The sequence below is a fragment of the Juglans regia genome, chromosome 3 (assembly GCF_001411555.2).
Source record: "Juglans regia cultivar Chandler chromosome 3, Walnut 2.0, whole genome shotgun sequence".
Taxonomy (NCBI): Eukaryota; Viridiplantae; Streptophyta; class Magnoliopsida; order Fagales; family Juglandaceae; genus Juglans; species Juglans regia.
Genome location: NC_049903.1, coordinates 25,779,045 through 25,851,133, shown reverse-complemented (window position 1 = coordinate 25,851,133; position 72,089 = coordinate 25,779,045). Strand labels below are relative to the sequence as shown.

At 37.3% G+C, this 72,089-nt stretch overlaps 3 protein-coding genes, 2 long non-coding RNA genes and 1 other non-coding gene across 6 annotated transcripts in view; 4 read left to right on the top strand and 2 right to left on the bottom strand.

The window, feature by feature from the left end:
• Positions 1-1,175, bottom strand: part of LOC108995875 (heavy metal-associated isoprenylated plant protein 3-like) — a 1,500-nt gene extending 325 nt beyond the window's left edge. The window contains exons 1-6 of the mRNA XM_035688030.1: positions 1,119-1,175; positions 861-987; positions 501-706; positions 411-413; positions 201-279; positions 1-79 (exon numbers count right to left, since the gene is read on the bottom strand). The exon at positions 1-79 is cut by the window's left edge and continues 325 nt beyond it. Of these exons, the coding sequence (XP_035543923.1) occupies positions 1-79; positions 201-279; positions 411-413; positions 501-706; positions 861-987; positions 1,119-1,127 (503 nt within the window). The 5' untranslated portion in view covers positions 1,128-1,175. The remainder of the gene's footprint in view (positions 80-200; positions 280-410; positions 414-500; positions 707-860; positions 988-1,118) is intronic.
• A 9,769-nt stretch (positions 1,176-10,944) lies between these two features.
• On the bottom strand, positions 10,945-12,726 carry LOC118347894. Its single transcript, XR_004801042.1, has 2 exons — positions 12,456-12,726; positions 10,945-11,766 (listed from the first exon to the last, which is right to left on the bottom strand). It is a non-coding gene; the product is annotated as an uncharacterized LOC118347894 (long non-coding RNA).
• Positions 12,727-22,149: 9,423 nt separating this feature from the next.
• Positions 22,150-23,585, top strand: LOC109020774. The gene is made up of 4 exons (XM_035688745.1): positions 22,150-22,617; positions 22,684-22,995; positions 23,044-23,235; positions 23,397-23,585. The coding sequence occupies exons 1-4, from the start codon at positions 22,150-22,152 to the stop codon at positions 23,583-23,585; spliced, it is 1,161 nt and encodes a 386-aa protein (XP_035544638.1).
• A 9,834-nt stretch (positions 23,586-33,419) lies between these two features.
• LOC108990916 (histidine--tRNA ligase, chloroplastic/mitochondrial) lies at positions 33,420-51,438 on the top strand. Its single transcript, XM_018965039.2, has 11 exons — positions 33,420-33,848; positions 33,971-34,066; positions 42,250-42,338; positions 42,502-42,631; positions 43,448-43,540; positions 44,348-44,422; positions 48,267-48,384; positions 48,606-48,748; positions 50,014-50,142; positions 50,906-51,069; positions 51,150-51,438. The coding sequence occupies exons 1-11, from the start codon at positions 33,489-33,491 to the stop codon at positions 51,286-51,288; spliced, it is 1,536 nt and encodes a 511-aa protein (XP_018820584.2). The 5' UTR covers positions 33,420-33,488; the 3' UTR covers positions 51,289-51,438.
• On the top strand, positions 46,552-47,868 carry LOC118347961. The gene is made up of 3 exons (XR_004801177.1): positions 46,552-47,602; positions 47,693-47,750; positions 47,848-47,868. It is a non-coding gene; the product is annotated as an uncharacterized LOC118347961 (long non-coding RNA).
• Positions 51,439-66,206: 14,768 nt separating the features above from the next.
• LOC118348108 lies at positions 66,207-66,313 on the top strand. Its single transcript, XR_004801253.1, has one exon. It is a non-coding gene; the product is annotated as a small nucleolar RNA R71 (small nucleolar RNA).
• The last annotated feature ends 5,776 nt before the right edge of the window (positions 66,314-72,089 follow it).

Below are 72,089 nucleotides of genomic sequence, written 5' to 3'. Positions count from 1 at the left end.
GCAGCCAGCTCCTTCACGTCCATGGTGCCCTTCACCGTCACCAGATCCTTGCCGGCAGCTACATCCACCTTCTCAACTCCTGCACCCGCACCCATCCAAATTGGTTCATTCTAACCAAACAAAACAATTTGATCACAAATATTGGATAATTTAGGAGGACTAAAATGAAAAATGAGGGGGGTAATAAGGTGATGTCTTGCCGTTGAACTTCCCCACGATCTTCATTAGTTCATTGACGCAACCGTCACAGTGCAGTCTGATCTTCAGAACTACCGTACTCTGGATTCATAAAAAATCACTCATAAATTAGTTTGCAATACAGATTGAATAATAAATTTAAACTCAAAACTCCCCTTGCTGGTATCGAATTAATCCATCGACCACGAGGGCTAAAAGTGCGCGTTGTTTGCGATCTGCGAAGTCATAGATCGCAACGCCACATCGTGCATATATGTTTACGATCGAGAGGACGGTTGTAAAGAGAAGGTTAGAGTGTGTACCTCTTTGGGCTTCTCATATTCTTCTTCCGTCTCCGACTTCTCCTCCGGCTTCTCATCCCCACGGTCGTCTTCCCTCGGCTGCTGAGAGACGAGCTCCACTATCTTCTTCGTCTTCTTCTCCAGCATCTCCTTCATCACCGTTGGGTTCTCTTTCCCCGTTACCGTCAATTTGTTTGCCGCACAATCTACCTTCACTTCTTCAAAACCTATATTCATGGATCATCAACAACAAAGCTCTCAGCAACAAGCTTATGACAAGAATTGGAAAAGAAAAAAATGATGCCGAATTAATGGGAATCGATTCATTGTTTGAAATCAGCATTAAAATTTGTTGCTTAAAGAAGTGATTTCCATGAACACCCTCGAGACTGCGAGCAGCTTTCTCGACTTTCTTGGCGCAGCCCTCGCAGTGGAAGTCCATCTTGAAAACGGCGGTGACTTTGCCATTGGCCTTCTTCTCCCACTCATTCTTCCCGCCCTGATATTTCTGCTTCCAACAGAAACAAAAAGAGAACAAACGAAGAAAAACAAAAACAAGAACAACGCAAATTAATCATATGGAACGTATGTTAGACGGGGATAATCAAAGAGCTGAAGCTAAAGAGAATTGAGACTGACCACATCCATCGAGTATGTTAGACTGAAGCTAGAGATTTGCTGGAAGGATTGTTTGGAACTTTGAAGATTAGAAGGAAAAGTTTTGAATCGTGTATATTTATTAGGTCAATTAATGGGAATTGGATAGTGACCCGTGGTCGACCGAGTCAGAAGCTTGGGCGTGAAGCTTCGATCGTCTTAATTGGAAGTGGAATACTAATGACATGGTCAACAGGTCATAACAGATTAATAGTAATGGATGAATATAATAAGATGATGCATGAGAAATGGATACAGAAAATGAGAATTCATGTATTGATAGAGATGAAAAAAAGGCCTGCTTCGAGGGAGGTTCCTCCAAATTCTGATTACAGAATATTCTGGATTGTTTTTGTATAACCAACTCTGTCAAAGAGATAAACTTAAATAGTATTGAAAGCAGGAAATGACTAAACTGCCCTTTAACATATCATGGGCTATAGCTAATACATTAGAAAAAACAAAAAGCAAATAACAATGGTCTAACAGGTGAAGCTTCCAGCCCACGTCCGTTGCAGCTGAAGCCCGTGACCCTTCCTTTTGTTTGGCCCATGAAGCCCATAATCACACTTAAGCATTCTAGGGCTTGGTCAATCTGTTCTTCCCCAATTTCTCACATTTCCTCATACACTTAGTATGCCCCTCCTCAGTTGCGCATCTCCTCTTTACTTCCTTGCCCCTAGCCATTGTGTAACAAATCCCCCTCCCTTAGAGAACCTTGCCCACAAGGTGAGGGAAGTCCCCACATAGCTCTCAGTAATGTTCCCAAGAAGCTTCCTCTACGGGCTGCCCTTGCTAGGGATCCAATACTTTGACCAAAGGTAGGTTTTTCACTTTTCTCATCCTCCTTGAAATTATTTCTTCCTGTTCTGGTTTCAAAATACCCTTTGAATTAACTGGTGGTAGGGTAGACGGTGGATTCACATTTTGAGCTAGAGTTTGCTTTAGTTGGGACACATGAAATACACTATGTATCTATGTTGTGCTAGGTAGTTGGAGTTTGTAAGTCATTTCACAAATTTTTTCCTAGATCTGGAAGGGGCCATAGTAACGAGGGGTTAGTTTAAAGCTCTGTCTGTGATTAATTGAAGACTGACGATATGGTTGTAGTTGTAAATAAACCCAGTCCCCTACCTGGTAGTGTTGTTCTTTCCTATTTTTATCTACATACTTCTTCATCCTCTCCTAGGCCCTAACAAGGTTTTGTCTTAATAGGTGCTGAATTTGATCCCTCTACTACAAGTTAATTTCGACCTCTGCTACTCTTGATGTGTTTGGTAGGTAACTAGTCAGTTTAGGTGGTACGTAGCCATAAAGTGCCTCAAAGGAGGTAATTTTGGTTAGGCATGTTGGGTTGAGTTATAACATCATTTAGCCAAGGCAACCCAATTAGACCAATCCTTAGGATTGTCACTGACATAGCTCCTTAGGTAGTTCTCAACCCACTTATTCACTACCTCTGTTTGACCATATGTTTGAGGATGGTAGGCAGTGCTGAAAGCCAGTTGCACACCCTGCAATGAGAACAATTCCTTCCAGATTTTGCTTGTGAATGTAGGGTCTCTATCTAAGACAATGGAATGGGACATTCCATGTAGCTTAAAGATATGCTTAACAAACAGTTGAGCCACCACCCTAGCTGTGTAGGGATCTGAAATGGGTAAGAAGTGGACATACTTTGTAAATCTGTCCACTACTACCCATAAAGCATTAAAACCTTGAGAAGTGGGTAGACCCTCTATAAAATCCATGGAGATGTCTGTCCAAGGGCTAGATGGTATTGGAAAAGGCTGTAGGAGTCCACTAGGTAGTGTGTGTTATCCACCTTCACTGTTTGACACGTGTCGCAGCTCCTTATAAAGAACTTTAGATCTCTTTTTAAACCAGGCCAAAAGAAATCTTTAGTGAGTCTATGTAGGGTCTTATCAAATCCCAAATAGCCTCCTATGAGACTCTATGCATCAAGTGTAGGATTCTGTCAATGAGCTCTGAGTGGGCTAGAATATAGATTCTATTTTTTAGAGACTAAGACCCCATCTTTAACCACATAGTGAGGTGGTAACCTGCCTTCTTGGTATTTTTGAAACAATGATGTTACTTCTGTATTGGAGTCATAAAGGCTTTAATTTCAGTGAGCCAATCCCAGCTAGGAAGTGTAATTAGAGCCACAATCACTTCATTTTCCAGCTCTTGCCTAGATAAGGCATCCGCCACCACATTCTCTTTGCCCTTTTTGTATTCCAACAAAAAATCATACCCCATGAGCTTCAATATCCATTTTTGCTGCATTGAAGTGCCCACTCTCTAATCTAGCAAAAATTTCAAACTTTGGTGGTCTGTTTTTACTACGAAAGAGTGGCCCAACAAGTATGGTCGTCATTTTTGTACAATTGAAACTAGCGCCATTAGTTCATTTTCATAGGTTGGCATAGCTAGTGCTCAACCCTTAAGAGCTTGATTGAAAAAAGCTAGCAGTCTCACCTCTTGCATTAGCACAACTCCAATAGCTTCTCCAGAGGCATCACATTCAAATACAAAGGGTAATTAAAAATTAGGTAAGGCCAAAACTGGTGGCTGACTCATGGCCTGTTTGAGCTGGTCAAAAGCAGCTGGGGCTATCTCACTCTACTTAAAACTGTCTTTCTTCAACAGTTCAATTAGCTTTATTGCCATTGCCCCATATCCCTTCATAAATCTGCGGAAATAACCCGTTAGCCCCAAAAATCCTCTCAAGGCCTTGGTAGACCTTGGAACAGGCCAATTCTTCATGGCTTTCAGTTTATCTAGATCAGCTCTAATGCCTTGGCCCGAAATGAGAGGCCCAAATAGGCAATTTCTTCTTCCCAAAACAACACTTACTTAACTTGGCAAAAAATTGGTTCTGTCTTAGTAATTCAAAAGTGACTTTCAAGTGGGATAAATGCATCTCAACATCACTACTAAAGATTAATATATTATTAAAAAAATACCAAATAAAGCGACAAAGATAGGGATTAAAAACCTGGTTCATTAGGCTTTGAAATGTTGAGGGCACGTTAGTTAAGCCAAAGGGCATAACTTGGAACTTGTAGTGACCTTCATGTGTCCTAAAACTATTTTAGGAACATCCTCTGGATGTACCCTGATTTGATGGTAACCTGACCTCAAATCAAGCTTAGAAAAAATCTTAGCTCCATATAGTTCATCCATCAACTCATCAACCCCTAGAATCAGATATTTATCCTTAATAGTAACACTATCCAACTCTATGTAATCCACACATAATTGCCAAGTCCCATCGGCCTTTATCACCAAAAGGCATATGGGGATGAGTAGGGGCTTTGAGATGGTCTTATAACCCCTGATTCCATGAGTTCCTTCACAATCTTTTCAATTTCTTCTTTCTGAAAATAGGGGTAGCAGTATGGCCTCACAGAGATTGGTTTTGTTCCTAGTTGTAGGGTGATAGAATGGTCATGTGTACGGTTAGGGGGAAGGCCTTTTGGGGTGGAGAAAATGTATTGGTAATTGTTGAGTAGGTGTTGAATTGGTTCAGGGAGAGAATGGGTTGGGTTTGTTGAGGATTCTTCAATCAGCTATAATAACAACCTTTTATCCTCCATATGACTAGTTTGCTGCATTGGCCCCTCCTCTAGCAAGTGATGAGCATTGAGTCCTTTCAGTATTACAGCCTTGCCATTGTGTTGGAATTGCACAGTTAATTCCTTGAAATTTCAAAGGATGGATTTTAATGCTTGCAACCATTGGACCCCTAAAACCATGTCACATCCAGCTAAGTCCAGCAAATACATGTTGACCTGGAACACCTCCCCTTGGATGCTGATATTGACCCCCATCACCTTCCCTTCACTCTCAAGCTGATCTCCATTTGCAACTTTAACCTTAACTTTTTTATCAGATAAAACTGACAATAGAAGACGTGAGATAATGGTAGTATCTAGGAAGTTATGTGTACTTCCTGAATCAATTAGAATAGTGACACCTTGGCTGCCAATTTTCCCTCTAACCTTCATGGTTTTAGGATTAGGAGAGCCAATAATGGCATTGAGTGATATTTCATGCTCACTCTCGAGTCTGGGCAGATCTGAACAAACAGGTTGTGAGGTCAAATTGTTTGGTTGTTCTTCTATTAAGGTGTCATCCTCCAACACCTCGTCAATGAGATAAAGTTTAGGACTTTGGCACCTATGGCATGGGTGCCATTTGGAGTCACAATTATAGCAGAGGCCTTTTTCACGCCTCTCTCTCATTTGGACTGGGCTAATCTTGTGGACAGGTACGATAGCTTTTGGATTGTGTTTCTGGCTGTCAAGTTGGGTGGGTTGGGTGGGATTGACTTTTAAGGTGGCTTGTTCAAAATGGTGGTGCTTATTGGTTTTGGGAATAAATTTCTTGTGTAAGGAAGTCTTTTCTTCTTGAATTTTTGCAAGGCCATATGCTGAGAGGAGGTTGTGTGGATTAAACATGTGAACTGTCAACCTTATATCATCACATAGACCACTCAAAAAATAGCTTAGTTCGTACTGTTCTAAGAGCCCTATTAATCTATTTGATAAAGCTTCAAGCTGAGCTTTATATTCCTCAACAGATTCTACTTGTCGGAGCCTAGTTAATTGCTCTATAGGGTCATCATAGCTACTTGGCCCGAATCTAAGCAATAAAACTTTAACAAATTCATCCCAAGATGTTAACACACCCGACTCATCAAGATCTTGGAACCACACGAGGGCCTTGCCCTCCATATGGAAAGAAGCAAGTCTCAAACAATGTTGAGGTAACGTATTATGAAATGAAAAAAAAACTGGTTCACCTTGTATAGCCATCCATGTGGGTCACCTCCATTAAAGGTTGGGAAATCCAATCTTATAGCTCTCGTGTACACTTCCCCTCTATGCAGCACCATCTGTTCATTCTGATTTGAACCTCTATCCTGAGTTGGGTTTGTTGATTTCTGGTGATTCACGTTTTGCAGGTCAGAAGCCATAGTAGCAAACTAATTCATCATGGCCTTCATTTGCCAATGTATAGCTTGCATTTCTACTCCAATAGTAGTAAATTGAGATTCAGTCTACTTCATACGGGTTTCAGTCGATTTCTTGAAGGGGTTAAATCCTTCCTGGAGTTGTGTGAAACGAGTACATTCAACCATTGTAAGGAGAGGATCAAGAGCTCTGGATACCACTTGTAACAGATTAATAGTAACCATGCAGCGTGGTAATATGGATGGGGGAGGAAGGGACATGGATTAACTGGTGGTGGTCATGTTGGGTTATGGGGTCATGTCCTCCGAGATGTCTGTCTGTGGCCGATTTAGCAATTAACTCTTGATTTTGACTTATTTATTTAGGAACCAATTAAGTTATAATTTATGAAGGAAAGTTGGAAACTCAATGAATGTGAAAGAAAAAGAATGCACTAATTGCCCAAGTTATACTACATCTATCTATTTCTATTATATATATAAACGTGAATGCTGGTTTAACAGTGTTTTCGTCAAAACTTTTTTTTCCATCTTTGTCCCTATTTCCCCGGTTTAATTCTCATGTCTTCTTTCTATAATTGTTTTACCGACTATCTATAATTGTAAATCCATTATTTTCCTAAAAACCCCTTCTTTTTCCAGGAAATTCTCACTTGTTTTCTCTTCTACTTTCATTTGCCGACAATGTTTTCTGTCTTCATGTTTTGTACCGTTATTCCTGCTGCATCTTTATCCTATATATTTTACATGCCGCTTTGCCTTACAACTTTTCATCCACTTCAATTCACAGTTTATCTATTTCCTCAATCTTCAGGGTATCCTCCAATTTCCCCAAATTTTGTTCTCTACTCGTCAATCTCGCCATCACGTGGTATGCTTTCTTCTACTTCTTCTTGTTAGTTAAATATTTTTTTTTTTTGTTTATTAAGTAATTTATTTAGACACAGTACTTAGATGTAAAAAAAAAAACTACATAAACTCGTACAAAATGTTGTTTTGAGACAATTCCAGAAAGAAACCCAAACAAGAACAAAGCTAAAAACAGGAACGCTTGAATTTATACAAAAGTAAAGTCGACCAAAGTTTGTTGGAATTTGTAAAAATTCACAAAAAAAAAAAATTATATACTATCAGTAATTCTTAATACCAGAACAAAAAACCAGTATACATAAAGAACAAAAAATAACAATTTTTTCAGATCTAAAGAATAAACCTTCGAATCTGCAAGGACTCGCAAAAAATGAAAGTTTAACCAAACAAAGAAGAAGTGGAGATTGTTGTTTGTTGGGTGAAGTGATGCGAGATAAGGCTACGCTAGATGGCGTTGCGATGTTGTTGTTGGTGTTGGTGCAACTGAGAGTGGAAGTAGGAGACGAAGAGAAAGAAAGAAGAGAGAGGAGGTGAAGAAGAATCTGGAACGTTTGGGGTTGGGGTTATGAGAGATAACATTTTGTGAGGAAATAAAGAGGCGTCGGCATTGAGAGGAAGAAATCGAAGGGGAAAAAATTTAAGATTTCTACTTTCTACCCGTTTAAAGATGCTGTCACAGTTTAGGGTGGGAAGGGCTGGGCTATGTTGGGCCTTGGGTATGAAATTGGGTAGTGAGGACTTGGACTTCATCGCTACTTTTTGGGCCTAACGTGTGACAAATAGATAGTGTTGTAAATGTTTTTGAATTTTTTTTTTTCTTAAGAAAAGTGTTACTCTATATGCCAATTGCTAAAATAATTGTAATAAAAAAAATTGAAAAAATAAATTCTACATTTTTGTAGCGTTGTTTTCCGTCTATTTTGTACTATAATAACTAATAGCAATGCTACACAATCTCTCATCCTCCACATACCACATTTTTTTAAAATTTTAAAATTTTTTAATATTTTTAAAATTTTTTTTGTACTTTATTCTTTTTAAACTAATTCAATTTTTCTATTCATTATTCATATATTAAATATTTGATATAAAAATAAAAATTAAAAAAATATGTTGTGTGGAGGTTGTGTGAATAGTAAGAGGTTGTGTAGGTTTTTTGTATAACTAATTCAAATGTAGACACAGTATTTGAGGACTTTTAAATTTGTAATGTCCTACGGTTTATTTGCAATCCTTTTTGTAGTTATAAATGATGGAAATTTATATTATAATTATATGGTTAAATTATTTAACACCTACTAATATACATTTTAAATTTAAAATTAACACATTATATATTTAATTTATAAGTGATAAATATATAACATATTCATTCGACTATAATTAACAATAATAGTTCTATTTATTCATATGTCATATTTAAAAAACATATGAACTTGTAATTATTGATTATATTGATTCGATATTTCTTATATGTAAATCATTTTTTCTGTAGTTGTCAATGATGAAATTTTATATCATAATTATATGATTAAATTATTTAATACTTACTAATGTACTTTATAAATTTAAATTTAAAATATTATATATTTAATTCACATAAATCAGTTAATCTGTTAATATAATTTAATTATAAATTTTCATAAGATAAAAAAATATTTTATTGATAATTTAAATAGATTCATATATTGATTAAATCACTTAATGTTTTCATATAGCCTTATTTAATATAATTTATTACTAAATAAGTTCGATATTTTAAAATTTTAATATCAATAACTGAATATTAAATTTTCTTGTATTAAAGAATCTTATATTTATGACATTATTAATGTTGTTTTTAGTAACAATATTAATAGAAAATTCCGTCTCATACAATATAATATTCTGTTTAATTTTTTATTTTATAAATGTCTATCTTATAATTTATTGACTATATTTGTTATTATTCTTAATATTTTATTATATCCTCATTCAATAAATATAATTCTAACTTTATTATTATATTCTATTTTTTTCATACGTTCTTTGTCACAGATTTGCTAATTCTGTTCTTATTTCGCTCGTTGTCATTTTGCTGCCTATTGATTTGCTCCATTTCCATTGCTCTTTTATTTGTCCTATACTTTCTGGTACTTTTTGTCCTTTTGAAATAAAAAATGCTTATTCTATTTATTTTGTAATATTTATTCTATTTATTCATATGTCATATTTAACAAACATATGAACTTGTAATTACTGATTATAATAATTTCATATTTTTTATATGTGAATTTAACCTTTTATCTAAAAATAATTTAATGTTATATTAGTTAATTTAATGTAATGTGTAGGGATTTTTTTGAAATTGAATGTTTCTTTCTTGTGCTTTAAATATAAATAGTTCTTATATTGTTTTGTGTTATATTTTCATACATAGGCATGTAAATCTGCGTGTTTTGTTGTTTATTTTTTATTAGTCTCTCAAATTGGTGCGGAATCCCTAATTTTTCATAAGAAATGCCTACTGGTAAGACGATATTATTAGATAAACAATTACATTTAAATTTTATAAATACCATCTTTATTAACTTTTATATAAATCTTTCTATAAAAAAAAAACGTTTTAAGAATCTGAACAAAAAGCCATAAAAAGAAATTGGTATGCTGCTCAATCGGAGGAGAAGAAATAAGAGATTCGCCAGAAGAAAAGAGAAAAATATACTGAGTTAAAAATATCTCGAGGTCACAAAATTCAAAAAGTAAGACAATATATACTTAAAAAATATTTGTATATAGTTGTAAATAATTGTTTTATAGTTGTAGATATTTTGCATGTAGTGTATATGATATGTGTTGTAAACATAGGGAAAAATTTAAAAATATAGACACGTCTATTTATAGTTTAAAATTTGAGACATTACAAAAATTGTCAACTAGGCACGTTGCCCTTACTAGTATATGTAAAATCTTATTCCATCTTCCAAGATGCACTATGTCATAAAAAGTGAGTCTTGCCCTCGTTGCATACAGCATAACAAAATCTAACAATTTAAGGTTGGCTCTATAGCTACCGCTGAAAACTCCTGTTGGGAACTCTCATTAGTTCATTGTGTGTGCATGTGTTTTTTTTTTTTTTTTTTTTTATTTGTATTTTTTTACATGTATTTTTTTAATACTTTTAAATATTTTTTATAAAAAAAAATTTACATCATTATTAAAAAATACTTACTTAATTATTAAATAAAAGTAAATAGTGAGAGCTACCAGCTGGAAAAGTAGCATTTTCCATTATTCAATTTACACTTTACCATAAAAAGTCAAAGAATTGCAGTCGTTATCGGTTATACAATACCAAAACTTGATTACATTGTCAAAGTTACATAGCTCGAAACAGAAAGTACAAATAGCGAATAATAATTATAGACACACCCCAATGCACAAAGTAGTAGACGAGCAAGCCTAATATTGGCTTTTTTTGCCTTTGAAGTTCTTCAAGATCCGGCCTATTCAATTGGTATTCTTTTTGTACATCTTCCTCTCTCTTCGGAGTTTATTCTCCTTCTTTCGCATCTCATTCTCTCTTTTCAATAGTTCATTCTCCTTCTTATTGTACAATGTAAAATCACATTTATTCAAAAAAGTTCAAGATATATAATAAATTGCAAATCATTTCCTAGGACTTTAAGCACAAAATAGTTATTTTGTAGGCCTCATTTGGTTACACAATAAAATGAGATAAAATAAAAATTTAAAATTAAATTATTTATTATATTTTATTTAAAAATTTAAAAAAATTGTAATGATTAGATGACTCTCTCCATTTTCATTAACTGAAAGATTGGCCGAAAAACTTGAGACTAAAGGATTGAGGGGTATTGTGACTAGATAATAGTATTAATATTTTATGTTGAATATTCTTTTACGACCCAAAAAATTATTATATGTTGAAGATGGAAATGATATTTTTTTTAACAGTAAGAGACAAATAAAATCAATAATAAATAATCAAAATCCATTCGAATTACAAGGCCCAATAGAAAGTGTCAGACTAGAGTGATTGCATATGCCATTTTACAGCAATCATAAAACCCATGGTGGAAATGTTTTTTTTTTTGAAAGTATCCTGTATCCACATCAACTTAAATCAAAGTTTGGATACAAAGAGGAATAGAATCAACATACAAGATACTATTACTGATGCTTAAGAGCATCTTGACACAAGGCATGAGCTATAGAATTACAAGCTCTCACAGTAAGCCTCACAGTCCAAGTTGTAAAAGAGTCTAAAGTAGATTTTGTGTCCCTGATCCGTACGCCAACATATGAGTCTCTATCTGTTGTGGCTTTGAGGCAGTTAACTACTTGCAAAGAATCACCTTCTCCATGATCAAATCCTGCCACCCTAGTGTCTTGCAGAACAAAGAGGCTTGAAAAGCTGCGAAAGCTTCTGCTAGCAAAGGATCAGGGAAGAGGACATGGTTCATTCTCAAAGTAGCTCTCACCTTTCCTTCCCAATCTCGGATAACAGCCCCAACCCCTACCTTGCAATTGGTTTTGTAGAGGGCAGCTTCTCAATTTAGCTTCAGTTTGCCTCGAGGAGGAGCTTCCCATTGAGAGAGGCCACTCATGACAGTAGATGGGGGTGTAACGGGTCCGGTTTGGTCCAGTTTTGGACAAAATCTAGGACCGAACCGGTAACACCAGTTTTACATTTTTTAAAACCGATTACACACCAGTTACCCCCCTAAACCGGTACTTCATGTTTTACCGATTCCGGTCCAGTTCAGTCCGGTTTTCCTATTTTAATAAAATGTAAATTTCTAAAAACTGTGCGTTAAAACAATACAAGCTATAAAGCTGCTTTTATTAAAACTGTGCTGGAAAACAATACAAACTATAAAGCTGCTATAAGCCTATGATACATGTTCATATGATACACAATTGATTATATGGCAGATACATGTTAACTATGGCAGATACATGATAACTATGGCAGATTACAAATATGGCAAATTGATTTAATACACAATTGATTATATGATACATGGCAAATTTTATACACAATTACAAATTACAAAAATAAAATTATAAAACATAATTACAAGTTGCACAATTACAAAAATAAAACACGATTACACAGATTAGTAAATACCATCTACTAGTTTTCGGATTCAAAATCCTAAATTACAATCACAAAATTACACAAACACAATCACAAAAATTCCAATTACAAATTACAAATTACACAGATTACAAATTACAATTACACACAATTACACGAACACAATCACAAAAATCCTAAATTTCGGATTCAACAACCCTAATAACACAAATACCATCTACCAGATTTCAAAGTAATTTCACAAACACAATCACAAACACAATCACAAACACATTCACAAAACCCTAATGATTCGTATCAGGTTTCAAAGTAATTTCAAATAACTTAAACAAGTGAAATGAAAAAAATAATGGAGAAAAATTACCGTGAGGAATCGAAGACAGAAGAGAGATGTGAGAGAGGGGCTGTCGGCTGCGTGAGGAGCTGTGTGAGTCGTGACTCAGTGAGAGATGAGAGGCTCAGAGGGCAGCGCAGCGGGAGGGGAGGTTCGACGGCGAGAGTGAGGTGAGGCCGAGGGTCTGTGCATGGCAGGCTGCAGCCTGCGTGAGAGACGAAGTAGAGAGGGACTATAACTATTGAGGAAGGTTGCGGCAGAACGAATACAGAAGAATCGAGGGAGAGGTAGACAGAGAGACGTGAGGAGGGGCATTTTTAGGGGTTTTGGAGAGGAAACGGCGCCGTTGCTTTGTTTAGGGGCCTTGGGCTGCTGGGCTTTTGTGAGTCCACTGGGCTTTCTGGCCCGCTGGACTTGTTTTTACTTTGTAATATATACATATTAATATATATTAATGTACTAGTGAAAGGTGCATTCCACATGGTACCTGATCTAAAAAGAAAAAAGGTTTTTATAAATTTGTAAATATTAATAAAGAAGAATTAAGTTTTAATATTAGATTATTAGTATAGCTATATTAGTATCAGTTATAGCTATATAAGATATTAGACGATATAATAATATTAATATTAGGCCTTTAATATAGTTTTTTTCTTTTTAATTTTTTTTTTATAACAACGGATCTCATTCCATTCATTCAATGAGGACATACAAAGTTGACTTAAAATAACAAGTCAATTATAAACATTAGTAGTTTTTCAGTACACTTTCGTGACTGACGTAATCTAGTCCAGACAGCTAATCTCTAAAGACCGAAGTCCAAGAAATAGCACAACTCTGTCTACGACAGAGTTTGCAGTAACCAAATAACAAAACTCCATATCCAACTAGACGGAATATGGAGAAACCAACACCAACATCACCGCCTAAGCAGAGGGGGGACAACACCTTTCGAACCTAAGTCCGAAGGGACAACATTTTTAGATTTTTTGTTTTCTTGAAAATAAAGACAGGACATAAATAAGTTACATTAAGAAAACACTGTAAAAATGAAAAAATAATGCACAACAAGGCTACAGAAGAGAAAACCAACGGTTGATCCTGGAAGATCCAGAGTCGCCAGTTCGGGAGCAGCCACGCATTGCAACGGCAAAGAGCTCCTTGGTGGCGCGTGAGGGACACGCGCTGACGAGTTCCAGAGTTTTCGTCCCGCGCGTGGGGGCTACGCTCCACTCCGGTTGGGGCCGCATTTGGTGGACATGTAGATCGGCGGCTGGACAACCTCCTAATGTGGCGCGTGTTGGCTATTGGGTACCGAAAGGTCACGATCGGTGATTCTCCCTTTATTTGGCCTAAAAAAAAAAAAACAAGAGCTAAATACTACACAAGAAGAAAAACAGAGAGCGGGAGGGAAGGAGCCTAAGCTCCCAACCCCTCTAGCCGATCTGAAGTTTGCGGGAGGGTTTAGAGAGAAATGGAAGGGTTTTCTTTTCTTTTTCCCAAGAGTCTGTTGAGAAGTAGCTTGGCTATTAATATAATTATATATTAGTATTAATTATAGTGATTTGATACAAATATAATCTATATTAGACTATTAGTATTAGTATATATGTTAGAATTAGTTATAGCTATATAATATATTACACTATATATGATGGTATTAATATTAGACTATTAGTATATCTATATATCAGTATTAGTTATAGTGATTTAGTATAACTATATTAGTATAACTATAGTCTATATTAGACTATTAGCTATTAGTATAGCTATATATTCGTATTAGTTATAGTGATTTAGTATAACTATATTAGACTATTATTATACGTATAACTATAATCTATATTAAACTATTCGTATTAGTCTATATATTAGTATTAGTTATAGCGAGTTTAATTTATTATAACTATATTATTGATAGACTATAGTGATAGTATATTAATGTTAGTATACTAATACTAAATTACTAATAGTATTAGTATTACTATATTATTATTTCATATGTAATTATTTAGTATAGTGATTTATATACTAATTTATATATAGACTTAAAGTATATTACTAATAGTAATATAGTATTAGACTATTAGTATTAGACCATAAAATGAAAATTATAATTAATATACATTATATACTAATGTATATTAGTATTACTAATTTACTAATGTATTATGTACTTATCAAAAAGAATATATTGAGAATTTATTAAGCCATAAAAATTTGGAAATAATATTTGAGTGATTTTCTTTCTTAAAATATTTCTCTTTTAAGATCCTGGCAGCAAGAGAGTTTGGAGAGGAGATGATTCTCCAACACTGCTTTGCTAGGAGAGCACAATTGAAGTTTTCAAAATCCCTTAGACCCAATCCTCCTGTTTTCTTGGATTTGCTTATCTATTTCCATGCTACCCAGTGTATCTTGTGTTCTTGAGGTTGTTGACCACACCAGAAGGACCTGACTAGCTTGTTAAGATCATGTAGCAACTGTTTTGGCAATTTGAAAAGCCCCATGCTATAAGTTGGGATAGCCTGATTACTGCTTTAATTAATATCTCATTTCCTCCTTGTGAAAGTAGTTTAGTCTTCCAACTACTCAATTTAGATTGCACTTTGCCTAGGATACCTTTGAAAGACTAAGACCTCGACCTACCAACTAGAGTTGGTCTAAGTACTTCTCATAGGAGTTGGTCCCTCTAATTCCAGAAATGCTTGTGACAATCTCTCTTGTTTGTTCTCTAGTGTTTGTGATGAAGAAGATGTAAGTCTTTTCCTTGTTAAGTCTCTGCCCTGATGCTCTCTCTTAGGTGCCCAGTAGGTGATAAAGTTGACTCCATTCTATGGAGTTTGTTTTGCAAAATAATAGGGAGTCATCTACAAAAAATAGGTGATTAATGTGCAAATGATGTTTTCGAATTGGTAAACTTGTGATCAAACCAGTCTGTTTAGCTTTGTTGATGAGGCAACTTAGAGCTTTTGTGCTCATAATGAAAAGGTAAGGGGAGAGGGGATCCTCTTGCCTAATGCCTCGAGTTAGACAAAAGAAAGGTTGTGGCACTCCATTTATAATGAGAGAATAGGTCACTATGATAACATATTTCATGATGAGGTCTATCCAGGTTGCTAAAAATCCCATTTTCTTCATGACAGATTTCAAAAAGTTTCACTCTATCTTGTCATAGGCTTTGCTCATGTTTAGTTTCAGAGTCATTTATCCATCCTTCCCTTTTAATCTAGCCTTCATAGTGTGTGTGTAAGGATTCAAAGGCAACAACGACATTATTAGTGATGAGTCTCCCTGGAACAAATTATGTCTGGGTAGGGGAAATTATATCTGGTAAGATTGTTTTAAGCCTATTTGCCAAAGTTTTAGCAATGATTTTGTAAAGGACATTGCATAAACTTATTGGTCTGAAATTAGTGACAATGGATGGATTTAGCTTCTTAGGGATGAGAACTATGAAGGTTTCATTGAGTTTTCCATCCCACTTACCACCATTTAGGACCTCTAAGGTTGCCTCACATACACGAGTTCCCATTGTGTCCCAATATTCTTGAAAAAACAATGCAGGGACACCATCAGGCCCAGGGGAGCCTAGAGGGTTCATATTGAATATCGCCTCCTTGATCTCTACTGCAGTGAAAGCTGTTGATAGAGTAGAGTTCAATTCCTCTGTAACAACCTGCTTCATTGGGGTCAGACATTCCTTTATACCAGCTGGTTGAGAGGTTGAGAAAAGGTCCTTGAAAAATTTTTGGAACACATGGCAGATTACCTGAGGATCCTGAGTTTCTTGGCCTAAAGGTGATTGTGTCCTACTGATTGTGTTGGTATTCTTTCTTTGGCTTGCACATTTGTGGAAATACTAAATGTTTCGATCTCCATCCTTCAACCAAGCATGTTTTGCTCTTTGTTGCCACTTTAAAGTTTTAGTAGTCATAAGGGAATTGAACTCTTGTTGAACATTCTTAATCTCTTCATGTAAGTTGCCTTGATTTGTTTCTTGCAGGAGGTTAAGCTGTTCAGTTTTTTCTTTGAGGAGTCTCCCTTGGTCCCTATGTTTGATCCTGCTCCAGGCCTTCAATTCTTCTAACAGAATTTAAGACCTTGCAGGGTTCTTTGTAAGCTGCTTGGTTTGCTGGCTGAAGATTCCCAAGCACTTTTGATGAGGCCCCCACAATCCTCCTGTTTGCTCCAAGTAGATTCGAACCTGAATATCCTCTCTTTTTTCCCATAGAGAGCTAACCATTTGTGTGGACTAGAATAGGTTTGTGGTCTGATTGAGAACAAGTTAAGTGAGACATTGAATGATTGGCAAAGTTGTTAATCCATGGAGTGTTGCCACCAAGCCCTGTCTTGTCTTTCTTTTGTGAATTGACTCCCTTCCCTATTATTTGTCCATGTGTATTGTCACCACTAAAACCTAGATCCTATAGACCACAGAAGGATAGTGCATCCTTGAACTGAACCAGTTGCCTGTATGGCCTGTTGGAGGCCCCATATTTCTCCCTTTGATGGGTCATTTCATTAAAATCAGCAAAGCAAAGCCAATGGATATTATCACCAGGTTTGAAAACCTTTAACAAGTTCCAGCTCTCATGTCTTTTAGCAGTTTTGGGGTGTCCATAAAATCCAGTGATTTGGCATCTTAATGATTCTAAATGGAGTTTTAACATAGCAGATATGTGCCAGTTGGTGTAGGTTAGCACCTCAACAACAGTTGTAGTGTTCCACAGTAATGCCAACACCCCACTCCTGCTCTACTTTCAACACAAAAACAGTTGTCATATTCCAATTTAACTCTAAGTCTTTCCATTTTACCATGACTACACTTGGTTTGTCCTCTTAACGTTTGTCACAAAAGGAGGATCACTAATATTGTTTGTTACATCTGAGAGAGCATAGAGTTGCCCTCTTGCCTTTCTGTTCTAGGATTTGCTTCTCACAAGCTTGTTAGAGGTATTCTCCTTGTTTTCGAGGTTATGCTCAGTAGGATCACCCAGCTGGTTTGACTTTGGGGGGTTATTAAAAGTAAAGTCTTCATATATCAACATATCCTCACCCGCAATAGAAGGAGATATAGGATGCAAAGGACATATCTGATTGGGAAACTTAGCAAAGTCCTTGGGAAGACTGTAATGGTTTTGGGCAAAGAATCTAGAAAGGAGCAAATCACAAGATCTCTGAGAGTAGGAGGAGTGCAATCAACAGAATTCACATGTCCTTCCTTTGTTAAAAAAACCATTATCATGGGTTGAGTTGACACCCTTAATTCCTACAGTATTAACCAGGATGGGTGCCTCGTTAATTGTTTGTGATGTGGACTCCCCAAATCTAAGGTTGTTGCCTCCCTCCTCCTATGGGTTCCATCTCCAGGAGGAGCCATGGTTCTCATGCTCCACGGAGCCACCGTACTTCTTCAGGAAGACCCCTTTTGAAGAGAATGAGCTTGCTTGTAACCATTAGCCATACTGGTCCTTTGCTTGAGACTCTGGTGACATCTCTGAGAAGCTCCCTTTCCCGTGCATAAATCGATCACATTTGAAACAAAACATGGGAAGTCGTTCATACTTAAAAGAAAGCCAGTATTGTTTATCAATAAACTTGAGAAAACGACCTCTTAGGAGGGGCTTGGTAATGTTAACTTCAACTTTGATTATTAAGAAACTGCCTTAGCCATACCCCTCAATATCAACCTCAACCTCAAGGACTTTCCCCAAGCCAGAGCCAACTAGGACTCCAATATCCTTATTCATTCCTGCAAATGGAAGGTTGTGTATCTGAATCTAGAAAGGGTTGGTATGGAACTGCACCTCTAAAGGAGATAACACACCTTCGAACTGTTTCATGCAGATGAGATGACAGTCAAAAGACCATGGCCTCCCCTACACCACTTTTTGTTTATTTGAGTAAAGTTAAAATTCCAAATGGAACTGGTTTATACTGAGCTCTTTGAAAGTGATCCAGCCCTCAATGTTCCATACCTTAGCCATGGTCGATTTAAAAGCTTCTCTGTTTGTAGTTCTATCAGTAAATATCATTGCAATGAGACAATGTTTCATTTTGATATTTGATGATAAGATTGCATCATCTGAGAGGATGATCTCCTCTTGTTCTTCTTCTGTCAGCTTTAGTGATTCCCAACGTTGCATAATATCTTCTGTCATTGTTACAATCTCTACAGACTCAAGCCTAAGAGACAAACTAGCTTTGACACCAATCAAAATTGAAAATCCTCACCCTGCAAAACAAACACAGCAAATGCTCAACTTCCAATACAAAAGGAGTTTAAAAAATATTTAATAAATCATCATGCACGTTCACAAAGCTATTGAAAAAAAGATTTCCCATCGGCCATGTCACGACTTCGGCATCCTTTAAGAACTTTGTTTGGAAGAATGGAAAGTTGGAAGGAGACTATATTTAAATATTTTTGTCTGAAAAGCGGGTGAGGCTGTGAGCTGCCATTTATAAAATAATTTCAAAACTTCTGTTCTTTATTCTAAGTATAACGATACCATTAAATTTTGTCAACAACTTGTCACCTGTAAGAAGTTTTTCCCCATTTTAGTGGGTCTGTGAGGAACAATTAAGAGAATAAGAAAAGAAGGTCCAACCCAAAATAAATAGGCCCCTCGGCCCGATTCGCAAGTAGACTCTCCTGGACGCAACCCCTATATGGGTGCAGATTGCATGGGGGATAAGACTCACCGACTTGGAGATTCCTCTACTAGCATCTAGCCCTTGAGTACTGATTGAGCTGAATTATTACATATTTTATACATTTAGAACCAATATATGTTATTTATTTCATTACATTATTATTGGTTTTAGATAAAAAAAAAAATGGTTAAGATGAATAAATCCGAGTTGTGATTTAAATTGGTTAATAGCATGATTTATGCTTAATTTTATAACTTGTGATTTAATTGGACAATATTCATTCACATGCACAACATATTTTTGATATTTTATTATTCTTATTTTATTTTATTTTATTTCTAATTTCTATTATTTTATTTCTAATTTCAAATTCAAAGGAATTTCAAATTCAAAGGACTTTCAAGTGGGCAAGACGTTGGAACAACCTAAGAACTTTCAATGAGTGTAGGACTCTTCAAATAAGGATAATGATGGAGTTTGAGAATAATTCGGATCAGAGTCCAAAATTCATTAGGAGATAGAATGGACACAATTTAGAAATTTAATCATAATTTTCCGTTCAAATATTGGATTGATATAATTTTTAATGCGTTGGAAAGCTATCTTAAAGGGCTACAAACTCCTAAAGCGCGTACGTGGTTGCCAAATTGAGTCCTAAAATTTAAGCGATTTTTTGTGCTAGAATACGAAGACATTAGGGTTTCTTTCCTGTCCTATTTAAACATATTATTAGCACGAAATTGGAGACTTTTGCAGAGTAAGGCCGTGCATTTGAAGAACTCTTCTAGGGTTTAATTGCCACTCCAGCCGCCTCCTCCATTGCCTACCACCTCTATCTCCATTCATTTGGCTTGCTCTTTTCACCCTTTACTATTTATTTAATTTAGTTTAAAATTTATGGAGTAATTTTGAGATTTTTGGCTTAGAAATTTGGGCAATTTATTTGCCATTTATTTTGCTTAATGTCGCTATTTTTCTTACTCTTTTAATATTTCATTGAACATTGATTACAATTGCTATGGATTAATTTTGAGAATTTGTGATTTGAATACAAGGATGAACCCTAGAATCTTGATTTTGGGGTTTTTCAATTTTCAGTTCGTATTTTGTCAATTATTTTCTAATCTAGTTTAATTCTTAGTTTAGTTTTATTAATCTCTTAGTTCCATTGCAAATTAGATTGATTAAAGTTTAATTAGGACTTAAATAATTTCAGTTTTATTGTTAATTTTCAAATTAATTAAGATTGTTTAATTTAGTTGATTCTTTGATTGTTAATTTCAATATGTTAGTCTTTTATATTTCATTTCGACACTCAAAAATCCAAAGATATGAATCTAGTCCATAACTAGTGCCCTTTTCATTCTTGTTGCACTCTTCCATTCATTTTACATACCATCATTTTTATTTTCTCTTTTTAAATATTTTCACCATTTTAAACAAGTTTGATTTTAAGTAATTTATCCTGAGGAGACGATCTAGGAATTTATTTCTAATTATTACGCGACATCCTCTTGTACTTCGGATAGCCTTTGTACTACTCATTTTTGAGTGAGTTATTTTGCGCTGTTGCCGGGGACTAGTTGCTTGACGTAAATTTAAACTCGTTATTTTTATTTTTATTTTTATTTATTTTTCTATCACTATCTTATCTCTGATTACATGTTTCACTTGTCACCTATTACTCAGTTACTTGAACCTTACTTATACTATTTGGACTGATGTTTCATGTTATGGATGAGGGACAATTCAAATATGTTGGTTAGAGTTACATCAAGCACTAAGAGTAGTATACACAGTCCAGAGATAGATAGCTCTTCTATTTTTTCTACAGACGGGGACATTGAAATTGAACAAACCATGGCTGCACCTGCACCACGCACTCTTGGGGATTATTTGCAGCCCACTCGCACCACTACACCATCATGCATTATTTTACCTGATGGTGCACCTAATTTTTCTATTAAGCATGGCATGATGTCATTGATACCTCAATTCCACGAGATGAATTCTGAGAGTCCTTATCAGCACTTGATAGATTTTGAGTTGGCCTGTACTATTTTTATCAATAGAGCCACTATTGATGAATTTATTAAACTTCGTTTATTTCCTTTCTCTTTAAAGGATAAAGCGAACATTTGGTTTAATTCTTTGAGGCCTAATTCTATCTCTAATTGGTCTAATATGTAGCGTGAGTTCTTACAAAAAAATTTTCCTTTTCAAAGAATTCAGTATTTGCAAGAGCAGATCAGCCAGTTCAATTAGACATCTGATGAGACCTTTCAGGCCAGTTGGGAAAGGTTTAACGATTTGGTGAACATCTGTCCGCATCACAGTTTTGAATCCTGGAAGTTGATAAATTATTTTTACACTGGTCTCACTCTACAATACAAGCAGTTTGTTCAAACAATGTGCAATGGAGAATTCTTTAGTAAGGAACCTAATGAAACATTGTCATTTTTTGACTATCTTGCTGAGAGCGCACAACAATGGAATACTCGCACTGATTGAGTTTCATTGATAGCACAGCCACTAAGGGCTATTGCTGGTGGGGGCAGATATGAGCTTAAGGAGGACACTGACGTTCAAGCCCGAATAGCTGCATTGACTAGAAAATTAGAGGTCATGGAGATGAAAATGTGAAGGCCGTGAAAACAGTAAAGACATGCTCTATATGAGCTAATTCAAACCACAAGACCCAAGATTGCCCAATCATGCCAGTATTTCAGGAGAGTGGTTCTGAGCATACAAAATCAACGAACTGGATAAATAAAGCACAAAATCAGCCTTTATCCAATACATATAATCCGGGGTGGAGGAATCACCCAAACTTCTCATGGAGGTATGATCAGCCTGGCCGGTCTCCACCACCTTCCCAGCAGCCATTTCATCAGGCTGCTCCTCAGCACCAGTATTAGCCATATCAGAGTTCTCAGAGCTATCCTTTTGTAGCATCTCCAGGATTTTAGCCTTATGTAGCTGCACAGAATCTCAGCCTCAATCATCTGCGAAGAAGTCTCTAGATGATAGTATGGCACAAATGGTTAATACACTTTAACAATTTATGCAGATTCAGGTCACTACAAACAATCAGAACACTCAGGTCATAAATGACTTGCGGGGCACCATCAATAAGATGAGCACGACATTGAGCACTCTAGAGAAAGGGAAATTCCCATCACAGCCTCAGCCTAATCCTCAAGTATATCGAAAACAACAACAGCAAGTGCATAATGTCTTAGGGAAGGTTTTTGAGACAGCGAAGGCCGTTCTTACTTTGAGAAGTGGAAAGGAAGTTCCCCAACCAGAGATGACCATTGACAAACAGGTAGTTGCTCCTACACCTGAAGATGTAACAGAGACTGATGAAGCTGAAAAAGAACCAGAGGTAGTGAGACCAGAGTCGAAGAAGCCTATGAGTGCAGATGCTAAAACTAGTAGGGGGTACCAACCTGTGGTTCCCTATCCTCAGAAATTGGCATCTAGCCAAAAGAATAAATACCACACCGAGATTCAGGAGATCTTCAAGCAAGTAAAGATTAATATTCCACTCTTGGATGCCATACAACAAGTTCCTTCATATGCAAAATTTGTAAAGGATTTGTGCACAGTGAAAAGGAAGTTGAATGTAAAGAAGAAAGTTTTCCCAACGAAGCAAGTCAGCGCATTGATATTGAGCGAGACTCCTCAGAAGTTTGGAGATCCCGGCTCTCCCCACATTTTCATTATGATTGGTGAGTCATGCATTGGGAGAGCTCTACTTGATTTGGGGAGTAGTGTGAACTTGCTACCGTTCTCAGTGTATGAGCAGTTGGGATTAGGTGAGCTAAAAAAGACCTCTATCAAGCTACAGTTAGCTGACAGATTAGTTAAGATGCCGAGGGGTATTGTTGAGAATGTGTTGGTACAGGTGGACAAATTTTACTACCCAGTAGATTTTGTAGTTCTTGATATGCAGCAGCCAACCACTACTATTTACCAGGCGCTTGTCATCTTTGGGCGCCCATTCCTTTCTACCTCCAATACACTGATAAATTGTCGAAGTGGAATGCTGAAACTCACATTCGAGAATATGACATTGGAAATAAATGTATTCAATACTTGCAAGATGCCTGGTGATTGCGACGAATCAGAGGTGCATGCTGTTGAAGTGATTTCAGAGCTTGAAGAAATAAAGAGAGAGGCCTACTATAAATCCCACTTGGCGAAGGAGCGAATGAAGGCCTTGCATGACAAGAAGATCCATGACAAACATCTTGTCCCTGATCACAAAGTGCTCCTCTACAATTCAAGACTGCATTTTTTTCCCAGGAAGCCGAAATTTTGATGGAAGGGGCCGTACATTATAAAGAAGGTTCATCCTCACGGGGTGGTAGACATTGTCAACCGAAGAATGGAAATAGCTTCACTGTTAATGGACAACGTCTAAAGCCATTTCTGAAGGTCTTTGATCCACACGAAGAGATCTTGCTTGTGCAAGATTCCAGGAAAGTTTTTTGATCTTTTCACCATTTACAGCTTTCTTTACTTGCATTTTGTTTTTCTTATTTGTTGTTTTGCTTTGATTTTATATTTTATATTTCATGTTGATTTATTTTTTGTTTTGCTTGCTTATTTCTATGCACTTTGTTTCTTTTGTTCGATTCATTGAGGACCATGTTTCTCACTAGTTGGGGGTAGAGTGTGTGCACCTACCTACATGAACGAGCGAGAAGCAAGGGGCCCCTCGATCCTCTGACAAGGTGACATTGACGTAGCATTGAAGACACCAACAGAGTAAGGCAAATCGAAGAATCATGTAGCATTAATGGCACCACTATCCGAGCATTAATGGCACCATTACCCGAACAACGTGCCATAATAATGGCGTCGTCACATAGGCACGCTACATTAAAGGAGCTTGACAAATGGAACAATCGTGAGGACATGGGCTCCATGAGGTCAAACACAATCTGTCCCCCCAAACTCCTAGTATAAATAGCAACTTTCAGGCACAAAAAAGCTCTTTGGACTCTCTCATTATTTATAAACTTCCAAAATATTTTACTGACTTTGGCATTGGAGACTCCCTGGCCACAAGGTTGTCCTCTCCCAGCTTCTTTCTTCTTCACTTTCGCAGGCCCAACTTTGAAGACCCGAGTTGCTGGAACCTGACCCAAAGGCATACGAAACACGACATTAACAGTGGCATTGCCTGTGGGATCCTTGTAGATCATGCGTGTATTTCGTATGCTTGCGACAACCCATTTTCAGACAACTCGAGAGGGACACAGAGGAAGTTTCCATGGAGGCAAGATTGATAGCTATGGAGGACTGGGTAACAAAGTTAATCGGCGAAGTGCAAAAACAGGTGGATCATCACCAGCCTAATCCAAACTTACCATTTCCTACAATATCAACGGGCGGGAGCAGGTCCAGTCTCAAACTGCCCAAATAGCCTACCTCTTGGGAAGGATGATAGGTGAGAAGGAGGCTCAACCTCCTCGTCTGGGAGAGCAGGACCAGCCCTCCCGGCGGCTTGAAAAACTTACCCAGACCCCCATCGCAGTGAAGGAGTGGATCAACTACATTGCTGTCCGAATTACCTTTTTGCAGGATACCGGAGGGAAATGTAAGCCAAAATGTTGCATTATCCCTCATGCGGTGGAGTGCGGGTCAGTCCTAAACTAATCGAAGGTAAAGACTTACCTTCCTCGTAAGCATCAATAGGCGGAAGTGGGTCGAGTAGCAGATTGCCCGAGCAACCTACTTCCCCGAGGACCAAGGAGACGGGTCGAGCTAGAGGCAACCTTGCTCCCCGCTGCGGAGAGCAAGGCCAGTCCCACGACTACCCGAATAACTTACCCCAACCTCCGCTAAGACGAATAGTGGGTTCAAAGCCAGCTTGACCCAAAACTTACCATTCTTTGTAGTGTCAGCAGGCGGGAGCGGGTCTAGTAGCAGATTGCTAGAACAACCTACCTCCTGTGAGGAACAAAGGGATGGGTTGAGCCAGAGGCCACCTTGTCCTCCTACGATGGAGAGTGGGATTAGCTCTGAGGTTACCTGAAAACTTACCCTGAACCCCATCGCGACGAAGGAGAGGACCAGCCACATCACTGCCCGAATTACCTTATTGGGGGCAAAGGGGCGAGTAGTCCTCAGCTACTCGAAGATGAAGACTTACCTTCGTCGTAAGCGTCAACAAGCGAGAGTAGGTCCAGTCACAGACTACCTAAACAATCTACCTCCCTGCGGACCAAGGAGACGGGTTGAGCCAGAGGCCACCTTGTCTCCCCACGACTGAGAGACAAACTTATCCTTTCTTGCGATGTCAATGGACGGGAGTAGGTTCATACTACATTTTGTCACCCATCCCTTCCAGACCCTCACATCCTTCAGTTCCATGCTTTTTTTTCCCATATTTAAAGAAGAGTTTGGGGAACTTTCTCATAGGTTAATGGCACCTAGATCTTACTTCCTAGCAAGTTAGCAATTCTTCCTCTAGCAAATGTCTTTCTTAGATCCAGTTCAATTTTCACCCTCAGGTAACTTCCCCAGCCAATCCCATCTCCATGCACATCCACCTCCTTGACATTCCCTATAGATGCACCAATCTGATTGCCTATCTCGTAGGTCATACATGCCAGAGGCATGTTGTTCATACATAAAGAGATTCCCAATTGAAATTCATATTTTTTTTTCGACATCAATTGGCTTAAGAACCAGGAGACGGTTGTCAAATAGCCATGGCTTACCATCGAGTACTCTCTACTTGTCCCTCTGGGTTTCAAAGACGTTATAAGATCTACTCTGCCCGGTCTGGAGACTGAATGGATCCTTTGTTTTCAAAGACGTTTTCATCTTCTGTGAGCTTAAGAAAATCCCATCTCTCCTCCAGATTCTCCATCTTTCCCCACCACTAGTCATACACCAGACTCACCCTTCCTCACTCCTATGAGTAAGTCGAGACTTTCCTCCACCCAAGCTTTCTCTCAGAGCAAGCTTAGATGAGACTAGCTTAAATCATATTTCGAGGACAAGAGCTTGGTGTTTGGATTCACATCAATTGTCGTATGTTCCAGATGAACATTTGCATCATATGGTAGCATTAGCCTATAGTATGTATCATGGGTTAGTGCTCAAATCTCCAAGCCCACCAACCATACCCAGCTCAATCTGAATCAAAACAATTGAAGGCCGGTATACCTTCCACCCAACATGTAACGACCCGGTCCAATAATTATAAGGTCGAAATATTGATAATTTTTATTGGACCTAAATTATATTTAATGGGTCATATTGGATAAGCTCATGAGTGATAAATTATGGAGGTTAATTAGGAGTTTTAATTAGGTTCAATAACTAGGTTAAATCTCATTTATTATTTATTGAACAAGTTAGACTCATTTTAGAATTTAAAGATCAGTCATTAAAAATTTATTTCAATTTAAAATCATCACTGATTGAAGTCCCCACGTAGTCTCAATCACTGCTAATCCTACATTGAATGAATTACTAGATCATGTTTTTAAATTCAAACTCTCTTCTTGAATAATCGTAACCTTGGTTGAAATCGTTAGCATCCTATTTCAACTGGGATACAACTCTACAAGTCGTCTTCACATTAGAAGTATTTAACAGACTATTTTCTCAAACTGTAAGCCATGCACATATCCACCTTCCACTAGAATTCATGCCCCACTAAAACTCTCCTACATTTCTACAAATCATTTTCATATTAAAACTCTTAAACAGACTCCTTATATATATGCCCAAACCCATGCACTTTAAGTGTATTTCATTCATCTTCAAGCCCAAGTGTAGTTTTTGCTTACCCGAAATCACGCAGAGCACTTCTAGTCCACCAGCATCGCTCACGTTTTCTCTCTCCTTCCGTAACACCCCGCTTATTTACCCTTATAGACTTAGATCAACACTAGAATTTAGAAGACTAGCTCATTAGAGTAGTCCGCGACCCTAAGAACTTTAGAAAGAATCAAATTAAGTTTAGAATTTTGGTTAAAAGCATTGATCAATCACCACACGATTAGTGATCTTGAAACCATGTTTTAAGCTTAATTTTTACACTTATTATTTCTCCTCATTTTGTTACAAAATTTCCTTGTTTGATTATCCATTTCCATTACTCTTAGATCATAATATAATTTTAGACAAACCTTTACACATTCATTGAGGGTAATGACATGTCAAACCCTAAAACCATATCAATCGACACCCTTGTTTACTTTTGTGTGCACGAACTAATGTGCCCCTAGTTTGATTATTTTTATGCCAATTTTTATCAAGGACATTTCTGTCATTGGTCTCTCATTTATTCATGAAATTTTCCTACCAAGCTTGATTTCAAGAACCATAGCCAAAATCCCAAAAATTTGTCCAATCTAAAATTTGACCTTGAATTTTTGGCAACCACCCATGAAATTTCTCATTTATTTGATTTTAATTGATCACCACTTCACCACCCAATCCCCATCATCTACCACCTATGGAGGATACTCAAGTGCGCCTTTAACTAGCCACATATTGCCAAGAAGGTAGTCCAAATGAATTAGACAAAAGAAAGTTTGCCTTGTGAAATTCCCCATACCCAGCGGCATCAATAGCCCTTAAGCCTTTGCATTAATTGCACCACTCTTTCACCACTACAACACGGTAGCCCCTCTCTCTCCCCATAGCCATTGCATCCTACTTTAAGGTAGATTGATCACCAAGTGAGCCAACCACCCAAAGAGGATCTAGGCTAGGCATCATCATCACCACCGCCCAAACCCTTGAATGGGAGGCCACCTTGCCAACGCCACTCACATCCCTTGGAGCCTATATAAACTCCACTCCACGCTCACTTATTCCTCACTTCATTTCCTCAAGTTTTCTTTGAGTATTCTTGAGAGCCTCTCTTCCTTTGTTTCTTGAGTGTTCTTGAAGTTCTAAGTGAATTCTTGAGTTTGTGAGTTTGAATGAGAAGCTTAGGAGGGCCACAAAATCTTTGTAAGTTTTTCTCTCTAGATCTTAATTTATGAGTTAAGTTGTATTTTTGAGTGTTAGTATTAACCTTGAGTGAGTATAACATGAGATACCATGTCTAGCTAGAAGCCGAAATATTGGTGGATAAGTTTAGTGTTTTAAATTATTATTATTTTTGGTGAATATATGAATTACGACATGCCTTGATAATCTATGTTATGATTCGAGTATGTCTTAGAATAAATCTTGAACGTTTAGTTTGAGGTTAGAAACATGTCATAATAGGTTTGAATTTCTATCTTGTTTTGATCATCAAAGCATGTATGGTTTGACTTTTTAATCATGCTTCATTTGTGGAAATTAGCTTATTTTACTTAGCTTGAAAAGTGCGCATTTAGAAAGCCTTCTGATTGGGATAAAAAGAATGCATGATTTAATTTTAGCATGTCATTGATGGAGAGGTCATGTCATGCATCATTTGAGGTTTATTTAGAATTTAAGGATTTTATTAAGCTTGGCTAAGTGTTGGGATGAACTTGCTCAAGGTTAAGCTTTTATTTCATCATTGAGGATTTCTGGTGATAATCTTTTTATTGGGTGAATCTTTCATGTATGCATTCATAAGGATCAATAGTTGAAATTTCATATAGGTATCCAACTAGAGAGCATCTACGGACTGAGGATGAATAGGCTAAGACCCCTTTTTTATTTTTAAAGTATAGATGATCTTAGAATGTGCAAGATATGAGGACTATGGATTCTAATTAAGTTTGGAGAGCAATTACGTTAGTAGTAGTATTTGGAAGTTAGGAGTACTTTCGTATTTTCCCTTTATCTATTTCTCTTTAAGATAGTATAGATTCTAACTTAGTTCAATTTTTATCATAGCCACTACCTCACTTCCAACTTCAACAGTCTGTAAGCTGGCCTCTAACTTATACTTTGATGATTATTATGATTTATTCATAAATGCTGCATTCATTTTATAACTGTCATTTTAAGTATGAATTGTCACATCTTCTTTTCCATTTTTATTTCGCATACAACTATCACTTTTGAACTATTCCACATACATGCATATCATGAAAACTTATTTTATCACGGCCCCAAAGATTAGGATGGAGAAGTATTCTATTGAAACTTCTATGTCCACTCTAGAGTGATTAAATATGGAATGGCAACCTCTGAGTTGATGAAGAACAATTAACAGGTTTCGAATAGGTTCTTTTTATAGAACACCAAAGCAAAGTCATACGTTATGACACCTACTTTTGGTGAGTGTATATATTATGATTTTTACGATGTCATGTTATATTATCAATGCATTGATAACGAGTCTATAAACAATGTAGTTTCAACATGAGTTGTACTATGGTCACTGGTAGGTACTCATAGTGCATATGGAGAACTGTGATGAAACCATACGTTATATTAATTCCATGATTTTATGTGATTCTTAACGAAAGACTAAATTTTTACAATAAAAGTGAAATTATGTTCTCTGTAAGAAAATGTGCATAAAAAATCTGTCTTCTTGAGAAATCTAAATGAGAGACAAATACAGTTTTTCTGCATTTGTGATCCCATATCTGTGATCCTGTATTGGATAATTTAATGCGACGAAACTCTTGTTGTTGCCTAGTCAATGACGTACCTGCCGCATTGACGTTTGGAGTGGTCATTTAATGCGCCATGGCTTCCAGCAGATTATCTAGGTAGGGTCATGTCTGTTTGTATACTGTCCTTTCTCAAGCAGATCTAGGATGTGTCTGTTTTGTCGGAGCGAAATTGCTCTCATAGGGCCTTCGAGCCTTCCCCTCTTTTGGGATGGCCTCGGGGGCCATTTCTCACGCGTCAACCTTCTTAATTCTTAACTGTGGGCTTTTAGCCTTTAATTCAAAGGCTTCCAGGAGTGTAGGCTTGGCCCGCCTAGGCGAGAGCCCATTCGCCCGTCCAATGCCATTTTGTGAGAGAATAAGAGAACTCTACTTACACAACGAGATTACACAAAATAAATCTACAAACTGATGTGGTTTCATAGGATACGTTAGATCTACTTTACAGTAAAAATAATTTTATAATCTGACGTACTACATCAAACCACTTCAGTTTGTGGATTTACTTTTGTGTAATCCTTTTGTGTCTAAAGTATTTTCCATTGAATCTAGCTCTTCTGCTATTTGGTATTGGAGAAAAAACGAAAGTGGAAGAACGGACTTGTGGGTTTTTTTTTCCTCGTCTTTACATGGGAACATTTTTCAAATTCTTGCAATGTAAGTGACACATCAATAAAATAGAACTCGGCTCTTATATAAATAAATAAAACTCATTTTCATTGATATAATAATAATGGAGTTATTAAGGAGATGCTTGGAAAGTGAAATGAGATGAAAAATTATGAAATTTCTGTGAATAATATTAAGATGGTTTGAGTTAAAATGTTTGAGTTGGTTTTGTAAAAGTATGTGGGTCCCATAATAAGATATGTTTAGATGTAGATGTGAGATGAGATAGCTTTAATTTTTTATAGGAAGGAAAATGTGGTGGGGGCCACTAATAATTGAAAAGTGTATTTAATGATTATTTTATATTTTAATGTATATATTTATTTAGAAAATTCCCAAAAATAATTTTTCCCCAAATTGATTTACTTCAAAAATTTGAAATTAGTTAATTATCAGTAAAAAAATATATTTTTTCTTTTCCAAGAACTTGCAGTGTAATTTTAGGTAAAATTCCTAACTTTACAAAATATTTATAAATTCGAATAAAAAATAAAATTACTTTCCATTTATCGATTACAACGTAGAAAAAACTGGACTTTATTTTTTCCAACTTTAAATTTTTTGGAAATTTCAAAAATAATCATGACCAATTAATAAAAATACACGATTATATTCTATTTGTGTATAGCTTGGAAAATCTCCAAGTTTATCAATTTCCAAACTTATCTCTATCGATTATTTAATTTGATAAATTCCAAAATTAACAATAAACATTGTAAAAAACACCATTATAATTTTTTCTTATAGGTTGGAAAATCCCCAATTTTATTTTTGCCTGAACAACTTAATTCGATAAATCACAACTTTTTGAATTATGAAGAAAAAATACACATTAGGCATGTTAGGGGCAAAGATTGGCATGAAGCTAGGTTAAAGCTGACGCTTCCCACAACAAAGGGACAAAATGGTGCAGATGCATCAAGATGGGAGCAAGTGTGGGTCACTGAAACGGGGGGTGTTGGGTTTTGCATGAACATTGTGAAGGAGGAAGTGTGGGTTACTATGGTTTTGGCCGGCACTATTCTTCATTGAAATGGACCAAGGAAGATCGGAAGAAGGGAGGACAAAGGGAATGACAGGGAGCAAAAATTTCTCAAAGGGTAGGGGTGCTACCTGTCCCCTACGGGGCGGGGCCACCCCTTCCTTGTCCCCCGCCCCCGCATGGGAGGGGGTAGTGAATTTTTCCCCACAATCTGCCCCCGTTCATGCACGGGCGGAGTACCCCGTCCGCTGCACAGGGGGTGGGGGTGGACCTCCATCTGTTTGCCCCCCAACTACACTGCCCTCTGTGGAGCTCGCGGATTTGTTGGTGCCATATGGAAGAAACAACTCCACAATCAAAACAAAAGCTTCAAGAATGCGAAGCTTATCATAGTAAAAAGGCTAGCCTTTCCAATTGAAAGAGAGGCTACTAACGAACCTGGTTATTGATTGCTGTTTGTATCAAGGGAAAGTGATTGAAAGTGTTGAAATGGTGCGCATCACCTCAACATGAAACGGTGCGCAGCACCCTGACTTAAACGACAACTTTTACCCAAGTACAGATTGCTCCACAACTTTTACCCAGGTACATACACACTTCAACAGATCCTCCAGAGTCCAGAAGCGTCTTCTCAGTTCCCAAGTCCTTGTCTTTCTTCTTCATCCTTTATGTCAGAACCCTAACAAATTATAAGGATATCATAAAACTGTAGGAGAGAGATCAAGAGAGAAGACGGACGAATGTTACAATGTCTTAGAGTAGGCGCAAACTTAGTCTGGGAGAGAGATCGATAGAGAAGAGGCAAAGCCTTGAAGATTTGAGAACAAAAATGAGAAAACTAGTAACTACAAAAAAGTGAAACCGGGGGGGGAGGGGTTCCCCTTATATATGCGGGGGCAGGGTAATCCCGGGGCGGGGCGGAAGGGGGGTGAGGCAGCGGGGGTGGGGCCCCGCTGCCCACCCCTATCAAAGGAAGGAGGGAGGTTGTGGAACGGAGGAGAGGTTGAGCTGTATAAAAGCGGGAGGAAGAGACTGATGTCGGGAGGAGGGGTTAGCTCAAAAGAAGTGAACAAGTTCACTATATGGTCAATGAAGGGTCTTCTCGTTAAACCGAGCCTTGAGAAATATGGGATGAGATGAATTTGTCTCACATATGATTTGGATACTAGATCTCATTTGACTATAACAAATGCTTTAAGGCTTGGTTTGGATACACAAACATATTTTATCTCATCTCATCTCATCTCATCATTATAACTTTTTCAAATTTCCACACAAAATATAATAAATAATTTAACTTTTTCAAATTCTAAAATAATAATAATATTAAAAATTATATTATAAAAATATTTTATTTAATTCTCAACAAAATATCTCATCTCATCTCATCTATACTATGTAACCAAACGAGGCTTAAGATGTCCTCCAAATCATGTTCCAAACAACTCTTAAGATTCTTTCAATTTTTATTAAAATATAAAAAATCAATATTATAAAATACTGTAAGTAAATCTTATGAGATTTAGGATTAATTTGGATAGTGAGATTAAGGGCAGGTTTGGGGCACAAGATAAAACACAAAATTCTCATTTCATTTCATCTCATTATTACACATTTTTCAAATCCCCATACAAAATACAATAAACAATTCAACTTTTTCAAATCTCAATACACTTTTTTCAAATCCCACAACAATAATAATATTAAAACATAATATTTTAAATTTCAAAATAAAATATAAAATTCTCATCTCACTCCCAAACCTGCCCTAAATAAGATGAGATAATATAATTTTAGATAAGTTAAATAAAATATTATTAGAATATTACTTTTTAATATTATTATTATTTTAAAATTTGAAAAAAATGAATTATTTATTATATAAAATGTAAAAATTTAAAAAAATCATAATAATAAGATGAGATGAGATGAGATGAGATGTAATAATTTCTGAATTTAAAGACCTTATTCTAACTGAGGATTCTAGACAATAATGGAGGAAATGGGAGGCTTTCGAAAACGAGGTGGGTTGGGCCGAGCAAATTCACGAGCCCAACAAAACCACCATAACCCGCGTGGCGAATAAGCGGAGCGGGTCTTGCAAGTTGCAAAGCCTGCGAGTGCGCTCCCGCTCGCTCCTTCCCTCTCTGCCACAATCTTCACACCACCATGCCTGCAAACCCTTCTTTCCTTATCCTCCATCCACGCCTTAATCTCTACCTCAAGCCCTTCTTTCTCTCCCTCCCCCATTTCTCATCTCCATCTCTTACCTTCAATAGCATTCGAAGATTTCCTATCCCCAAACCGCCATTTCCGATAAACCGTAGAAACCTATCGTCTTTATCGTCCGCCGCGACAACGCAGTCTACTGACGACAATGGCGGTGGCAGAGGTAGGCCAGGTGCGCTTTCTGCGCCTCCAACCACCGATGACGTGCGGAGGATCGACGTCAATCCTCCTAGGGGAACCAGGGACTTCCCCCCCGAGGAAATGCGCCTCCGCAATTGGCTCTTTCGCAACTTTCGAGAGGTTGGGGTTTCGAAACATGTGTGACTCTGTACTTATAAAAAAAGAAACATGTGTGACTCTGTATATATGTATGTTTATATTTAATTAGAGATGGATGTGGGATTTTTGTGAACATAATCTAGGTTTCGCTATTGTTTGGGTTCGAGGAAGTTGATTTTCCGGTGCTAGAGTCAGAGGCGTTGTTCATTAGAAAAGCCGGGGAGGAGATTAGGGATCAGGTTAGTCTCTGCTATACGTTGTTGTTGTTTAATTCTTTGAAACATGCTTCATTTTCTACCAGTTATCTTACATACTTACTGGAAATTGGGCAACAACTGTTTTGCCTAATAGCATTGCTTGGACGGGAATAATTAGCTTTGGGAGTGAAACACCCCGCTCCCCTAGAGTTAAAAAAGATATCATTTTTTGGTAATCGAGGGAAATGAGTGTGCTACTACTGACCTTGACTAAAAAAAATATTTCTTCTTTTATTCTTAAGGGAGCAACATGTACTAAGATTCTTTATAATAAATAAAATCGTTCAAAATACTGAAATCATAAAAAAGAATAAGCGGAAGCATTTACTAAAATTTCTTGAACATTGTACTTTCAAAATCATAACGTAAAGGATATGTACATGATCTAGGCCTATGCCACACCTCCTTGGGCCAAATCCCGTCCTGCAACTATATTTTTATAAATATTCTCACCTAGGGGGGTTAAAATATAAAATAAAACTAAAATGAATTGAAAATTTAGTAAAAAATCCATCATAACGTAAACGTAATAAACACAAGACTTTTAATAATACATTTCATGGTTGAGAGAATGAAAATTCATGACTTATCATACGTATGCTTGTGATATCCATGATTTGTCTTGACTTATCTGACTTATCTAAATTATCTGATTGATCTAAATTATTTGACTGGCCAACACACTTAATCCTGTGTATAAGGTTATGCATCTGTCCCACATCCTATGGTCATAAGCGGAACCACTGATGTGATAGTACTGTACTGTGCTTGGAAGTAAGCAAATATTCTCGGTGTAACCCATGCTAGTCCCACTATAGCGAAGAAATCATTCCGTAGGGTCATGACTATCTCGCAGTGTAGTAGTAGATGGTCAACTGTCTCCTCACACTTTTTGCACTTGCAATACCAATCCAACACAATGATCTAGCATTTCCTTAGATTGTAACTGGATAGAATCTTTCCTATGGAAGCAATCCATTCAAAGAAGGCTACTTCTAGAGGTGTCTTCATCACCTAAATACTCTTTCAAGGGTAAGACCTAGTATTTTGTACGGTGAGGGACTGAAAGAATGAACAAATAGTAAATTTCCATTTCTTAGAAGGGCACCAGAGTACATTTGCATCTCCCACTCTTGTTTTCGTAGGGTAAAAAAGGCTGTAAAACTCCGTGAAGGTGTTAACTTCCCAATCTTGTGCAGGTATAACAAAATTAACCTTTCATTGAGGAGTGCCACTTGAAAGCTCCAAAAGATCCACCATTGAAGCTTCATAGACCCATGCAATTCCATACATTTTCGGATAAACTTCCTAAAGGACCTTATTGATGCTGGATCAGAATAGAAGATTATTTTGATGGCTAGCTAAACAAAGGAAGCTAGAGATTGAGATTGAGAAAAATCACAAATAGAGAGAAACTCTGAGATAAACTTTGAAATTAAGGTTTTAATATAAAATAAATCAATCACCCTATTTGAACCCCACAAGCCGGACTTAAATAGCTAAAGAAAAATGGCAAATTAGTAATTAAGACCAAACAATAAAATACAGAATAAAATAATTATGACTAAGATCTAGCCGAAGAATCCGGAATAAAATTGTTACTAAAGATACACATTACTATAAAAAGAAATTATCAAAAAATGAAAGAGTTGAGTAAAGGTTACGTTTCAGAGGTGAAAACAGTTGATTTTGGGGTCGACAAGAGGCCCACTAGGGGAAGCATGGTGACAAAGACGTGCGCCGAAGAGAGCTTTCCAGATTGAGGTCATATGCGCGATTTTGACACTTAAAGTTATAGTTAAAATATGGATGTAGTCACTTCTCCTCGCCCAACCAACCAAGAGATAAGTCTCCTTGCCCAATCGAGACATAAATCTCCTCGTCCATTTGAGGGATAAGTCTCCTCGCCAACCAAGGGATAAGTCTCCTCGCCCAAATCTGCCGTTCCTCGCCCAATTCTTTATATCTTCCTGCTAGTTTTGTGCTGGTCTACCTTCTTGAAGTAGTCCAGTACTTTTAACGTCGCATCTGTCAGTTGAGCCTCACCGACCTCGGATTCGGACTTAGATCCCCTTGCATCAACCTTCCCAAGTTGGAAAGAACTCGCCCTCGAGCTCACACCATCGTTGACAAAGTAGGGGCTGAGGTATTTGACGTTGAACACATCCGGAATTCTCATATGACTGGGAAGACGCAGTCTATATGCATTGTCGTTGATCTTTTGGAGAACTTCACAAGATCCAATCTTCCTATCTTTCAATTTGTTGTACTTGCCAACAAGAAAACGATCATGGGTTAGTACAACCCAAATGATCGCCAACCTCAAAAAGTATTTGGCAGCGACAATTGTTGGCGTGAACCTTGTACTTTGCATTGCTGGCCTGAGTTTCTTGCTTGACTTGGTTGTGTACTCCCTGAAGGTGCTCTGCCATCTCCTCGGCCTTGATGTTCAGGTGACCAATTCGTGGGATAGGGACCAAATCAAGGACCTCTGGCGGATTTTGACCGTATAGACTTCAAATGGACTCAATCGAGTAGTCCAGTTCTTGGATTGGTTGTAAGCAAACTCCGCTTGCGATAAGGCGAGGTCTCACTATCTCAAGAGGTTGTCCAAACTTCGATTTACAACCTCGGTTTGCCCGTCTGTTTGGGGGTGATAGGCACTACTAAAGTCTAGCTTCATTATGAGTTTTTCCTACAAACTCTTCCAGAAATTACTCATAAACTTCGTATCCCAGTTTGAGGTGATAGATTGAGGAACACCATGCAAGTGAGCAATCTCCTTGAAAAAAAGGTGGGCGATCCGGGTGTTGTCCATGGTCTTTTTGCAAGCTACAAAATGGGCCATCTTAAAAAATCGGTTGACCACGACGAAGATTGAATCCATGGTGCATTGGGTCCTTGGCAAGCCTAAGACAAAATCCATACTGACGTCAAGCTACGGACCATCAGGTACAAGTAACAGAGTATAAAGGCCAATATTGGTGAGGGTTTCCTTGACTCTCTGGCACACAAAACTTCTCGCCACGTATCGTGCCACGTCACTGGTCAACTTGGGCTAGTAGTAATCTGTGGCGATTAGAGCCAAAGTCTTTTTTTACCCACAGTGCCCCTCGCCATGCGATTCCCATATAATGTGCTCTCTCAAGGAACAATCTGGGATACACAACTGTAGACGAAGAAAAAAGACCCGTCATGCAGGAGAAAATCACTTTGCCTTCCCTCAATTACTTCCTCAAAAATCTTTCCAAAGGATGGATCTTCGGCGTACAAATCCTTGAAAGTGTTAAAGCCCTCCACTCTAGTACTAATGGCAGTGAGGAGTGTCACTAATCGGCTTAACATGTCTGCAACTCGGTTCAAGCTTCCCGATTGGTGCCTCAGCGAAAATGTTAATTCCTGCAAGTATGCTACCCACTTAGCATGCTGCCTGCTCAACTTGTGCTGGCCGTTGATGTACTTTAAGGTCTCGTGGCTAGTGATAAGGATGAACTCCCTTTATACTAGGTAGTGACGTCAATGCTTCAGGGATTGGGCTATGGCGTAGAACTCTAAATTATAAGTGAAATAATTCTTTTTTTCCTCCATAGCTTCTCACTGAAAAAGGCTATTGGCCAACCCTCTTAACTCAAAACACCACCAATGCCAACTCCAGATGCATCACAATTGACTTTGAACACCTTATCAAAGTCTGGAAGTGCTAAGACTGGTGCCTCTGTCATCTTTTGCTTGGTTGGTTGAAAACCTGTCTTTGCCTCCTCAGACCACTGGAAGTCACGCCCCTTTAGGCACTCTGTGATAGGGCAATCAAAGTGCTGAAGTTTTTGATGAACCGACGGTAGAAGGATGCCAATCCATGGAAACTCTTGACATCATGCAAGGTCTTAGGTTTGGGCCACTCCAAGACCGCATCTATCTTTGACTAATTTGCACGAACACCATCAGTACACAACAAAACCAAAGAAAGTTACAGAAGTAGTGAAGAAATGACACTTCTTTTGATTGATGAGCAGAAGCTCCGTTCTCAACATATCGAAAACAGCTCGGAGGTGATCAAAGCGTGACGCTCATGTCGGACTATAAATGAAGATATCATCAAAGTAAACTACAACAAATTTCCCCATAAAACTTGATGTATAAACCTCATGAATGTACTGGGCACATAGGACAGCCCAAAAGGCATGACCATCCATTTATACAACCCATGTTGTGTCTTAAACGCCTTCTTCCACTCATCTCCAGGCCTTATCCTGATCTGGTGATATCTGCTTTTAAGGTCAATTTTTTAGAAGACCTTAGAACCTGATAGTTTATCCAACATATCATCTAGGCATGGAATGGGAAACCTGTACTTCACTTGATTGCTCTGTTGTTAACACACATATGCCATGAACCATATTTCTTTGATACTTGCAGGGTAGTTATCAAAATATTTTCTGTCGATCGGAAAAAACACTAGGCATCGCCTATCTACTGTTACCTCACTGCCTTTATTCAGCCACACCAATTTGTACGGCTTGGGATGACGATCTGTCTTCAACTGTAATTTCTGAATAGCTTCTTTAGACACCACGTTCTCACAACTGCCATGGTCAATGATCATCTTGCAAACTTTATCGGCAACTGTGCAGGTCGTGTGGAAAATATTGGTTCTCAACTAATCGTCCCCTGAATCACCCTTGGGAGTCAGTAGACTCTTGTGAACGACCAGGGTCTTGTGGCCATCACCATGCAATACGTTTCCATCCTCATTATCATCATAAACAAGCTCTCCAATCTTCCTAGTATCTTTTTCCAAGTCTTCCTCAATTAGGAGATTTTTGCCTTTTGATTAGTAGGCTTCCTGCATTTAGTCGCTCTATGTTCACCACTTCTGAAACATCTAACATTAAAGTGAGAACTTTGACCCTGTGGTGGTTGCTGGGCGGAATGAGGTTCTTGAGGGTGAACTGCTCGGCTGCTTTGATCGCTTCGAATCACTGGTCTCCTGTTCTGCTACTTCTCCACGACAAGTGCATGTTGGTATGCTTAAGAATTTGTCCATAACGCATGAAGGCTGAGGACACCCTGTAGGGACTGTCGTAATCTGTCCAAATACCGCGCCACCATCTTCTCTTCTGTCTCAGATAGATCATTCCGGACTATCAATTGATGGAACTCTTCCGTGTAATCATCAACGAATCTTGTGCCCTGCCTCAACAAGTGAAGTCGTTGAAACAAAGTTTGAGTGTAGCCAAAAGGAAGGAAGTGACCCTTCATCTTCTTCTTCATCTTCTCCCAATCACTAATCTTGGTCTTGCCCTGCCTATCTCGTGATCGCCTCAACTGCTCCCACCACGCAGATGCTCTACCCTCCCTTGTGTTTGATTGTGACCAGTTTCACTTTGACATGATTTGGGACTTCCTTAAAATAAAAAAATCCGCTCCACTTCATTCAACCAATCAATGAACCCTTTAGCCTGTAATGTGTGGGAAAATTGAGGCAGATCCACTCTGAAACCGAGGTCCCCATGACGCTCCTCCCGACCATGGTGCTCTCAAAATAGAGTACGATTGTGATACGGGTTTTTAAAACTGGATTCAGACTCTTGATCATAAGTCTGACCCTCTAGGTTTTGCGCGTCTAGATGCTGGGATAAGTCTACTATTTGCCTATGCAAATCTGTAATCATCGCATCCTGTACGTTACGATCGCGGGGAGGGACTTCTTCATTTGGAACCTGTCCACGTCAACCACGACCTCTACCACCAGCCATGCAAACTAACGATAATTCTAACCAAGAAAGCGCTACAGCTCTGATGGCAACTGATGCCGGGTCAAAATAGAAGATTATTCTGGCGGCTAGCTAAATAACGGAAGCTAGAAATTGAGATTGAGAAAAATCTTAAATAGAGATAAACTCTGAGATTATGGTTTTAATATAAAATAAATCAATCACCCTATTTGAAGCCCACAAGCCGGGCAAAATGACAAATCAGTAATAAAGGCCAAACAATAAAATATGGAATAAGATAATTATGACTAAGATATAGCCTAAGAATCCGGAATAAAATCGTTATTAAAGATACACATTACCATAAAAGAAAATTAATAAAAAATGAAAGAGTTGACTAAAGTTGACGTTTCGGAAGTAAAAATAGCTAATTCTGGGGTGAATAAGGGGCCCACTAGGCGAAGCATGGTGACTACGGTGTGCACGCCGAAGAGAGCTTTCTGGATTGGAGTCATATGCGCGATTATGACACCTGTAGTTGAAGTTATAGTTGAAATACGGATGTCGTCATTTTTCGTCGCCCAACCAAATAAGGGATAATAAGTCTCCTCGCCCATCCGAGGGATAAGTCTCCTCACCATCCAAGGGATAAGTCTCCTTGCAAAAATGCATTTTGGGGTTTCGATATGATCTTCTCCATTACATGCTCTTGCCAAACTTTTGATAAAGTTTAACATGAAAGACCCCCATGACTACATCCTTAACCACTTCCTTATGGGCTGGTTTGGATAGTGAGATGAGATGAGATGATTTTAGATGAGTTGAATAAAATATTGTTAGAATATTATTATTATTTTGGAATTTGAAAAAATTGAATTATTTATTATATATTGTGTGGGAATTTGAAAAAATTGTAATGATGAGATGAAATGTGATGAAACTATCTCTAAATCCAAACTGGGCCTATAGGTTTGGAAAAAGGCCGTGTTGAATCCATTGGGACCTAGGGCTTTGTCCCTAGCCATGCTTTTTACCACTTTTCAAATTTCCATCTCTTCAAAAGGCTTCTCAAGCCACCTTGCTTCCTGTTGATGTGTTGTCTCAAACACTAGACCATCTGTCTTTGGTCTCCATGTGAATTGTTCATACAATACATGTTTGTAGTATTAACAATATGATCTGTTATCTCAAATGGATTCAATGAGGCTACACAGTCCATCACTATAGTGTCAATGGAATTATTCCTCCTTCAGCCATAAGGCCTTCTATTTTTGCCTCTAAGAAATCTCCTCCATTAGGCTCACCCTTTGAAGACCTACAATCACCTGAATTTTATTAGTTTTGTGGGCTTTTGACAGAATTCTTGTCTCCTCCACACCCAAGCCTTGTACTCCAAAAATGAATTCTCTAAGATTTCACATTGCCAAAGATTAATTCATTTCAAAATTTCAAGTCCCAGGTACTTTAGTCTGCAAGCCATGATATAACTTGGGGTTCCTTGATATAGGTAAGAAGATCACTATTACTTGATTTTGTTAACCTTTCCTTTAGGTTTTAGTCGCATGTTCTCGAACTTGGGCCTCGTTTGGTTACACAGATGAGATGAGAAATCTATGAATAGTTGTGAGATAGTTTGTGAATAGTAGTGAAATAGTTTGAGTTAAGATATTTTATAGTGTTTTGAAAAAAGAGAGAAAAAATTGAATAAAAATATTATAAAGTTAAAATATTGTTAGAATATAATTTTTTAATATTATTTTTTTTTTTGAAATTTGAAAAAGTTGAATTATTTTGTTTGTTTTGTTTGGAAGTTTAGGAAAGGTTTAATGATTAGGCAATGGTTAGATGAAGAATTTGAAAATTTAAAAATTTGAAATTGAAAAAGTGTTTGTGTTTGGATGTTGAGATGAGATGAGATTGGTTAAGACCATCTGTGAAACCAAACAAGGCCTTAAGTATCTTCAATCCCTCTTGAATACCCCCACAGTCTAGTGGAAAGTGATCTGAACATAGCCTTGAGAGACATTTTTAGATTAGGCTTGGCTAGTGTGCATCTATCTATTCTTGACCATTGTGAAATGTCTCAATTGTATACCATGTGGAAGAGCCGTCTGGAAGAGGTACACAATCCCATGCCGTAGTATACAAAGAATGTAATCCTTTTGTCCATGCGAACTAATGCTATATAGTTGATCCTTCAAAGCTATTTTTAGAACACAAACACATGTTAGCCAATCAAGATCATCTCCTCTAGAATAGTTAAAGACTAATCAACTCTCAAAGTTTGTAAATCAAACGAGTTATTTTTTTATAGGTGTATATCAAGCGAACTTTCCCTCACTTTTGTGTGCTTGTTTCTATTGCTATGATTTTTTTTAAGCATTTGATTCTCGATTTTCTGGAAAGAGTCACTATTGAGATCTTTTAAACTAAAGCTCTTTCACTGTGCAGCTATACTGTTTTGAAGATCGGGGAAATCGTCGAGTCGCATTGAGGCCAGAGCTCACTCCTTCGTTGGCGAGGCTGGTGATACAGAAAGGGTACTGATCCTGACTCGGCAGATGCATTTTGCATGAAAGCAATGCATAATCTTCATCATCTTTATTTGATGTCTGGAAATTTTGTTATATATATTATTTACTTATGGTTTTTGTATCCAGGTACAGATGCCAGAATTTGATCTCCATCTTTTTTCTTGTCCAGAAAATCTCTCTCTCTACCATTGAAATGGTTTGCTATAGGACAGTGTTGGCGTTATGAGAGAATGACAAGAGGAAGGCGTCGTGAGCACTATCAGTGGAATATGGATATTATTGGTGTACCTGACGTTACGGTAGGAGCAGCTGACTTGACATACACTATGAACTTCCATGCTGGCTCCTTTTTTTTCCCCTCCACCGACTTAACTAATGTTGGCCTCTATGCGCACTGGATATATAGTTTTGAAAGTTTTTAACCATATTTATACGACTTTAATTTGCAACTTCTTAGAAATAAAAAATTATGAATTCTACCAAAAGTTGAGTCAGAACAGAATAGACTTTCATGTAAGGGTCGGTCGGATTACAGAAACATCATAATTTCCAAGGCTCGAGTGAACAATTTAAATCGGATTGCCACTTCATCCAATAGCTTAAAACAATCAAATTATCCAAATTCCTTCCCCTAAAAGTTTTCCATCCAATTGCAAACTATAACCCTATAATCCAATGTAGTCTTCCATGAACCAGCTTCATAACCTCAAGAAGGTAGAATGTATATTATATAGATCGTCATCCATCACCATTGTATGAAGTTCCGTGAGAAACACATTCATGACTAAAAGTATGCGTATACTTGGGCTAAACCTATTGTTCTCATCAATAAAATTTTCGTTTAGCCATGGATGGTTAGTACTTTGCTACTATATGTGAGTTTGAGGCAAGTTGGTGAAGGCTGTCATTCAAATTCTTCTTTTTTCTTTTTGTGATATTGTTTGAGTACCTTTGTCTTCTATTCACTCCATATTTTGCTTAGATGTTTTAAAGCCTCCTTGAAAACTTCAATCAAGTAATTTTATTATCCAAATCTATCATCTAAACCCTTATATCCAAATGCGGTTACATATTCATTTCTTTGTCAAGCTTGATATCATGTTGTTTTGATACAGGCTGAAGCAGAACTTATTTCATCGATCGTCACTTTTTTCAAGCGAATTGGAATTACAGCATCAGACGTTGGATTCAAGGTTTCTAGCCGAAAGGTGCAAACAATTCTTTCTGTGCATGGGCAATTAGACGTCTTTAACAATAACATAATATTTTAGGAAGTTATCTTTTCTTTTGCTAAGTCATTGTATTACTTAATTCTTCTCAAGACATTTATGAATCCACTTTTGTTCTAATACGAAACTATGAACTATTGTTAATTGCAGGGAACTATTGTCAAATCTTTGTTATAATGACTTATCAAAAAATTAAAAATAAAATCTTTGTATTATTGAAGACTTCTCAAGACATTTGGAATTAGTTTTCAAGCTTCAGTTGCAATGAACTGTAGTTACTTTCTTGACTATTTTTTTTCTCTCTTGATTAGTAATTGCTTGACTATTTCTTTTTGTGAAGAGACACAGTTATAAGTGTCTTAACAACTCTTGCACCTACTTAGAAGGCTAGGTATTATTTTACTTCTTATTGTGGATTCTCTTTGGGTAAATAATACTTGAATGGGGATAATGTCATTGTTTTAAGCTATTGGATAAAGTGGCAATAAGAGTTACATTGTTGACTTGAGCCTTCAAAATTAAACACCTTATTGTAACGGGTCCACCTTTATATGCAAGTCTATGCTGTTCTCAACTTCTTACACAGTTTTGGTATACAAGTCAGCTCCATCTAAAGTGAGCCTTGAGTGAAATTGATTTTGCAAATTTTCCTCCCACTTTTTTTGAACTACTGCATCTGGTTTGAACAATTTCGGCTTTATTTTTATTTTATTTTTTAAATTCCTTTTGGGGTGGAGGATGACTGAATATGTTAATTATTATCTGAGCTTTTCCCCTTTATTACAGGTTTTACAAGAAGTATTGAGGTGCTACTCTATACCTGAAAATTTATTCTCCAAGGTTTGCATAATTATAGACAAGGTGAGCTATGCAAGGTTGTAAGCTTCAGTATGTGATTGCTCGTTTGAAAATTAGAGCATGTTGCTATTCTGTCGAGTTTTAGTGCTGCTCATGATGTTATAAATATTCAGCTATCAATAAGAAAAAGAAAGTATTCAGCTATCAATAAAATTATTTGGATTACATTAAATTGTAACACCCCTTCCCGTGAGTTAGGAATATTATGAATGTACATAACTCTACAACAGTAAAGAGATTCGACATCATAAAAACTTTGGTCATCTTATTGAATCATACAATAACTTAAAATGAAATGTCTTGTATAACTTAATGTAATGACATGATGGCGTAAAACATAAACTAGTCCTATGTGGCAATAACACTTATTTGTAAGATCTAAGACTGTTAAAGTACATCTTTTTCTGGCCATCCTGCTTGGGGTCCACTTCATCATCACCTGAGACATTAAAACATAAATACAAATAACAAGTGAATCGAATACTCAGTAAACCGCACGGCATAATGTAAACAAGACTTAACCTTAGGCTTTACCTTGGAAATCTTCATGCATAATTATTATTATTATTTTTTTATAAGTAATCTTCATGCATAATTATACTTATATATATAGCATGTGGATCATTCAACATAACTTAACCTTAGGCTTTACTTTTTCAAAGTCATTCTATGCATCTAATAAATTCCGTGCATGCTAGCATTTGGGTAAAAAAGTGTTAGCATGCTAAAATTTGACTTCTAGAGCCATTTGGAGTTGTTAACAGCATCCCCTTTTAAAGCTTTAGAGAGATTTTTTACAGCTTTCAAGGAATCATGCATGCCACATTTCGGTATGCCATATGGTTTTCAGAAACTTATATTTTCTGGTCTCTTTATGCCATGTGATCATACAACAGTAACTGATTCAAATATAACATGTCAATTATGCAAGAAATCATGGTTTGGGGAATGTTTGTTCATTCTCATGCTCAATATGCTGAAACTTCTACCTTTTAGGAAATCTGGCTTTTGAGTTATGAAACTACATTTAAAAACATGGTACATGCTGTGTGTGGGTGGTATGCATGTGATTTGGCTCTGCCCCTTACATATAGACTTGTCAAACATAAGAAAGCATGGTTTTGTTGTCTGTTGATGCTGCTGTCAGGCTTCTGACAACATGTATTTTGTGTCTCCTGCCTATGGTGTCGCAGTAGCATGTATAGTGATCTCCTGTGCATGCTTTTGACTCAGGCCATATCTCTTAGAAGAGTTGCTACGACTACTTGGGGTTGCTATTACACGACTCACTACGTATAAGGAATTTGGTAGTATTATGACATGAACCATGCAAGAAAGTTCATGAGATTGAGAGCACACTCACCTAGGGCGGCAATTAAACACCCTAATTCAGTCCCTTGATGCAGTAAAACATTGACAGCAGTGTCCCATGAGAGGCATAATCACATAGCTCCAAACTCACCAAAGGAGTGCATAATATTGTAGTTTATTCCTTGGTTGCAGCAGCGTTTTAGGAGACTCCTTACAATTCCTTGGCAATTGAACTCAAGAGTTTGGCTTGGAAAGTTGGGTGGTACAAAGGAGGATTAATGGCAGCAGGCTCTATGCACTTGAGCCAGAAAACTCAGGTGAATGTTGCAGGAGTGGGTGCACTGAGTTCTTGGCTGCTGGATTCTCTTGGCTTCCCTTTGGAGTGTAGATGGGTTAAGAAAAGAAGTAGGGATATCTAGGAATTCCTTAGAAGGGGCAACACATGTGCGGGGGTTTCCTTGGTTGAGATGTGAGCATAGGGGCTGCTGGTATAATCCTGTTAGTCTTCTTGGGAACAGGTGGTAGCCTTGATTTTAGGAGGAAAATCTGGAAATTTAAATGTTAGTTAAGGCTGGAGGGGCAGCAGCTCTGGATTGGGAGTAGAATGTGGGGCTTTCAGCATGCTTCTAGGAAGGTTCCTCTTTGATTTTGTTTGAAAGCTTTCCTAAAACATCTATGGGAAGTAGGCAGCTTCATGGTAGACAACTTTTGGGCTTTTTCTCCCAGACTAACACAGCTTGTCAAACTCTGGCCAACTTCTGTCATAATAGAAAGATCTTCCCTAATTTATTCCCATGCTTTATTTAGGGAAGATCTTTCTATTATGACAGAAGTTTACCGAGTTGGCCAACTTGTCATAATAGAAAGATCTTCCCTAAGTTTAGTCAAACTCGGTAAACTTTCTGGCTTGCCTCCTGAAGAGCCTGGGGAAGAAGTAGTCTAAGAATGCTTGCTTGAAGCGATCCCAGGTGATGGGTACTCCACCCCAAAGTTTTTGCTGTAAGAGCTCCCGGTGCAGAATACCACCATGGATCAGCCATATCTACTAACATATTGGTGGCATACTCCACCTTTTAGTCATTGGTATAATATAGAGCTCTGAAAATCTTCTCTATCCTCATCCAATTTTCAGCATCTAAAGCTTCCAACTTGCCATTGAAAGCTGGAGGGTGTTGCCGCGAAACTCATAGGGTACACCCGAGGGGAGCCTTAGGTACCATGCCATGGCCATCGGCAAAAGTCTGGAAAATTCATGTGGCAGCAGTAGCAAGAATTTTGGGGTCACCGTGCTGTGATTCTGTGGACTCCTCACGACACACCGCCCATGAAATGGGTGTTTTCTTTGAGTTTGTCTTACCAGAGTTCTAGCGTGTTTATGGCTCATTTTTCTGATTTGTGGTGAGGGACCCAAGAGTATGGGGTTTGTGGGAAGGCATTATACCATGAGAGACTGCATAGTATTCACATTACATAAAGAGAATAAGAATACTCACTTTAGAATTGCTGTCACCGTGGCTATTTGATAGAACCTAGTGGCATATTTCCTGCTTCTAGGAGCCTGTAGCATGATGCTTTAGAGGGATTAAACCAGTACTCGAAGAGAGCCGTGTGGATGTTTTTGGAGGCTGCAAATTACCTAGGGTGCAGGGAGTGATTGTGACAGGGAATCCTTGGGTTGGTAGAGGAGAGACTGGTGGCACAAAGTGTGAATGGAGGCTGTCGTGGCTTCTGCGGTAGTTGGTTAAAAATATAGGAACATAGGAGCCTAATGCCACTAATCCTCCTCTGTACCGCCCCACTTTCCAAGTCAGACTCTTGAGTTCAATTGCTAAGAGATTCGAAGGAGTCTCCTAAAACTCTGCTGCAACCAAGGTAAGGAACAAACTAGAGAAACCCTTTCTATTACTTGTGTTATTCTCTTCAGATACATGCACTGAATCCTTCTCTACTTAAACTGTCCAGGTCGAGGATAGAAGAGTTCAGTCTTTGGTGATTCGCCCTATGTTACAGCAACTTTAAAGTAGGAAATTCCCAGAAACATATGCACTCCTTTGGTGAATTTCAAGCTATGTGATTATGCCTCTTATGGACCACTGCTGTGTATGTTTTACTGCAAGGACTGAACTTAGGATGCTTAATTGCAGCCGTAAGAGTGGCCAACCACCCTAGGTGAGTGTGCTCTCAATCTCATGAACTTTCTTGCAGGGTTCATGTCATAATACTACCAAATTCCTAATACGTAGTGAGTCGTATAATTACAACCCCCATTGGAGTCCTAGATGTCTAAACTCTCTTCTATGAGATATGGCCTGAGTCAAAAGTGTTTACAGGAGATTACTATACATGCTACTGTGATACCATAAGCAGCGAAACACATGCTGTCAGAAAGCTGACAGAATCACAGCAGCATCAAACAGCCAGCAAAACCATGATTTCTCATGTTTGACATGTCTCTCCTTGATTTTAAGATGTTTATTTCTACAAATTTTAATTGTTTTCTTCTGTGTGGGGGGTTTGCATATTTATCTGGATACAGATAGAGAAGATTCCAATGGATGAGATAAAGAAAGAGTTGAAATCTGCTGGTGTATCAGAAAAGGCTGTTGAGGAGCTATTGCAAGTTCTTTCCATCAAGTCATTGACAAAATTGGAAGGTTAGGTTGAGTTTTCTGTTATTCTATTCAGAAGTTTTTTTTTTTTTGTTAAAAGACTCAAATGAATAATTTTTTGTAATGATTATATTCTCCACCTTACCAGTGGCCTTGGAAGTAGAAAACCAATTGAAGTCGTCCATTGGTTTCTTTAAATGTACAAGTTCTCTCAACAGAAATGATATAATTGATTTTAATTATGTTTTGTATATTTGTGTATGTAGAAATACTTGGAAGTGCTGGGGAAGCTGTTGCCGATCTAAAGCTGCTATTCTCCCTGGCTGAAAAGTTTGGTTATTCTGAATGGATTGAATTTGATGCATCTATTGTACGTGGGCTTGCTTACTACACTGGAATTGTGTTCGAGGTGAGATGTTCTCTATTCTAATTGTTTTCTTCTTTTATGTTGGTCTGAATAGGAATATCACCTTGTGATACCCCATATGATATGGATAATGGTAGGTGGTGTATGGGATCCCACATTGCTTGGGAAGGAGAAGTTCTTACTCTTTATAAGGTTTCAATAGAGCTCTAATTGTATCATTGACTAGTCCTTTTAGAGTATAGGCCATGTGGTTTGGGCCTTCTATTGGGGCGTTACACACCTTAGGGTAAGTTGATAGTTAAAATAAGTTCCATCCACTAATTAGGTGACACCTTGCTAGTAGATACATTGTTTTGATAATCTTTGACAAAAAGAGCATGTATCACCTTCAGTAGCTAATTAGTGACCTAGAAATTGCACTGATGTTTCTATAACAACGCTGCCTTAGGGGCTGTAGTCCGGGACATATGGGCTAAAAGTTGTGGTCAACATCTTGTCGACCAAATACGTATAAAAAAAAAAAAAAAAAACATCTCGTCGACCAAATGCTTAGTTCTTATTTTTCTTGGTGCTGAAACAAGTGAAGGGGAAAAATAGAAAAAATGAGTGAATATGTAGAGTTTTGATCTTGTAGCATAATTATTGTGTACCCTAGACCTTGCAATAAAATATCTCAATGCCTTCATTTGTTTATGCATGAAGTAAGTGGCTGATCCAGGATTCATGGTGAAATCTTGAAAGCCCCCAGGTGGCAAAGAGATGAGCCTCTAAGATATAGATTGATGTATTGTAACGCCCACAGCTCAAGTCCCACATTTTTGGTTGGGATAGGCTCTGATACCATTTGTAATGCCCCAATGGAAGACCCAAACCACTTGACCTATGCTCCAAAAGGACTAGTTAATGATACAATTGGAGCCCGATTGGAACTTTATAAAGAGCAAGAATTTCTCATTCCCAAGCAATGTGAGATTCTATACATCACCTACCCCTATCTTTATCATATGGGGTATCACATATATGCTATTAGCCTACATGCAAGGGAGAAAACAAAACACCACACCGAACAAAGTCTAATTTATAGATTTACCCCCTCCCTCTATCTTAAATGTTGAATAGTGTTTCCTGGAATGGGCATGGATGCATGGTATTATTTGTCACTGATATTAGACTTGTCTTTGGGGTTGTGACTGTGCTGATATTCTTTCACAGTCGAGACAGACACAAGACTGTTGTATAACTCGATCAAAATGGTTACATTTTTGTTTTCCCCTCATCCTAATGAGTTTTTAATCTTTTCCCTGTAGGGTTTTGATAGAGAAGGAAAGTTGCGAGCCATTTGTGGTGGTGGGCGATATGACCAGTTACTCTCAACTTTTGGTGGCGATGACCTTCCTGCATGTGGATTTGGATTTGGTGATGCTGTTATAATAGAAGTAGGTTCATCCTTTCATTAATTTACCCTACAGTAGAGTACTGATTAATGAATCGAATGTGGGCTGCCGTTAAATTACACCAGAACAAGTCTTTTGCTCCTCTTTCCCATCAAATGGTCCCACAACCTTTGGACATTTCTTTTTTCTTCTTTCGTTTTACCTATCAAAAACATATTACACAAGAAAACTCATGCTGGCAGAATATGTTGCACTTACCAAAAAGATGCACCCCAATGTCTGTACCACTGTTATCTAATCAACTGTAACTGTGGTTTAACCTTGGCCTACTACTTAACATGATATTTGTCATATTATTAATTCATATATTCACCGACAGGAGAATGTGGACTGCAGAATGTCAGCCACATCCCACATTTTTGTACAGCAGACAGTACTTCAATCAAATGACCACTATAGTTATTTTTATTCGTTCATGTATTTTATTGTTACTTTTGTTTTTGTACTTTGGTCACAAGTGTCTAGGGCCTCAACGGAGAGGAATCTCCTAAAGCAAATTGAGCTCGTACGTAATAGTGTCAGAGTGAGCTTGGGTCCTATGCTTGTAACTTCGTCCACCTGTCTCCTTCTTTTAATTAAGTAGTTTAAAAAACATATTGTCAGTTTAACCCATAATGGACAGCCTTATAAACTGCAGCAACCAATGCGTTTTGTTGTTTATTTACGTCTATTCGTGTATATCTAGTCTTTGCTTCTTTTGGTTAACAAATTATATGGCTTTTTTTGGGGGATTGGGATATTACAGTTGCTCAAGGACAAGGGACTTCTACCAGAAGTCAACCTCGAAGTAGAGAATATTGTGTCCGCTTTGGATGTTGATCTCCAAGGGGCAGCTGCTAGAGTTGCTAGCATACTCAGGGAGAAAGGCCAAAGTGTTGATTTGGTCTTGGAAAGCAAACCGCTTAAATGGTACTCAAATTCTTTTGAAGGTTTTCATACCAATTGCTGCCCTTTTCTGAGATGTTCTGTTGGTCTATTTTTTCATTCAGGGTTTTCAAACGAGCGGCACGGATAAATGCAGAGAGGCTAATATTGGTTGGAAGTTCAGAATGGCAAAGGGGTATGGTTAGCGTCAAAATCCTTTCTTCTGGTGAACAGTATGAAGTCAAACTAGATGAACTAGAATGACGAGATTTGACGATTTTGGTATTTATATATTCTTTTTTTATTTTATTCTTGATAGTTAAGTTTAACCTTTGTTTTTATTTTTCGAAAATTTAGTACTTCTCTATGTATCTGTGGTAGAAAAATGAAATGAACTCAACTCATTTTTGTGCATGGAGTGAATGCTAAAAATGGTGTTCTATAAACACCATTCAGCTGATAAATACTATCATGATCATGTATATCTGAGATTACTATAAAATTGCTAGGATCTTACTCGTTAAAATATTTAAAGTGTCTCTAGCATCACTGTTACTAAATCTACTATATATAATTGGTTAGCAATGATGTGATTTTTTTTAATACAAAATCAATTACGCTGGACTAATATTTGTTAGTCTCTTATCTCATCAACGTGACTTGCCGCATCATCTCATCATCTGCATCCTCTCTATCCAGACCAAACCCAGATCAAGCCCTGCTGTTGGCCTAGAGTGCTCTGCCCCTCTTCTTCCCTTTCCACTTGCCATATCGCCCGTTTTGCTTATTTTTTCAATTTTTAATGGTTTTCGTTCTCATACTTGGAAATTACCCGATCTGGTGTCTTACGGTGCCCAAAGTTCAACAACCACTGTGCCATTGCGCAAACATTGGCAGCCAATCCATCAGAATCAGGGAGAAGTGTGTCACAGTCCCTGAATATTCAAGGACATGGGTTATGGGCCTTGGGCCAGTTTTATTTACAATTTCAATTCAGCATGTATCTGGACTACAAGATAGCTAATGGGCCTTGGGCCTTAGTTTTATTTCCCTGTATGTTTTTAGTGTTAGCTTGGGTCCATGTAGGATCATCTCCTTTATATATGAGCCAAGGACTCTAGGGTTTAGGCATCCAGAAAGTTATTGAATATTCTATTTTCTATTTCTTATCATCTTCTTCCTTCTTTTCTTCAATGGAGGTGCTCTCCTCGAAGTGAGCTATTTTTGTATATTTTTCTTTTAAGTGATAGATGTGTGTTACAAGTGGTATCTAGAGCCTACGATCTTGCCATGGACTTGAGTAATGGAGAACTCCAAATATGTTTTCAGAATTATCATCGTGCCCTCAACGATGAATCCTATAGAAATTTTGGAGAAAGAGTTCTTACAGTGAAATGTTCAAACAGACAAAATTTAAAAATTTTGGTTGAACCTTCCTTCACCATTTACTACGTGAAGCTGAACATCGAATACGTGTATGGAAGAAATATTTATCCGTTGGAGCAACAAACAATAACGGATGGAGAGGTTGTTCTGGAAAATGAGGTTATGTTGATGGAGACTACGATACTTGAAAATGGGTGTCTCTTTCTGGATACATGGAGTGAAGAATTTAGCTCAAACAAAAAATTAGAAGAATGGGAAGCAACTATTGATTCAACAGAGGAAATACAAAAATCGGCAGTGAAGGAAGACAAAAACGAGGTCCGATTGAAGGGGGAGAACGTTCCGTGTCTCTCGGTTTTCGGTAGTTCTTTGAAATCCTTAGTGGAGTCTCATGACCAAGCTGCAGAGGAAGAATTATTAACGGCAGTAAAGGGGGAAGAAATTGGTGCTCATCGAGAGGAGACCAAGGCAAGAGACCCAATGTTCAAGCTAGAAATAAGCTCTTGTGTGAACATAGGGCAGCACGATAGTGTTGAAATCAACAATCCTTCATATACGAGCCTCACTAGAATATCTGCTACTACCAATCAAATCTTCCCTGTAGAAGGTATTCCAAACGAAGGACCACACCTGGTTTGGCACCCTCCATGGGACGTCACCCACTCGCCTAGTAACCCAAAGAAACTCCAAACCCTAGCCGCAACACAACCTATAGGGGGGAATCGCGGGTGGCTGTACATCAGCAGACCCACACAAAAATGATGTTGTTTCGTGAAAAATTTCTAGATTCACCCTTTCTTGCTTTCAAATTCCGCATGGGTGAGAAACAGAGCCATTTATTCAAAGCTGTTGGTAACGAAACAGGAGGAAAGCCTCATCGCTTAACCTGGATGAAAATGAAAATGGCAAACGCTGGTTTGGAAGATCTGGCTGTAGCAACTTCTCTTGCCTCCATCTGGATGAGTGATTGCTGGGATGAAAAATTGAGGCACCGGATGATGGAATTGCAGTGGCGCGAAATATTGAGAGAATATGTGTTGAGGAAAATCGAGAAAATGGAACCCACTCCAGATTACGACCCACAAAATTTTGAGAATGAGACAAACCTGAGAGGGTACGTTGATATGCCAGGGCGAATTCGTGGTCCCCATGAAGCCTTCAATGATAGGCATGGTTATCCTGAAGGGCCTTTCATGCGGGGTCCTCCGATGCTTAGGCATCCTCCTCATCCTGCTTTGCTGGAGGAAGAGCTTGAAATGCAGCCCGTTGAGATTCGGAGGCTCTTAGGCGACAATAAGAGGCTAGTCGAAGACCGTAGGACTCTGCATCGAGAGGTTGGGGCTGCCAAGGAGGAGCTTCATCGCATGAACCTAATTATTGTCGACATTCGTGCAGTGCAAATTCAGAGCCTCACACAGGACACTTCAAGATTGAAAGCTGATAATCAACATAGTTCTCTTTCAAGAGCAGAGATTGATGGCATGCACCAGGAGCTTATGCATGCTAGAGCTACGCTTGATTATGAGAAGAAAGCAAACATTGAGGTGATTATGAGAGGTAAGAAGATTTCCGCTCATCTTTTGCTTGATATATTGCCACTAAGGGTTATTTTAGAGCCCTTTGATAGAGGAAAGGGGAAAGATATGGGGGAAACTCAATTGATGAACCAAATTTTTTTCGAAGATATGAATTTAAAGATTCCGCTGATACTAGAGATAATTTCGAAGGATTTAGGCTTATCTGTGCTTGAAGAATGCTATGAATTTCTCTACCTAGTAACAATTGCTTCTGAAGATGGAGCCTTGACATTGTATGAATCTAGAGGCAGGAAAGTGTTGGCTTCTCAAATATCTACTTTCTCAGACGATTCTCATCTAATGGAGATAGCTACAAAACTGGTGATGTTGATACTAAGCAAGCTGTCTTTGGATGTCATTGCTAATGACTACTTATTTGAGCTCTTGGTGATTGTGTCAACAATGGTGAGGTCATTTGTAGTATTGCAGAATTCCTTGAAATTTGAATTGCCCCACCTACTTTGTACCATCATCTCATTGAAATATTTGGCACCACTATATGATGCCCTTCATGTAATGCCAAATGGAAGTTGGTCATATTATATTCGTGATAGTATTGCGGCCATCCTACATAGTCGTGTTGCACCTGCAGAGAGGCTGGAGGCTCTTATGTTGGCTGAGACTATGATAACCAGACTTGGGGGGCAGTGGTTGCTTCGTCAAGTAAACTTGCCATATAAAGAAGATCTGGTAATCTCTAGTGGAGGGAAATTACTCTTACATTTGCAAGTTTTAGGAGATACGAAAATTGCCCATCAACTGCTTGATTTTTTTCTACTTATTGTCGTTATAGCTCCTGATGACGAGGTGAAAGCAATAAATGGAGACACATTATTGGGAGGAGACGATTTTGAGAATATGTTGTTGGAATACTTGAAGAGTGAATTTAAAATAATTGAGGAGGCAAAAGCAGTTCTTAGGCTTGCTCCAGTGAGGGTGACAAGCTTGGCATATGCTATTTTGTTTGCATATTCATCAAATTTCTTTACCAAGCAAGGGGCTACTATGAACAAAAAGGTTGTGCCAGGCTTTGAGAGAATTGGAACAGGGATGGTTTTATCTACAATTTTCATGAAAATTGCAGCTGTAGTTGAGACAATTCTGAAGGAAGTTGAGAATTTGTTAGCAAATGATGTTGGAAGGCTTCAAGAAGCAGATGCGGCTGCCAAGTTTGTGGAAGATGGCAAGGATGAGTTTGCAAAAGAGGTTTTTGAACAAATGTCCTCCCCATATGTTGTTTCTTTCAAGGTTATTTGCATGGGCCTTGTAAGACATGGTGTGAAAGATAGAAACTTTGATTGGATCACTGATGATGAGTTGGAAGTTAACAATTTCCAGTTGCAAAGCAAGTGTGGCAGCCAAACCGCACCTTGTGGACAAGGTGCTTCTATGGGGGATGGTTTGTCACAGTCCGTGAATATTCAAGGACATGGGCTATGGGCCTTGGGCCAGTTTCATTTACAATTTCAATTCAGCATGTATCTGGACTACAAGATAGCTAATGGGCCTTGGGCCTTAGTTTTATTTCCCTGTATGTTTTTAGTGTTAGCTTGGGCCCATGTAGGATCATCTCCTTTATATATGAGCCAAGGACTCTAGGGTTTAGGCATCCAGAAAGTTATTGAATATTCTATTTTCTATTTCTTATCATCTTCTTCCTTCTTTTTTTCAATGGAGGTGCTCCCCTCGAAGTGAGCTATTTTTATATATTTTTCTTTTAAGTGATAGAGGTGTGTTACAAAGTGCTGCCAAAAAATCAACGCCTGAGATCAAGGCACCATTGTGCCGAGTTGCAAAAGGCTTAGTGGTGTTAGATCTCCATGTTCCCCACGTGCCGGCACCGCCCCTAGCGAGCTTCTTTGGCCACCAGTGAGACTGACCATCCATAGCTCCGTATTCGTCTTTGATGTTCTTTCTCCTAACCAAGGAGCATCATGCTAAGGAAGTGGAATTTTTTCATCAACCAGCTGAAAACAACAAGATGCCATGTATCTCCAACCGCCACAGCTCCTGACTGGAAACGCGGTCTACCAGTTGGAGTACACAAAAACCGCAATGGCAGCTGCCTTTTAATAGGGGTGGGTAGAAATCAACTCTTTGATAGTCATCCACCCCTTTCTTATGTCTTGTAATCTTTGTTTAATATACATATACACACATACATAAAGCGTGCTTAGAGAAAAAAAAATTATTTATGAAAGAGTGCACTTCTTTTTACTGTAATCAATACCATGGTTATAATTTTTTTCTTGGGCGCCAACACCATGGTTCTGTATCATGTATACTTTATTACTTGTTATACAAGGTCCATAAAAGCTACCTAAACTATCTTGTATACTACATATAACGGCAGTAAATTCGAAACTATCTGGCTTAGGCAAAATAAAAATAAAAGAAAAAGAAGAGAGAGAGAGATCAAAACCATATTGTTGATTGGCCAGCACTATATTTAGCTCCTTTTGGGACTAATTGGAGGCAAATGTCCCACATACACCTATCCTATTGTGATGAACCCCCAACTTGCTGTAGATAGATGAAGAAATGATATTTTCTAAATGGAAAATGTTATCTTTACTTACAATTTTCGGCACATAACCATATGTGCTGACGAGCTAGCTATAAAAATGGTGAATATTTTGAAATTCAAATTAACAAAGAAAAAATTGATAAAATGGGGCTATCATTCAATACGTATATTGTCTGTAAAATTGTGAGTACTTATAACAATATTCTAGGTTATAGATTGCACAATACAACACAAACATTTCCATTGTAAGCTCCAAGCTGATGTGGAGCTTGTTATAAGATCACAAGTTCAAAACTACCCATTAGAGTTGGCTCAAGTGATAAGGACTTAGGTTTTTGGATATGCTCCTTGTGAGCCTTAAGATTCCAACCTTGAATACCGGCCCACATGTGAGGGGGTTTGTTGAGAAGTCACACACGGCTTAGAGACAAACTCATCCTGAATTTTATAAGGAGTTAATCCTACTCCTCCTATTAGGCATTTTATAGAGAGAAATATGTGTTTTTATATGGATATGAAATCACCACTTGTTCCAAAAGTTTAATCTGATGGAAAAATGTAGATTTTATTATTTATTTTATATCTTAACAACCCTCTCACTTGTGGGCCAAACTTCCCCTCAATGGGCGGCCCAACACATGGAATATTTAATTAAATGTGATAGAGTGTAGAGTCAAGATTTGAACTCAGGACCTCTACTCTGATACCATGTAGAAATTCATGGGCCTAACTCTTCTCATAAAACTGGTTTAACAAGAGATGATGTTTATTCCTTATAAACATACCCAAGATCTTGTCATGGGTAAGTAGTGTGGACTCTCATTCGTCCTGTGATAGGCTCTGATACCATGAACAAATTTACCACTTGTTCCAAAAGTTTAAACTGATGGAAATATGTAGATTTTATTATTTATTTTATATCTTTACAAAAGTGCTCTTTCAGTATTGAAGATCTCGCATGGTAGAGCTCCAATGGGATGTTGTGGGAGCATGAAGATGTTGGCAAAGCTGATTAATCCAATAAGCTATCTCTGGCATTGTAAGAGTTCCAGCATCAACATTTGGGAGGGGATCACCAGCTTGAGAGGAAAGGTTGCCACCAGATACACAGGGAGCATCAAATGGTTTAGCACCCACTATTCAAGCACGATGAACCATCTTTAAGATGTATTTACTTACGCAAAAGGATGTTAACCCATGGGCCATGGGCATTATAGGTTGTTTGAATTCCAAGAAAAAACCCAAGAGGTCCAAGAATTTTTTATGCAAGTTTAGCCTGTAATTTGTCTATGAGTATAACATTCAAATGAGCCCCTGCATGTTGCCATTTTCTACGTCATTCAACATAGATCAACAAAAAAATATGGACAGTCACTTGATGAAATGTAAAGAGAGAGTAGAAGTGTCTACTTGTGATCCAACAGGGCCCATATCAAGTAAACTGTACGAAAGCCCAATAAACCAGACTAGAGGTGCCTACTTATGGCCATGTACGTAACTCCTTATGGAGCCAACAAACATACTCAAGATTAATAGGATCAACGAGTCCTCTAGGATGCTTCATATACATTTCCTCATCTAATATGCCATGAAGGCATTGGAGACATTAAGAACCACTCACACAGTTATAAGTTTATTAACAGGACTAAAGGTCTTTGGAGAATTTGCACCACTGACCTTATAAAATCCCTTGGCTACAAGGTGTGTGCCTTGTATAAAACTATCAGTACCCTTTTGCTTCAGTTTCATTTATTTTGAATAATGGATTTATCTCCACACCTTGAAAAGGAATCTATCCAAAAAGAGTGAGGGAGATTGGATTGTGCAAGCATGGATAAGCCAACTCCCATGATGTGTTGATGTTTTGTTCAACTATTTCGTTTTTCGGGAAGTGGATGAGCATGTGTTAAACAATAAAAAATGCCACTAGATTCTAGGAAGGATCAAAATTTAGTGGAGAAAATTTCCCCAGCATTGTTAGATTGGAGTTGTTTAATAGTGCAACAAAATAAATTTTCCAACTAGAGTTTAAAATTGACAAAGCAAGGAATTCATCAATTTTATTGAAAATCGGGTACAACCATGTAAATCTAGAGTAGTCATCATCAAATATGACATAGTAGCAATGACTGCGCTGCTATAAGATGAAGTGGGTGAAATACATCCCAATGAATAAGTTCTGAAGGAAAAGATGACACTCTACCAGACTCTTGGAAAGGCAATTGTTTGGTTTTTCCAAGTTGACAAGAGAAACATACATGTTCCTTTTTTTTTTTTTTTTTATATGAAATTGGAACTTTCATTCATAGAAATGAGATCATAACAGATGTGTGATACAAGATGGGGGGGCTTCCTCCATATATACTCTCACGTCTGAACCAGAAAAAGACAGTGCATCTCTAGCTAAAGTGTGTGCCACTATGTTACAAGATCTGCCAACATGTTGGACAGACCATTGAACAAAAGATTGTAGAAGAACTTTGGCATCATTGAAAAAAGGCCTGCCTCTGACCATGACACATCTTCCTTTTGAAGAGCTGTGACTACCTGAAGTGAGTCACCTTCCAATATAACACTAGTGTGACCCAGTTGTAGTCCAAACTTGACTGTCTCGAGTGCACCAGTAGCTTCAGCCAGTAAGGGGTCTGGGAACAAAGCCACTTTGTATCTCATTGCAGCAGAGACCAGTCCCTTATCATCCCTTACCATGATGCCAATCCCCACCTGGCTGTTGGCTTTGTCCATAACTGCATCCCAGTTGATCTTGAGGGAATCCTGAGGAGGTGGGAACCACCTGTCACTTGCTGTGTTGCACTTGTTTTGTTGCTGTTGGGTGCCATGTTCCTTCAACCACAGGACCAACAAGAGAAACATATATGTTCCTGACTCATAGGACCAGCAAAAGGAAGATTTAAATGCATAAATGAAACTTTGTTAATGTCTAATAAGAAGGATGGCCCAAATGTGCATGCCACACGTAGAAGGATGTTTGAACACCAAAGAGAACTACTTGTGCTCGACACATATTGAGGGCGTGTTTTATTGATGTGAATGGGGGTAAAGCCCGCCTTCACTCAGTTTTTCTAGGATTGTAGTTTTCAATTTTGTTATCCTTGACAAAATAATGAGAACTAGTTAGAAAAAAGAAACAATCATTCTCTAAATAAGATTCTAGATTGGCCATGGCTAGAGGGACACCCCCATGCCCCCAACATCTCCCATTGGCTTATAGGTCGATATTCTCACTACACGGGCAAACACCCATTACGTTTTGTGGAATATTTGTATATTTGTATGCCCGGCATACGTGTACAAGTAGTTGGGTTGGAAAAGGTTAAGATACATGTCATAATTAGAAATATAAGTACCAGATAAAAATATTCAACTTTCGAAATAATAATAATAACTATCAGTCACGTTCATACCAATATTAAAAACATATTACAGACTGTTCATCGTCCAACATAAATATAACCACAAATGACTTTACAAAAATTAATATTAAATGGGGATAGACCCCGAATTCCTACATCTGAAGAAAGCCTACGGTCTCGATGAGCATATGACATGGTTCCAAATGTGTTCTCTCAAGTGTAGAGGTTTCAAGTTGTATCAAGGATAAAAGGATCATATTTTACAAAGACAAAGGAGTATTAAAACTAAGGTTTTGAATTTTGTACTGTACCGGCCGATACGACCGAAATATTTTGTTTATGTGACATAGCCGGTACAGAAAATGATATAGTTTCGTACCGGTCAGAATTTCGACCGTTTTGGCTTGTACTGACCAATATTTTGGCCTTTACTTTTTTTTTTTCATTTCTTTAAACTACAAGCTCAGTTTTTGACTCCCTAATTCAGACTAAACTATTTATAATTTATATATATATATATATATACTTTTTTCATGTAGAGACTATTATTTTGGAATATAATTTATATATATATAATTTATTCATATATAGACTATTTCAAAACGGTACCGGTATTGAAATATCTTGTTTCAATGCCTCGACCGAAACAGTCACTGGTACGGTATTCAAAACATTGATTAAAACAATCTTGAAAATGTTTTGTGAAATCTGATGGTATATGTACAAAGAATAGAAAAGGAAATTTTCTAAAAGATTGGTTGTGGAATTTTTAATTGTATGAAACTAGGCACTAAGCCAAGGAGAAACTATTTGTTGTGATTTATATGCAGGTGTAGGTTGCATGGATATACATAATTGTATGTAAATTGAAATGATGGAGTTTTGGATTCAACTTTGAGAATTAAAATGTAAGAAATATTGAAAACAAGAGAAACAAAATATGAAACTGAATGTAACCAAATGAAGTCAGAAAAATATTTAAGATTTCAAAGAGAAAGAAAATCTAAGAAGCAATTTATCGAACACTTGAGCTACAGATGAACCTCTTGTTCTTTCGGTTCTTAGTTAATTTTTTGTGGTGCTAATTCTCGACTATCAATCCAGTCAAGGCATTAATAATCGAAAGATGGAGAGTTTACGTTCAGATTTGTACCATTTCTTTAAAATCTTCACTGTATTGCCAGCTAAACCCACAATAGCATCTGACCGAAAGAAACCTTGATAAGTTTTCAAGCCTCTGTTATGCCTTACGTCTACAACAAAGCAAGAATAAGAGCTTCTTTCTAGTTTCAAATCAATTTTAGGCTTGCAACAGAGTAAAAATGGAGTTTAAACCAACATAAATTTCATTAATCTAAAACCTAAAACAAATCAAGCCTCATACCACAACCCAAGCTACAAAGTTAGCCTTCCATCCTCTTTTCAGAAATAAAACTCAGCAAAAGCAGAGCCATCACTCCCAGATGAAGTTCCTAGCCACATTTGATTTTTGTAATTTTTTTTTTTAGAGAAAGTCATTGCAAACTTTTCCTTCCTACTGCCAAGTACTCTACCAAAAGATATATGAAAACAGTAGCTAAAACCCATACACAAAAAATGCCTCCTCCTTCCTGACATGCACCTCTTCCAATCCCTCTAGCATAACCGAGTGTCTCCCCCTTCAGGACCACAGCATCATTTTTTGTTAGCTCCCTAAGCACACCGAGTGAATCCACTTTTAGGACCACAGAATCTCCTCTCCTAGCTCCCTTAGGCACACTGAGTGAATCCACCCAAAAGAGCATCAATTCATTTGGCATCTTATCTCCAGAAATGTCCTATAGCAAATAGGATCAAGTGCTTATCACTATTGTGGCTCAATAATGTAGGTGTCATGTGTATCCTTGTTACAACCAGCTGCATTATGAATCTTTTTGAGTGCAAAATATTAGGTATTATCAATTTAACTCAAATTCTATAATCTACTGCATAATTAAATGCTTAATTCATTTTTGGTTAAACAATTTATTCACTTAAGAACCTTTCATGCAGTTTTAACACTTTATCACACCCCTAACTAGCTTTTTGCTAGTCTCTAGCAAAAATCTATACCACAAGTCAAATTCATTAGCTTTAGAGCATTAGAGCTAATGTAAATCAGACATTAGTTCTCCATAGAAGTTTATACATTATCCAGCTAATCATCCAAGGGAAAGAATATGCAAAAAAAAAAAATGCTTAACCCTAAATGCGCAAGTGTGTGATCAGATTTCCAAGTTTGACTACCAATATCCATTTAAAAGGTTCCAACATCAGCATTTGATTAAGAAAGACCAATTGGTTTTACTCTAATTCAAAACTATTATAATGGCAGCTTTCACGCTATTATACTTTTAAAGACCTTTTTTTTTTTAATTGTTGGAACCCCAGTAATAGTTTGCATTTTCCATCACACACAACTTGATCCCTTGCTTGTCCCTTTTCTCATTTGTTTTCATGCTTTCATTCTTCCTTTTCATACTTATTTTTTTAAGGCATAATGGAGTTTCTTCCTAAGCCATTAGGATATGGTTAATGAAAGTTCCATATAGCTGCAATGTTGATCTTCAATGCCTGGTATAATAGTGTCAACTAAAATATTCTGAGTGTATGTGTATATCAGCAGTTAGTAGGTTTTAGCAAATCACCCTAGCCTAATCGACTAAAAATTGGATAAACTTCTATTTTGAGCTAAAATCTAGATCCTTAAATGCTAACGTAGCTCATAATTCCAATAGATCTTTTCACAAGTATAAAAGTTTGAAAATATTAGTTTAAAACTTGTTGAGTCACCAAAAAATCAGTTCCTTTCAAATGTTCTTGGACGTGCAATAAAAAGTATTTTATATAAAGCCTGATAGTACCAGAAAAACCATAAAAAAAAAAAAAACACTTCTGCTCCCACTCCAACTCGTAATGAGCATTATCCTCAATGAGTAAAGGCAAAAAGAATCAGGAAGGAAAAATGGAAGAGAGCTACCTGAATAAGCTGCAGGATAATGATAGTAAAAGGGAAAATAAAGATAAAACAAAAATCTGTGAAACAAAAGAAGTAAGCACAACAGAAAAAAAAATCAATAAAACAAAGAAAAGTACTAAGTAGCAACAGGGTAAGTAGGATCTTGCAAAAGACTAGTGGTGGCCTCAGGTGAAAATTGTTTCAGAAAAAGGTTTGAGTCTTTGGCTATTTACTTTGAAAGCATTTCCATTTTGAGGATTGACAACCTCAACAACACCATGAGGAAAGACTGTTTTAATCAGATAAGGGCCACTCCATCGGGATCTTCACTTGCCAAGAAACAAATGAAGTCGAGAATTGTAGAGTAAACTTGCTGATTACATTCAAATGATTTTCGTTGAATGTGCTTATCATGTAAAGGCTTCATGCGTTCCTTGGACAGCTTAGAGTTATTGTAAGAATCCTTCTTAAGTTCCTCAAATTTAGAAAAGTGTAACTTCCTTAAAGATCCAGCCTGGTCAAGATCAAAATTAAATTTCTTGATGGCTCAAAAAACACGGTGTTCAAGTTCAACAGGAAATGACAGGCCTTACCATAGACTAACTGATAAGGGGACATACCAATAATGGTTTTATATGTAGTCCTATAAGCCCATAATGCATCGGGTAATCTCAAAGTCCAATCCTTACAGTTGGGATTCATAGTTTTTTCCAAAATAATCTTAATTTCCCTATTAGCAAGTTCAGCTTTACCATTTGTTTGAGGATGATATGGGATAGAAACCTTATGGTGAATACCATACTTGTGTAAGAGGGCAGCAAAGGGTTTGTTTAGAAAATGGTTGCCATTGTCATTTATGATAGCTTTAGATGCCAAAACAAGAGAAAATATTTTCTTTTAAAAACTTAAGCACAACTTGATGGTCATTTGTTTTGTAAGGAATAGTTTCGACCCATTTAGACGCGTAGTCAATAGCAACTATAATGCATAAATGACCAAAAGAAGGAGGAAAGGGCCCCATAAAGTCAATGCCCCAACAATAAAATACTTTTAGCACCAAAACAGGTTGTAGAGGCATCATGTTTCTTTTAGTTATTCTATTCAATTTCTGACATGGTTCACAAGATTTACAAAAAATATATGCATCCTTAAACATGGTATGCCAATACAAACCACGTTGCAAAATTTTAACTACCGTCTTATGAGAAAAAAAATGGCCACTACATGCCTCGATATGACAAGCATTTAGCACAACAAAATATTTGATCATTTGGGACACTTTTTCGAATGATTTGATTTGAGCAGTATTTAAATTTTGGTCAAATTTAACTTGCTATGAGAATGACCACTGGTATACGTCAACCAGTGGTCATTCTCATAGGAATCAACTCATCATGATCATTTTTCATAACTGTCAACCCAGATGTTTTTGGACTCACCCACTTACTGTCCGATATAGGATAAATGATACCAACATCAAGCAAAAAAAAAAAAAAAAAAGATACCAACATCAAGCAATTTCAATACTTCAATTTTAACAACTTCTTTCATGGTAGGGTTCAATTACCTTTGCATTTTCCTAGAAGTTTTTGCATTTTCTTCTAGATAAATCCTATGAGTACAAATTAGGGGGCTTATACCTTTGATATTTGCTATAGTCTAGCCAATAGCTCCCGTATGCTACTTCAATACTTCAACACTTCAACTAGCCTCCCCCTCTTGTGTTTCAGGGAACAAGGAAGAAACCACCACTTGAAAGGTGTTGTTGGGCCCCAGAAAAAACATATTTCAGATCTGTTGGCGGTGGTTTCAAGTCCAATTTTGAGATTTCATATGAAGAGGAGGGCCTCGATGCTACTGCTAGGGATGGGAGTTGCTCGAATTTTTACCTCTAGCATGTCTGCTTTTGATTTTCTATGAAAGAAACATTAAACTGGTCAGAATTGTTTCCAGAAAATTCACTAACAACCACTAAACCAGTTTCTAACTTAGCACACTATTTTTCTAAATAAGTTTCTTCATCAAGAATAGCCTCCAACAAATTTACTTCTTGAACCTCTTTCAAGTCATTTGCCTGCTTGCAAGTGTTAAAAATATTTAGTTCTAATGTCATGTTTTTGAAATTCAATTTCAAAACACCAGTTCTACAATTAATCAATGCATTAGATGTTGCAAGAAAATGTATTTCAAGGATTATTGGTGCTTGAAAAGAAGAAGAAATTGTCAAATGAACGTTAAGCACTACAAAATCCACCAGATAAAAGAATTTATCAACTTGAACTAAAACATCCTCAATAATACCCCTAGGCATCTTAATGGAACGATCATCTAATTGCAAAATGATTGAGATTGGTTTCAATTCTCCCAATCCTAATTGTTCATATATGGTATATAAGGAAGCAAATTCACACTTGAACTCGGGTCTAAAAGTGTTTGATCAATTTTTAAGCTACCTATTACACAAGCAATTGTGGGAGACCCCGGGTCTTTATACTTTGGTGGGGTGTTAACTTGTTCATTTAAGAAAGCCTTTTTTTGGACATTTAGTTTCCTTTTAATAGTGCACAAGTCCTTTAAGAACTTAGCATATGCATGAATTTGTTGAATGACATTTAACAAATGAAAGTTGATCCTAACTTGTTTAAAAATTTCCAAAATGTCAGAAAGATTTTAATCTTTATGCAAAGGGACAAGTCTTTGAGGGAAATGAGCTAGAACAGGGCAGAGATTTACCTTTACATCAGTCACATTTTCTCCACTAGCAATTTGAGTTGAGTTAGAAACCTTACCAGCCTTCTCTACCTTGTCTACCCCTTGAGCATGAATGTCTACCACTCGTCCAACTGAAGTTTGGATGGTTCCTCCAACCTGGGTTGTAAGTGTTAGAATAAGGCCTAACAAATGGTTTAGAAATCAAATTCACAGCACATGTTTGATCTAATAGCACCTCTTTAAATGCAGGGATAGTGGGGCATTCATTAGTAGAATGTCCTAACTCTTCACAAATTTCACATTTTTTATGCACTCTAGGAATAACTTGCACCTCATTAACCATTTTCATTTTAATGGAATCAGTTTTTTTAGATAGCAATGCTATTCTAGTAGGCATATCATCATCCTCTTTAAAATTAAACTTGCCACCACTAGACTCAACACCCTTAGATCTGTCATAAGCAGCAGCAGTATCCCAAGATTGGGCATTCTCAGCCAAATAATCAAAATATTCGAATGCTTCTTCAGGTTCTTTATTGAAAAACTCCCCATTGCACATGGTTTCAACAAACTGACACATTTTGGGTGGCAAACTCTCATAGAAAAAACTAATCACATGCCAATGCTCATAACCATGATGTGGACATGAATTAAATAGATCTTTGAACCTTTCCCAGCATTGATAAAAAGTTTCAGAATCTTTTTGAAAAAAAATCATGATCTGTCTTTTCAAAACATTTGTCCTATGTATTGGAAGAAAAATTTCAAAAACTCTGTTTGCATCTCCTGCCAAGTGCCTATGGATCGAGATCTAAGTGAGTTCAACCATGTTTTAGCTTTAGCTTTTAAAGAAAATGGGAACAACTTAAGCCTAATGACTTCTTCTATGCATGTACGATCCAAAAATGTAGAACATACTTCCTCAAATTCCTTGATATGTAAATAAGGATTTCTAGACTCCATACTATGAAAATGTGGAAGCAGAGGTATCATGCAGAGTTTGAAATTGAAATTGTTAACATTTTGAGGTTGGATGATGCATGAAGGTGCAATGGTTTAAACAGGGTGTAGGTATTCCCTAAGAGTCCTATTAGGATTCACAATCTCCTTCTCAGCATGCTCATTATCATCCATATTGCTTTAAGTTTCAGATGTGAACTTAAGAGATACAGATGCTAAATTAGATGTTGAATCAAAAGATGTTGAATTAGAGTGAGTGCTGTTAAGATTTCTAATAAGATGACCAGAATGATTTCGATCCCAACCAGACATATACAATAGTAAAAAAGATTTGTAAAATAAAGAGAACAATCAACTGAAAAAGAAAAGAAAAGTTTAGATATAATCAAACTGTGAAGAGGTTCACAACATTATAAACCTCAACTTTCTCAAACAAAATTGCTTCAATGAACACCAATTGTCCCCGACAACGGCGCCAAAAACTTGACGTAGTTTCAAATGTGTTCTCCCAACTGTAGAAGTGTCATGTTGTATCAAGGAAAAATCCAGGATTGTATTCCATAGTGACAAAGGAGTATTAAAACAATCTTGAAAATGCTATGTCAAATCTGATGGTAAATGTACAAAGAAAAGAAAAAGAAATTTTCTATAAGACTCGTGAAATTTTTAATTCTATGAAACTGGGCACTAAACCAAGGAGAAACTATTTGTTGTGATTTATATACAGGTGTAGGTTGTATGGATATACATAATTGTATGAAGATTAAAATGATGGAGTTTTGGATTCAACTTTAAGAATTAAAACGTAAGAAATATTGAAAACAAGAGAAACAAAATATGAAATTGAATGCAACCAAATGAAGTCAGAAAAACATTTAAGATTTCAAAGCGAAAGAAAATCTAAGAAGCAATTTATCGAACACTTGAGCTACGGATGAACCACTTTTTGATTTGGTTCTTAGTTAATTTTCCATAGTGTTGATTCTCAACTTTCAATCTAGTCAAGGAATTAATAATTGGAAGATGGAGAGTTCCCATTCAGATTTGCACCATTTCTTTAACATCTTCGTTGCATTGCTAGCCAAACCCACAATAGCATTTGATCGAAAGAAACCTTGATAAGTTTTCGAGCCTCTGTTGTGCCTTATGTCTACAACAGAGCAAGAATAAGAGCTTATTTCCAGTTTCAAATCAATTTCAAGCTTGCAATAGAGTAAAAATGGAGTTTAAACCAAAAGAAATTACATTAATCTAAAATCGAAAACAAATTAGGCCTCATCGTACAGCCCGAGCTATAAAGTTAGCCTTGCATCCTCTTTTCAGAAATAAAACTCAGCAAAAGTAGAGTCATCGCTCTCAGAAGAAGTTTCCAGCCACATATGATCTTTGTATTTTTATTTTTAGAGAAAATCGATGCAAACTTTTCCTTCCTACCAGCCAAGTTCTCCACCGAAAGATATATGAAAACGGCAACTAAAACTAAGACCCAAAAGATGCCTCCTCCTACCTGTCACGCACCTCTTTCAATCCCTCTAGCATAACCGAGTGTCTCCCCCTTCAGGACCACATCATCATTTTTCGTTGGCTCCCCTAGGCACACCGAGTGAATCCACTTTTAGGACCACAAAATCTCCTCTCCTAACTCCCTTAGGCACACTGAGTGAATCCACCCAAAAGAGCATCAATTCACTATAAGGGCAAAGCTGAAATATTAAACTTAATGTGTATCAATAATGTAGGTGTCATGTGTATCATTGTTACAACCAGCTGCATTATGAGTCTTTTTAAGTGCGCAATATCATGTATTATCAATTTAACTCAAATACTATAATCTACTGCATAATTAAGTGCTTAATTAATTTTTGGTTAAACAATTTATTCACTTAAGCAACTTTCATGCAATTTTAACACTTTGTCAGCGTAACCGTAGTGTGATTACCATTGTGAGATTTCGAGAAAATCTCAATAAATATACTCAAGACAACAACTAAAAATGCAAGTAATAACATGAATATAACAAATAAGTCATACTGACAGCCTCCGAGCAAATAAAATAATCATAGTTCACAGTAAAGATAATTGAGCATCTAATGCCCAAATCATCACATAATATATTAATCCTAGACCCCAAGTCCATTTAACATCATGAAAACCATCTTATCAATCATTTAAGTTTATTAACGTGTGCGTCATGGTCTCCCCTTTCACATGGTCTTAAAGACATCCTGGATTCTTTTGTCACATTACGGGTAACGATCGTGCATATACAACATCATAACAAGCAATGCTTGGCTTTGCGCCCCGTACTTGACCACAGTGTCCTCTAGTCTTCTTCAATCGAGTGGAGACAACTTCGATTTGAGAGCATTACCATATTGTTCAAGCCTATTGTAGCCCAACGACAATTCATGGGACGCCACTCAATTCAGACATTTCTGAGTAAACAAAGAAGCTCCACTGATATAATACCTTATCTTGACTTTGAGTTGTGATCCACTCACCTAGAAACTTCTCTTAAATGATGTAAGGTGGTACTTTTACAAAATAATAACAATGCTTTAACAAAGATAGCCAACAAATCATTATGGGGTACTATTATGCATGTAGAAAATATCAAAAAATAGGGGACAAAAACGTAGTAAATTGTAGCATGGCATATTCATTTTCATTTAACCAACATTGCTAGCATTGTTGTAGAGAAGAACCTACTTCTGCAGTAAGCTTTTCACTGAATAGCTTGTTGATGATCTGGCCTCTCTTAGTTCGATAAGGACTTAGGTGTCTGAAAGTGTGAGAGTGCGAGCTTCGCCTTCGAAGTTAGAGTTTTCGCCTTCTCTCAAGAATTAGAGAGAGAAAGTTATGAGATTTCGACGATCTCAAAGTATGAGAATGAATATTGATGATAACCGCTATTTATAGGAGAGTTTTGTCTCTAATTATTAATTTTACTATTCCATTCACATTTAATATATAATTTTGATTTTGATTTAGAAAAAAATACAATTCTCCCTCTCTTGAATTAGTCATCTTGGCAACATTTTGATATATAAATTTTCTTAAAATTGCATGTCGGAGTCTACTCCAATCTAAGAAAAGTATCTTCCTTTTCGGAATCAAATGAAAATTAATAATCTATCCAATATAAAATATGAACAACTTTTTATTATAGTTTTTTGTTTAAATTATGGGATTTATAAGATGATTAGGTTCCGAGAAATTGACTGACTTTCCGTTCAATGTGGTTTGGTCACTTGGACCGGATGGTCATGCTGGTTTGGTTCGTTGTAATATATGTCCACGTGACCAAACATCAGTCATTCACTCTTCCGTAGAATAGGGATAACTTGTTAACGTGTCGCGATTTGATTGCCTGATTCACCAATCCCCACGTGCTCTGCCATTTCTATCACGTGGGACGACGCCTGATTGCCTGATCACAACTCTTCTGCCAGTGCAATCACTGCAATGCATTAATGCATCTCTTCCTAACTTGAAACATCGATGCCTTTATATGTAATTGGTTCCATCCTCCATGAGCAGCAGCCAGCAGACCTCCTCGAGCAATGCTCTTTCTTTCTCGAGGCCTCCAAATTCCCAAATATCTCTAGCAATGCTCTTTCTTGTTCCAAAAAATTCAATATTGTTTTCTGTACACAGTCTTTGAAAGGGAGCCGAGGGTTATTTCATTTATCTGCATTTGCACCTGCACCTCTCCTGTCTTAATGGGCTTAGAGGTGCAGGTTTAGGTGCAGATAAATGGGTTTACCTTCATTTTCTCCGATCGTTAAGGTATGAGTTTATAAATAAGGCCTGATCAAGAATCCCGTTCAACGGCAAATCAAGTCATTAAATTAATCAGCTCTCTCTTTCTGGATTTCATTCACTTTCTGTAGACAAATTGGCTGTGAATATTCACTTGTTCTCTGCAAGCTTGGACTCAGTTTTTTTTTTTTTGTTTTCGTTTTTTATTTGGATATGAATTCTTGTTCTTAATCAGCGTAGACGGAAGGAAATCATAAAAGAGCTCGAACATGGCAAGATAAATGAGAGTATGGCTTATTTTGATTGTCTAGGTACCTTTTTGTTCTCGTAAATCGTATATGCTTTAGTAGTGTTTAGGTGTATAATGTTCTTCGGGAAATGATATTCACATATATTCCGGTATTTGATCAACAAAACTAATTATTTTCCGGTTAACAATTATATTATCACTACGAAGTAGATCAAAATGACTTCATCCTCACCCCAATATTCCCCATTTTGTGCCGATCGTCGACTCCTGATCCCACTGATCGTCTCTAGCCGATCTTCCTCCCCTAACCCCTTCTTAGAAATATTAAAAGACATTTTTGTGAAGTTTTGTTTGTTGTGTTTTACTCCCGAGACCTGACCATCTTTGAATAAGACGTGTTACATCATTAGATTTACAGTTCATCTTTTTAGAGATTCATCGAAGCCATACTCCTTTATGTGTGGGAATAAGGTGGTTCTCTCTGATAAACACCTCTTGAACAACCTACATAAACCTAATTTTTCCTGGCATGATATCCGACAACTATATAGAAAAATTAAAGCAGTCTATAATCTTTAGCATCGTTGAATCAATCGGCCTCGATCGTGGCGGATCTTTTACTTGGCGCATGTTTGGCCAAGGGAAAATGGGACCGCAACATTCATAATTTGTCTCCATTTTCTAGTTTGTTTTTTGTTTTTTATTGATGTTTTCATGACAATTGTATTGTGTTTACTGTTTTTGGTTGGCATTTCACTCCCACTTTTTTCAATATTGATATATATATATATATATGTGTATGTATGTATTGATATATATGATTGAATGGGTTAAGAAAAAGATTTGCACTTTACAATATCGTTTCCCCTTGTGGCCACCATCGATGCCATTTCTCCGTTTACATAAAGCCAACAACGATCGATGCAATCCAACAAATTAATGATGGTTTTTTTTTTTTTTTTTTTTTTAAGGAAAAATTAATAATTAACCCTTCAGTTTAATTAGGGCCTGAATTTTGTGTCTACAAGTGATCGAGCTTAAGGTATGAAAATACCAGTACGAGATATAAAGTTATAAAGTTTTTTATTCTTTTCTTGTATTTCTTTCGTCCTTTCCTACCATTGGTTATACTGGAACCTAGAAGCAAGACCGTGACAGAAAGGGACTACATCCTAGGCTCTAGATTCAAGAGTATTTCTAATCTAGACAAGGAGAAAAGAGTTGAGTCTTGAGGGTCAATACCTACCTATAGTTGCAGCAGGTTTGGAGGATAATTTCCAGTACACTACATAGAATTGGTGATGAATATTTGTTGCCATCGACTAATTATGTAATTGATTAGTGATTTATAAGCCTAGGCATCATTTCTTTATAAGTCGATTTTCAAGAATGAGTTTTACTAAGTGGGTTCATAACAAATGACATCAGAGTCACCCCACTTATGCAGTCCATATTGGCACGGTTGCAATCGTGCGGCATATGAGTGATGCTGTCATGGCAGTGTTCGTTCGAAGCTAGGAAAGACCTAGAGCACAACCAA

Bases quoted from the DNA above. Each gene is read 5' to 3' on its own strand.
- LOC109020774 (XM_035688745.1), top strand. From the start codon at position 22,150: ATGCAGATTCAGGTCACTACAAACAATCAGAACACTCAGGTCATAAAT. The intron at 22,996-23,043 runs GTGGACAAATTT...CTTGATATGCAG, and splicing joins TTGAGAATGTGTTGGTACAG to CAGCCAACCACTACTATTTA. The intron at 23,236-23,396 runs GTGATTTCAGAG...TTTTTTTCCCAG, and splicing joins CAGAGGTGCATGCTGTTGAA to GAAGCCGAAATTTTGATGGA.
- LOC108990916 (XM_018965039.2), top strand. From the start codon at position 33,489: ATGCCTGCAAACCCTTCTTTCCTTATCCTCCATCCACGCCTTAATCTC. The intron at 42,339-42,501 runs GTACTGATCCTG...TTTCTTGTCCAG, and splicing joins AGGCTGGTGATACAGAAAGG to AAAATCTCTCTCTCTACCAT. The intron at 48,749-50,013 runs GTGAGATGTTCT...TTTTCCCTGTAG, and splicing joins ACACTGGAATTGTGTTCGAG to GGTTTTGATAGAGAAGGAAA.